At 33.2% G+C, this 72,089-nt stretch overlaps 3 protein-coding genes and 1 non-coding gene across 10 annotated transcripts; 2 read left to right on the plus strand and 2 right to left on the minus strand.

Annotated features, from left to right (window-relative positions):
* Positions 1 to 22,436: 22,436 nt before the first annotated feature.
* Positions 22,437 to 28,276, minus strand: LOC146905241 (two-component response regulator ARR18-like). Its single transcript, XM_085727380.1, has 7 exons — positions 28,228 to 28,276; positions 27,129 to 27,281; positions 26,059 to 26,397; positions 24,454 to 24,530; positions 23,288 to 24,310; positions 22,590 to 22,682; positions 22,437 to 22,496 (listed from the first exon to the last, which is right to left on the minus strand). The coding sequence occupies exons 1-7, from the start codon at positions 28,274 to 28,276 to the stop codon at positions 22,437 to 22,439; spliced, it is 1,794 nt and encodes a 597-aa protein (XP_085583506.1).
* Positions 28,277 to 36,771: 8,495 nt separating this feature from the next.
* LOC146905242 (uncharacterized) lies at positions 36,772 to 50,348 on the minus strand. Its single transcript, XM_085728493.1, has 8 exons — positions 50,243 to 50,348; positions 46,666 to 46,818; positions 45,995 to 46,333; positions 45,242 to 45,318; positions 44,351 to 45,077; positions 44,164 to 44,295; positions 38,025 to 38,162; positions 36,772 to 36,860 (listed from the first exon to the last, which is right to left on the minus strand). The coding sequence occupies exons 1-8, from the start codon at positions 50,346 to 50,348 to the stop codon at positions 36,772 to 36,774; spliced, it is 1,761 nt and encodes a 586-aa protein (XP_085584619.1).
* Positions 38,234 to 38,340, plus strand: LOC146905243 (small nucleolar RNA R71). Its single transcript, XR_015020871.1, has one exon. It is a non-coding gene; the product is annotated as a small nucleolar RNA R71 (small nucleolar RNA).
* Positions 50,349 to 66,695: 16,347 nt separating the features above from the next.
* LOC146905244 (methionine aminopeptidase 1A-like) lies at positions 66,696 to 71,538 on the plus strand. Of its 7 annotated transcripts, none has more exons than XM_085726478.1 (8): positions 66,698 to 67,198; positions 67,825 to 67,899; positions 68,056 to 68,226; positions 68,706 to 68,750; positions 69,326 to 69,393; positions 69,975 to 70,283; positions 70,726 to 70,803; positions 71,349 to 71,538. In XM_085726478.1, exons 2-4 carry the CDS (start codon positions 67,865 to 67,867, stop codon positions 68,734 to 68,736), a joined length of 237 nt encoding a protein of 78 aa, XP_085582604.1. In that variant the 5' UTR covers positions 66,698 to 67,198; positions 67,825 to 67,864; the 3' UTR covers positions 68,737 to 68,750; positions 69,326 to 69,393; positions 69,975 to 70,283; positions 70,726 to 70,803; positions 71,349 to 71,538. The 7 variants fall into 7 exon arrangements, 6 of the variants coding, with proteins under 6 accessions (XP_085582605.1, XP_085582608.1, XP_085582604.1 ...); XM_085726481.1 differs by having other exon boundaries at positions 69,975 to 70,050; XM_085726477.1 differs by having other exon boundaries at positions 66,700 to 67,198; positions 69,326 to 69,417.
* Positions 71,539 to 72,089: the final 551 nt, after the last annotated feature.

Here is a 72,089-nt window from a genome sequence, read left to right on the forward strand (position 1 = left end):
ACGTGTCTTTGCTGTTTTAGTTAGTTGCTAGCAAATAGGATTTTTCATTTGTTAGTGTTAATAAGCCCTTATTAATAGGAGAGTTTGTTTTGTTATTGAATTAGTCTTGCTTTGTTTTTATCATGTGCTGAATTATATAGTGCAGTTACTGATATTTTGTAAAGGCCATATATTAGCAATTTTGCTTTAATAAAGGTGATTTAGTTTTGCAAACCTGTCTCACGCTCCATCTCCTTCAAAAGGTGTTTAAGCCTTTTATTGATAATTTAGATTTTTTTTCCATTTTCTTTTTAATTATATTTGTTTCATTCATTTTATTAGTTAGGGACATGCCTTAGATATACGATAAAGATCAAATGTGTAGATATCATTGCTGTGTTAACAACTACACATATGTTTGATATACGCGAGAATATGTTGTAACCCATACTCGCACGTACCTGCCCAAACCCACAATGATTTTGACGTGGAAACTCAAATTGACTTGGTTCAAATTTGGTTTTTTTTCTTTCTTTCCGATCTCTAAATATAGGGACATTGCGAGTAATGGGGACAATAATACTTCCCTCGAACTCATCCACAAATCCGCCCCGCTTGTATCAAAATTACATGGTAACCTCTATTAAGTTAGATTTTCTTATATTACCCCTTGAATTACATTCGTATGTTTATTTTTATTTTTAATATGAGTTCTAAACAAGTTGTTTATTATAATTTTTTGTATAAAAACATCCTATTGTCAAAACATCATAGTTTTGGATTTTCCATTTTCTTATAATAAAAAGCTTAAAAATGCATTTATGTTAAATCTTGAGGGCGAGTGGATACTTGGTTCACACAAAAATGCAAAATAGTTAAAGTATATTTTCATGTTTTTTTTACATGGAACTATAATATTTGTTTCCCATATTAAATAAAAATATTATTGGTTACCTTTAATTAATCGAATAAAATAAATTAATTTTAGAAAGTTATTTTATTAATCAACATTTAACCTTATATGAGCATAAAAATTGATTCAAACAAATAAATTAAAATAATTTTATACTTTCAAACTCCAATTTTTTTTTCTTTTTTGACAAAAGTCCTATTAAAGTATGTGTTAATTCAATCAAGATTTGATAGCCTCGTTTATTATATAGCTCAAGTGAATATTTTTATTATAAAAATCCAATCTATAACTGAATAATAATTAATCTTTCGAGTATTTGAAAACCATGGTGTTAGACCAATTGAGGTTAGCACGGCTAGTTTGCCTATCTTCATACACTACTTGTGATCAATAAACTGCCGCAAAAACTGCCGCAGAATGCCTCCCCGGCATTTCTTCCACCGGTTGGCTTTAACCGATGCGAAATTCCATCCAGATGCTTTAAACTACGGCAGTTGTGCACCAGCCGCAATAGGTATATGGCGGCGGTTTTATCCGTCGCAGTTAGCATCCGCAACCGCCATGACTAACCCTTTTCCTTGTGTGGCTTCTATTAAGGAAAATTTCACAATTGGTAGCTTATATATAAACTGCACTGTAAATTTTCACTGGACTATGGTTATTCCTAATTCTGGACGGAGTGTGCTTTCCCTAATCTAAATTTTTTCCCACCAATGAAAACCATTGATTGTGAAAAGTTATATATACCAGAACTTGAATAAAACTAAGGGATGATAATGATATCTGCCAAAAAAATATATAAAATCACATGTATTTATTGATAAAGATTTATTTTTTCCCACCAAAGAAAACCATTGAGTGTGAAAAGTTATATATACCAGAACTTGAATAAAACTAAGGGATGATAATGATATCTGCCAAAAAATATATAAAATCACATGTATTTATTGATAAAGATTTATTTTTGCTAATTACCATAGAAAATATTTAAGGTAATAATGATAAATATTTATCTTTTCTAATAAATAAATTTTATTTATCATCACATTAACAAAGTTACACCAAAGTTTATTAAAAAAAAAAAAAATTACAACAAAGTTGGTCTATGATGGAAAACGCCTTAGTACTGTGTTAATATAATAGAACCACACATGGATAGAAGTAAAGTGTCACTTAGAATTATATATTGTTTCACTTCGAAATCAAACTCAGATTCTACCGAGTGATTCATTTTTTTTTTGGTCAAGTTTGATTCATATTTAGTGGAACCCATTAATCATTTAGTCATATTTAGTGGAGCTCACTAACCACTTATGAATTTATATTTAGTGCACTAAATATGAATCAAGCTTGACCAAACATAAAGGTTTAAAAGTTGGTCATTTTGAACCTTCATCATAGGTATGAGATGACAATCATTATGTGGGATACTCCTCTACCAATCAAACCTGCAAATTATCAACAACCAATCAAACCTGCAAATCAAATCAGTAGCACATATGAAGTAGGAACCATTACATTTCTCAAGAATGAAACAAAAAAACAAATCAGTAGCACATATGTTATGCTAATCAAATTTAGCTGACATTTTAAATCACCTAAATCAAATTCATGAAGAAATGCTTGTTTTCTTGGTAAACATCAGAGACATCAACGGGAAAAAAAAGTCTGAACACCTAAATCAAATTCATGAACAAATGCTTGTTTTCTTGGTAAACATCAGAGACATCAACTGGAAAAAAAGTCTGAACATAAAATCCAAAAACCAAATTGAATATGTGAACCACATAACTTAACCTATAAGATCACAAAGCATTAAAAATATGATATAGCCCTAAAGGGTATCTTATCTGTTAGTGTGTTCCACCCCATATGAGCAACATTATATTTGTTGGAAAGCATAATGAGGCTTCGAGTTTACTCCAAGCAAAGTTCTTTGGTTGTATAAACAGGGCCTGCACATAGTCAACATCAAACCAAATTTGTATAAACAGTGTAGTAACTTTAAGGCTTAATTGCATGTTTGGTCCCTTATGTTTATTTTAGTTTTCAAGTTGGTCCCTTATGTTTTGAAAGTTTCAAGTTGGTCTCATACGTTTATTTTAGTTTTCAAGTTGGTCCCTTACGTTTTGAAAGTTTCAAGTTAGTCCCTTATGTTTATTTTAGTTTTCAAGTTGGTCCCTTATGTTTATTTTAGTTTTCAAGTTGGTCCCTTATGTTTTGGACCGACTTGAAAACTAAAATAAACATAAGGGACCAACTTGAAAACTAAAATAAACATAAGGGACCAACTTGAAACTTTCAAAACGTAAGGGACCAACTTGAAAACTTTTAAAACGTAAGGGACCAACTTGAATCTTTCAAAACGTAAGGGACCAACTTGAAAACTAAAATAAACATAAGGGACCAAACATGCAATTAAGGCCTAACTTTAATTACCAAAAAAAATTGTACTCTACTTGACATGAAATGCACTTGACAGCTAAGAAAATTCTGTTAAGCTTGTGTACGATAACCTTTAAAAAATGTACCAAAAAATTTCTGCATAATTCTGCAGTTTTATTTTTGCATCGTTCAAGAGGTTGGAGGTGAGAAAAACACAAGAGGGGGGGGGGGGGGGGGGGGGGGGGGGGGGGGTTGAATTGTGGTTTCCTTTTCTTCTCCTAAAATTGAATTCACTGTTCAGAACCTGATAGAGTTCAGTTTCTGAAGAAGTTATCAGAGTCTAGTTGCAGCAGATAAGTAGAGAGAGAGAGAGAGAGAGAGAGAGAGAGAGAGAGAGAGAGAGAGAGAGAGAGAGAGAGAAAGAAAGACACAAATCAATTATACAGGCTCCTTCCACAAACCGGAAGTAGTCCTGTCCCACTTGCACTTCCAAGGAGAGTTAACTAAAATCAATATCTGATTACAACTGCTCACTGCTCAAAATAGCAAGAGACTTCAAACTACTCAAGTACAACAGCAAGAGAATTCCTATGGTCAAGAACAAAACCAAGAGACTTTCTATGCTCAAGCACAACTTCAAGAGACTTCTATTCAAACAGAATTACAAAGAAAATGTTTGAGGTTGAACACTTGATATACAATTAGTGGTGTTCACAATACAAATCAGATACAGACTCTTAAGTGTAATATCATGCCTGTCAGTATCGGTATATTACCAGTCGATCGTGCCAGAGGATTAAAGTTTAAGGAAAGTAAGCGTAATGGAAAGTATTTATTGTGAGATGCCAGCTTAATACTGATGATAAACTTTTAGCAAGTGTACTAAAAATACATCAAAGTAATAAAATAAGTTCGCATCCACGAGGACTGTGCAAATCTCAATTCAGCAATAAGGTTAATATTTAGGATGTGTAAAATATTTTGTTTAGATTTGATTTGATTGCATAAAATTAAATAACATAAAACAAAAATTCGGTTAGAAAATATGAAGAGAGATGAGATCAGGTCTTTCGAATCATCTATGTTCCCCTAATTGGTATACTAATGATTTTCTAGTTCCACAATAGTTAACAAAATAGTCCTAATCAATCCCTTGAGTTAGGACCCTCTTCTCAAACTACAGCCCCTAATTCCTTAGGTGGTCTAATAATCTTTGAAGGTTTAAGCACGTTAACCTAATATCACTAACAAACGATTATCCATTCCTAGACTAACTATGTTTATTAGAACAATTCAATTAGGTCTAAGTAGAAAGCTATGGTCAGTAGTCATTCATTCTCACTAAATCATGTTTATATTTGATCAGGATATAAAAAGCATTAAGAACAATTGAATTGAATAAAAACTATATTATCATTCACAATAAATAGAGTTTCAAATTAGGGTTACAAAGAATCATCTCAGACCTAATCCAAGGAAATTAGCTAGACATGATTAAATACATAAACAACATAGTAAAGAAAATAAACCGATAGAGTTCCGTCGATGTCAACGTTGCTCCTCAAATTCATTCCAATAGCTGCTGTTGAGTTTTCATGTATCGTGATGCTCCTTTTGTTACTTGCCTAGCGTTTTTCTACTCTCCTCAAATTGTGATTCACTGGCTGCGTTTCTTTCCCAAGCGTGATCTCCCAGCCTCCTAAACGTGAATGAATGTTACTCTCCTGCTTCTTGCTTTTATAGGCTTATTATGTAACCTAGCTTCTCAATCACAATGAGCATGTTACGTTTTTTCTTTTCTTTTTGCTCAAGCCACATATTTCCTTTTTATTATTATAATGACCCATGATAACACCAAGCCCACTTGTTTCTTCTTTTCAGACCTTCATTTTGTGACATTCTTTTGTTTCCTTGTGCCTAAAACTGACTTTTGTTTAAATAGGAAATATTTTTCTGAGTGAACAATCGCGCCACGCCTGTTACCAATCATGTCACGATGCCTTAAAATCCTAGAGTCATTCCAGATCCTTCTTCATAATCGTGAGACCCTTCCAGCCATCGCAGCATGATGTAAGCAACTTAAAAACATGCCTCTCTGCCATAAAAATCGCGTCACGATAAAACCAATCGCGCCGCGGTTTGTCATTTTAAACTCTTTGTATTTTTCTTGCTTTTCTTGCTCTTCTTGCTGCTTAAGCTTGCTTGTGAACTCAAAACATCATGAAAATGACACTAAAATTAACGTAATGACTACTGTCATCAACAGATAAAGTATCAATGTCGGATTTAACACGTTTAAAGGCAAGGGCATAATGGTAATTTCACGGAAAAGGATATTTATTTGGATTTGGTCCCAAAATATCCATTCTTCACTTGTGTTTCTCTCTCTAGGGTTGAGAGAAAGAGTTTTTCTCTCCCTTCTCTCTAACCCATCGCCCTCTTCCTCTCCATCAATTCTTTGCAAATCTTCTTCCTCAAATAGCAAGGCTCTAACCTTTGTTCTTTCAAGACAATATAGTTATGTGGAAGCTAGATTTTGGGTTGAGGGTTGAAGATTGGTTGAACCAATGAATTAGGGTTTGGTGATGAAGTGGTGATTTGGTGGAGGAACTTAAAGATTGAGGAGCTAGCAAGGATTATGGTTCTTTATATGTCAAAGAATAACAAGTTTGGATGGTATGATCAAAGAAAACAAGTGGATTAAAAGCTAGGGTTTTGAGCTTGGAACTTGGAGATGCTACAAGAATCTTGTTTAGGTGAGTTCCAGAGCTAGTATTCCTTACCTTTGGGTTTGTGTTATGATTTGTGAGAATGATATAAAAACTTAGGGTTTTTATAAGTATAAGATTAGTTTCCCTTTTCTTACCATGCTTGCTATACTTGTGTATACTTGTTCCATGATTGTTTTACAGGTTTCTAACGATCCTAAGGGTCACATAGCACTTGGAGATGCTTGGTTTGAGGTTTTTAAGTCAAAAATATCAATTTTGAGGTTGCAGGACTGTCACAACTCGCCACGGCGAGCAAATTGCTCGCTAGGCGAGCTAGAAGGCAGAACAGGGGGTCCTGCTCGCCCCCAACTCGCCATGGTGAGTAAGATCTCGCCTCCCACACAAAATCACTCACCTAGGCGAGCAACACAGTGGGGAAACCCATTGTTTTGTTCGCCTCAGGTCGTTCCGACGTTTTGCGGGCGGTTTTCTTGTGCAGTCTTTTTTAAGAAAAATAAACCCCTCAAACCAAGATCCTAAATGTTAATCTTTGAAAGGAAACTTCCTTATAAATGAAGCAAGTATTTGGCAAGTATGGTAAAGCATAGTAAACGAGAGTATGATGTTTGAATCGGGTAGCAAGTTAATCTTTAAAAAAATGGAAGAAGCTAGAGCCTCGGTATAGTTATCGAGAACTAGAATAGTTAGTAAGAATAGAATGCTACGCATTAGTAATATGCTTGGTAAGACGCGAGGTGATAAGAGTATTATCTTCGCATAGAAGCAAAGTACCATACGAGTATGGCAAGACGTGAATCGATTGATATCTATTCACAAAGTAAGTTAAGCAAGCATATAGTTTACCTCTAGTGGGATCGTTTTAGGATCCGAGGTAAAAAAGATAGTATGAATAGGTTTAACCTTCATACATGCACAAGACTAAGACTTCTTAAGATGTATGCTTAGGATTTACACTTAGAAAAATCAATTTTCCAAACAAAATATGAGCAATATCACTCAAATCATTTTCTAAATAAACCTTGGGATCAAAATCCCATTGCATTTTCTCTTTTATTTTCTTAATCAAATTTCAATGAAAATTAATCATACTTGACTCTTTTTTAAAATCACTAATCAAACCTCACCTTTTCTTAAAGTCTCATGCCTTTAAGGCCTCTCAATCTCCATTCTTCAAACTCCAATTTTCAAACTTAAAATCAACCAACAAAAACAAAAACATTTTTGGAAGAGAACTACGGTGGATTTGATCCCTTAAACGGGTACGTAGGCAAGGAATCAAAATTCCTTCAATTCAAATAAAATAAAAATTCAAACACTTTCTTCTCCCTCCAATTCTTCACTTAGAATATTCTTAGGTGTAAAAATCACTTTCAAATAGCATTTAAAAATAAAGCGCGCGCGTAGAAAGTAAAGACGGTTCCTATAGGATATTATAGTCGTTATGGGTGCCTAACACCTTCCCGTAGCGAAAACAACTCCCGGTCCTCGATTCTCAAGGGTTTTGCTTACTTTTTCCCTTCCCAAGAAAAAATAAGATATCACCGGTTAAAAAGGTTCAAACGTAATCAATGTTTGACACCCGAAAACCAAGATAAAACAGTGAGTATGAACAGACTTTGTTTAACTCAAAACTGAAGAAACGAGTTAAATCTCAGAGATTGGTAGATGGTTTCTAAATTTCGAGGACAAAATTTATTTAAGGGGGTAGAATGTAATATCCCGCCTGTCAGTATCGGTATATTACCAGTCGATCGTGCAAGAGGATTAAATTTTAAGGAAAGTAAGCGTAATGGAAAGTATTTATTGTGAGATGCCAGCTTAATACGGATAATGTATCAGTGTCGAATTTAACACGTTTAAAGGCAAGGGCATAATGGTAATTTCACGGAAAAGGGTATTTATTTGGATTTGGTCCCTAAATATCCATTCTTCACTTGTCTTTTGTAATGCCCTCCTTTTTATTTAATTATTTTTAGAATATATTTATGTATTTATATGATTTATATGGGGGATATATGATTTGTTGAGATTAGATGTCTTTTTATAATTTAGTTAATATATTTTGTTGAGTGATATTTTGTTATGTTATATGTTGGTATTTACTAGCATAATATATTTGTTAATTGTTATAGATATATATATATGTTATTTGGTGTAGAAATATATTTGTTATTTTGTGCAGAAATATATATGTTATTTGGTGCAGAAATATATTTGTTATTTTATGTGGAAATATATTTGTTATTTGGTGTATTATTATATATTTAGTAGAGAAATATTATTTATTAGAATATGAGGATTATTAGTGTGAGTGCATTTGGGGGTTAGAATAGAAAGAAGAATAAGTTGTTGGGCCTAAATAGATTTGGGAAGAATATTTTAGTATTATAAATAGAGAAGCTTAGGTTAGAAAGAGTTTACCGGAAACTGCTTTTTGGAAAAGAGGAGAACAAGAAAGAAGAGAAGAGGAGAGAAAAGTCAAGAGAAGAGGAGAAGACCTTAGGAAAGAAGAACGCTGCAGCTGATTCAGGAATTAATCTAAGGTGAGGGTGAGACTATCTTGCATTAATATTAAGTTGTTAAATCATTAGATTGCATCTAACAAGTTGGGAAAAGTTTGTGAGAATTTGAGAATTAGGGTTTTGAGAGAGATTTGATGATTAGATGATGAAAACTTGTTGAATTGATGTAGAAATTGTATACAGTCCTTAGATAACCCATATGATGATTATTGGATGTAGTTTTGAGGTTAGAACCATGTAATTGGATGAGATGTTGGTGAGTTTAAGAATTAAGGTTTAATAATTGTAATAGGTTGTTAATAGATTTGAGAACCCTTTGAATTTGCATACAGTAAGTTGATGAATAATTAGTGTTCTAATGATAGGGTAATGATTAAGGTCAAGTTTGGAGAGTATTTGATCGAATACGAAGTGGAAAAGATTTCCCCAAAGCGAAATAGCAGCTGAACTGCGATTTTGCTGTCAATGTGCAAAATGCGTTTTTATTGTCTCAGTTTGACAAGTTTAAGTTCCGAACTGGGTTTAGGTGTAAACACGAAAGTTGTAGGTATGGATGTTAGCTTTTTAATGCCGTTGGTCTCACGTCAATAGGATTTATAGAACTTGAGTTATGGTCAAATTACTGCACGTAGGTCACAGTGAATTTTTATGGACTTTTAGCACAACTTTTCTGAATTTAAAATGAAAACTGGTATTGATCGGTACATAATTGGTCTTAGGCGTAAACACGAAAGTTTTAGATAATTTTGTTAGCTTTCTAGTGGCTTTGGTTTGACGTGAAAATGATGTTTGGTCTTTAAGTTATGATGAAAATACTACATGGAGGTCTTTGCAAAATTGTACGGTGACAACATTCTCTGTTTCATGTTTTTGCGTTTTGTTCATATGTTTCTGTTTTGAATTGATCTTTGTTGTAAACATGAAAGTTGTTGATATTTGTGATATCTTTCCAGTAGCTTTTGTTTGACATGAAAATATGTTGTGCATAATTTATTATGTTTTTACAAAGATACATAGTGAATTATTGTTGATGTTTAAATACGATGTTATATGAAGTTGTTTATGATTGATGAATATGATGTTTTAAGATGTTGTTTATTATCATTTGATATTGTTATATTATGATATGACATGAATTATTTATGTGATCCATATGTTGTCAAGATGCTAAGACGTTAAGATGATAAGAGTTGTTAAGTCGTCGAGTCGTTATGAAGTCATCAAGTTGTTAAGATGTTATATTGTCAAGATGTCAAGATGTTAGGATGTCATAGATGTTCATGAAGTTGTCTAAGTTGTACGAAAGTTATGTCGTTGCATTAAAGTTGTGTCGTTGCATAGTCAGAGATGGGGGCTTAATGCCCGACAGGTTCTTTACGCCCTTAGCGATGGGGGCTTAATGCCCGACAGGTCCAAATATGACCTTAGCGAAGGGGGCTTAATGCCCTGGTGGTACCACATGCATGTTGAAGTTGTCTAAGTTGTTTTTGAAGTTGTCTAAGTTGTTGTTGAAGTTGTCTAAGTTGTTGTTGAAGTTGTTGTTGCATTGTAGAGTCGTCATAACTTATATTTAATTATGATTTAAAGATGATGATGTTTGACGATGATGTTGTTCATGTTTGATGATGATGTTTGATTTTGATGATGATGTTTGACGATGATGTTGTTCATGTTTGACGATGATGTTGTTTAGGATTGATGATGATGTTGATTATGATTTGTTTATGATGGTTGAATATGAAGTTGTTATGATAAGATGCTATGTGATTTATGATATGCTGATATGTGAATATGATAAGATGTTATACGTTTACTAATGATGATGTATGATGATTTCTCGTGATTATATTTAAGATGGATTGTTTGTGATTATGTTTATGGTTGATATATAATGTTATGAGATGGTTATGATTAGTACTTGATGTTATATGATGTTGTTTATGTCTATGATTAAGATGCTATGATTAAAAGGATATATGATAATGCTTATGACTAATATTTGTAGATATGTGATGATATCTATATGATGATATAATATGAAGTATATGACTAATGTAGGAAGAATAATGATACTAGTTAAGAAAGTTTAAGTTGCTAGATATGATTAATGAATTATAGGATGTTTAAGTTGTTGAATGTACTTTACATGATTTATATGCTTTATATTATTGTTTGAGAAATCTCACCCCTCTGCTTGGAAATGTTGCTCTTCGTATGGGTAACTTGCAGGTAATCAAGATTAGAGGCGTCGTGAGTGGACTCCTCACATGTGTGTCTAGGTGCTCTGATACGTAACGAGATGGGATTATGTCTTCTATTTCTATTCCTTACGTATTACTTATGGATTTTTATGAATAAATGTTGAACAAGACTTATGAGATTTTATGTTGAGGCCCTTGTGCCAAAGATTTATTTAAGTTGTTGAAATTATTCCGCTGCGAAGTTTAAAATAATATGATATTGGATTTTGAAGGATAAATATTTATTTATTCAGTTTATGTTTTTAGAAAAAGAATGTGACATTCCGTTTAAGTTGAATTACTCTGATTTTTATTATGAAATTCTTATGTTTGGAAAACGGGGTGTTACAATTGGTATCAGAGCAGGTCGGTCCGTCCGGCCAAGTAGATGAGTAGTTGTGTCGTGTCGTCATGTTTTCTAGTTAGTAGTTATGTTTTTTTATGTGATCATGTTTAACTGACTAACTTGATGTGGTTTTTGTGTTTTGCTTGAAGAAGTAATGACTAAATTTATTTTCTATTGTGCTTGAATTTCGAGGACGAAATTCTTTTAAGTTGGGGAGAGTTGTAACGCCCTCCTTTTTATTTAATTATTTTTAGAATATATTTATGTATTTATATGATTTATATGGGGGATATATGATTTGTTGAGATTAGATGTCTTTTTATAATTTAGTTAATATATTTTGTTGAGTGATATTTTGTTATGTTATATGTTGGTATTTACTAGCATAATATATTTGTTAATTGTTATATATATATATATGTTATTTGGTGTAGAAATATATTTGTTATTTTGTGTAGAAATATATATGTTATTTGGTGCAGAAATATATTTGTTATTTTATGTGGAAATATATTTGTTATTTGGTGTATTATTATATATTTAGTAGAGAAATATTATTTATTAGAATATGAGGATTATTAGTGTGAGTGGATTTGGGGGTTAGAATAGAAAGAAGAATAAGTTGTTGGGCCTAAATAGATTTGGGAAGAATATTTTAGTATTATAAATAGAGAAGCTTAGGTTAGAAAGAGTTTACCGGAAACTGCTTTTTGGAAAAGAGGAGAACAAGAAAGAAGAGAAGAGGAGAGAAAAGTCAAGAGAAGAGGAGAAGACCTTAGGAAAGAAGAACGTTGCCGCTGATTCAGGAATTAATCTAAGGTGAGGGTGAGACTATCTTGCATTAATATTAAGTTGTTAAATCATTAGATTGCATCTAACAAGTTGGGGAAAGTTTGTGAGAATTTGAGAATTAGGGTTTTGAGAGAGATTTGATGATTAGATGATGAAAACTTGTTGAATTGATGTAGAAATTGTATACAGTCCTTAGATAACCCATATGATGATTATTGGATGTAGTTTTGAGGTTAGAACCATGGAATTGGATGAGATGTTGGTGAGTTTAAGAATTAGGGTTTAATAATTGTAATAGGTTGTTAATAGATTTGAGAACCCTTTGAATTTGCATACAGTAAGTTGATGAATAATTAGTGTTCTAATAATAGGGTAATGATTAGGGTCAAGTTTGGAGAGTATTTGATCGAATACGAAGTGGAAAAGATTCCCCAAAGCGAAATCGCAGCTGAACTGCGATTTTGCTGTCAATGTGCAAAACGCGTTTTTATTGTCTCAGTTTGACAAGTTTAAGTTCCGAACTGGGTTTAGGTCTAAACACGAAAGTTGTAGGTATGGATGTTAGCTTTCTAATGCCGTTGGTCTCACGTCAATAGGATTTATAGAACTTGAGTTATGGTCAAATTACTGCACGTAGGTCACAGTGAATTTTTATGGACTTTCAGCACAACTTTTCTGAATTTAAAATGAAAACTGGTATTGATCGGTACAGAATTGGTCTTAGGCGTAAACACGAAAGTTTTAGGGAATTTTGTCAGCTTTCTAGTGGCTTTGGTTTGACGTGAAAATGATGTTTGGTCTTTAAGTTATGATGAAAATACTACAGGGAGGTCTTTGCAAAATTGTACGGTGACAACATTCTCTGTTTCATGTTTTTGCGTTTTGTTCATATGTTTCTGTTTTGAATTGATCTTTGTTGTAAACATGAAAGTTGTTGATGTTTGTGATATCTTTCCAGTAGCTTTTGTTTGACATGAAAATATGTTGTGCATAATTTATTATGTTTTTACAAAGATACATAGTGAATTATTGTTGATGTTTAAATACGATGTTATATGAAGTTGTTTATGATCGATGAATATGATGTTTTAAGATGTTGTTTATTATCATTTGATATTGTTATATTATGATATGACATGAATTATTTATGTGATCCATATGTTGTCAAGATGCTAAGACGTTAAGACGTTAAGATGATAAGAGTTGTTAAGTCGTCGAGTCGTTATGAAGTCATCAAGTTGTTAAGATGTTATATTGTCAAGATGTCAAGATGTTAGGATGTCATAGATGTTCATGAAGTTGTCTAAGTTGTACGAAAGTTATGTCGTTGCATTAAAGTTGTGTCGTTGCATAGTCAGAGATGGGGGCTTAATGCCCGACAGGTTCTTTATGCCCTTAGCGATGGGGGCTTAATGCCCTGGTGGTACCACATGCATGTTGAAGTTGTCTAAGTTGTTGTTGAAGTTGTCTAAGTTGTTGTTGAAGTTGTTGTTGCATTGTAGAGTCGTCATAACTTATATTTAATTATGATTTAAAGATGATGATGTTTGACGATGATGTTGTTCATGTTTGATGATGATGTTTGACGATGATGTTGTTCATGTTTGACGATGATGTTGTTTAGGATTGATGATGATGTTGATTATGATTTGTTTATGATGGTTGAATATGAAGTTGTTATGATAAGATGCTATGTGATTTATGATATGCTGATATGTGAATATGATAAGATGTTATACGTTTACTAATGATGATGTATGATGATTCCTCGTGATTATATTTAAGATGGATTGTTTGTGATTATGTTTATGGTTGATATATAATGTTATGAGATGGTTATGATTAGTACTTGATGTTATATGATGTTGTTTATGTCTATGATTAAGATGCTATGATTAAAAGGATATATGATAATGCTTATGACTAATATTTGTAGATATGTGATGATATCTATATGATGATATAATATGAAGTATATGACTAATGTAGGAAGAATAATGATACTAGTTAAGGAAGTTTAAGTTGCTAGATATGATTAATGAATTATAGGATGTTTAAGTTGCTGAATGTACTTTACATGATTTATATGCTTTATATTATTGTTTGAGAAATCTCACCCCTCTGCTTGGAAATGTTGCTCTTCGTATGAGTAACTTGCAGGTAATCAAGATTAGAGGCGTCGTGAGTGGACTCCTCACATGTGTGTCTAGGTGCTCTGATACGTAACGGGATGGGATTATGTCTTCTATTTCTATTCCTTACGTATTACTTATGGATTTTTATGAATAAATGTTGAACAAGACTTATGAGATTTTATGTTGAGGCCCTTGTGCCAAAGATTTATTTAAGTTGTTGAAATTATTCCGCTGCGAAGTTTAAAATAATATGATATTGGATTTTGAAGGATAAATATTTATTTATTCAGTTTATGTTTTTAGAAAAAGAATGTGACATTCCGTTTAAGTTGAATTACTCTGATTTTTATTATGAAATTCTTATGTTTGGAAAACGGGGTGTTACAATTGGTATCAGAGCAGGTCGGTCCGTCCGGCCAAGTAGATGAGTAGTTGTGTCGTGTCGTCATGTTTTCTAGTTAGTAGTTATGTTTTTTTATGTGATCATGTTTAACTGACTAACTTGATGTGGTTTTTGTGTTTTGCTTGAAGAAGTAATGACTAAATTTATTTTCTATTGTGCTTGAATTTCGAGGACGAAATTCTTTTAAGTTGGGGAGAGTTGTAATGCCCTCCTTTTTATTTAATTATTTTTAGAATATATTTATGTATTTATATGATTTATATGGGGGATATATGATTTGTTGAGATTAGATGTCTTTTTATAATTTAGTTAATATATTTTGTTGAGTGATATTTTGTTATGTTATATGTTGGTATTTACTAGCATAATATATGTGTTAATTGTTATATATATATATATATGTTATTTGGTGTAGAAATATATTTGTTATTTTGTGTAGAAATATATATGTTATTTGGTGCAGAAATATATTTGTTATTTTATGTGGAAATATATTTGTTATTTGGTGTATTATTATATATTTAGTAGAGAAATATTATTTATTAGAATATGAGGATTATTAGTGTGAGTGGATTTGGGGGTTAGAATAGAAAGAAGAATAAGTTGTTGGGCCTAAATAGATTTGGGAAGAATATTTTAGTATTATAAATAGAGAAGCTTAGGTTAGAAAGAGTTTACTGGAAACTGCTTTTTGGAAAAGAGGAGAACAAGAAAGAAGAGAAGAGGAGAGAAAAGTCAAGAGAAGAGGAGAAGACCTTAGGAAAGAAGAACGCTGCCGCTGATTCAGGAATTAATCTAAGGTGAGGGTGAGACTATCTTGCATTAATATTAAGTTGTTAAATCATTAGATTGCATCTAACAAGTTGGGGAAAGTTTGTGAGAATTTGAGAATTAGGGTTTTGAGAGAGATTTGATGATTAGATGATGAAAACTTGTTGAATTGATGTAGCAATTGTATACAGTCCTTAGATAACCCATATGATGATTATTGGATGTAGTTTTGAGGTTAGAACCATGGAATTGGATGAGATGTTAGTGAGTTTAAGAATTAGGGTTTAATAATTGTAATAGGTTGTTAATAGATTTGAGAACCCTTTGAATTTGCATACAGTAAGTTGATGAATAATTAGTGTTCTAATGATAGGGTAATGATTAGGGTCAAGTTTGGAGAGTATTTGATCGAATACGAAGTGGAAAAGATTTCCCCAAAGCGAAATCGCAGCTGAACTGCGATTTTGCTGTCAATGTGCAAAACGCGTTTTTATTGTCTCAGTTTGACAAGTTTAAGTTCCGAACTGGGTTTAGGTGTAAACACGAAAGTTGTAGGTATGGATGTTAGTTTTCTAATGCCGTTGGTCTCACGTCAAAAGGATTTATAGAACTTGGGTTATGGTCAAATTACTGCACGTAGGTCACAGTGAATTTTTATGGACTTTCAGCACAACTTTTCCGAATTTAAAATGAAAACTGGTATTGATCGGTACAGAATTGGTCTTAGGCTTAAACACGAAAGTTTTAGATAATTTTGTTAGCTTTCTAGTGGCTTTGGTTTGACGTGAAAATGATGTTTGGTCTTTAAGTTATGATGAAAATACTACAGGGAGGTCTTTGCAAAATTGTACGGTGACAACATTCTCTGTTTCATGTTTTTGCGTTTTGTTCATATGTTTCTGTTTTGAATTGATCTTTGTTGTAAACATGAAAGTTGTTGATATTTGTGATATCTTTCCAGTAGCTTTTGTTTGACATGAAAATATGTTGTGCATAATTTATTATGTTTTTACAAAGATACATAGTGAATTATTGTTGATGTTTAAATACGATGTTATATGAAGTTGTTTATGATTGATGAATATGATGTTTTAAGATGTTGTTTATTATCATTTGATATTGTTATATTATGATATGACATGAATTATTTATGTGATCCATATGTTGTCAAGATGCTAAGACGTTAAGACGTTAAGATGATAAGAGTTTGTTAAGTCGTCGAGTCGTTATGAAGTCATCAAGTTGTTAAGATGTTATATTGTCAAGATGTCAAGATGTTAGGATGTCATAGATGTTCATGAAGTTGCATTAAAGTTGTGTCGTTGCATAGTCAGAGATGGGGGCTTAATGCCCGACAGGTTCTTTATGGCCTTAGCGATGGGGGCTTAATGCCCGACAGGTCCAAATATGACCTTAGCGAAGGGGGCTTAATGCCCTGGTGGTACCACATGCATGTTGAAGTTGTCTAAGTTGTTTTTGAAGTTGTCTAAGTTGTTGTTGAAGTTGTCTAAGTTGTTGTTGAAGTTGTTGTTGCATTGTAGAGTCGTCATAACTTATATTTAATTATGATTTAAAGATGATGATGTTTGACGATGATGTTGTTCATGTTTGATGATGATGTTTGATTTTGATGATGATGTTTGACGATGATGTTGTTCATGTTTGACGATGATGTTGTTTAGGATTGATGATGATGTTGATTATGATTTGTTTATGATGGTTGAATATGAAGTTGTTATGATAAGATGCTATGTGATTTATGATATGCTGATATGTGAATATGATAAGATGTTATACGTTTACTAATGATGATGTATGATGATTCCTCGTGATTATATTTAAGATGGATTGTTTGTGATTATGTTTATGGTTGATATATAATGTTATGAGATGGTTATGATTAGTACTTGATGTTATATGATGTTGTTTATGTCTATGATTAAGATGCTATGATTAAAAGGATATATGATAATGCTTATGACTAATATTTGTAGATATGTGATGATATCTATATGATGATATAATATGAAGTATATGACTAATGTAGGAAGAATAATGATACTAGTTAAGGAAGTTTAAGTTGCTAGATATGATTAATGAATTATAGGATGTTTAAGTTGTTGAATGTACTTTACATGATTTATATGCTTTATATTATTGTTTGAGAAATCTCACCCCTCTGCTTGGAAATGTTGCTCTTCGTATGGGTAACTTGCAGGTAATCAAGATTAGAGGCGTCGTGAGTGGACTCCTCACATGTGTGTCTAAGTGCTCTGATACGTAACGGGATGGGATTATGTCTTCTATTTCTATTCCTTACGTATTACTTATGGATTTTTATGAATAAATGTTGAACAAGACTTATGAGATTTTATGTTGAGGCCCTTGTGCCAAAGATTTATTTAAGTTGTTGAAATTATTCCGCTGCGAAGTTTAAAATAATATGATATTGGATTTTGAAGGATAAATATTTATTTATTCAGTTTATGTTTTTAGAAAAAGAATGTGACATTCCGTTTAAGTTGAATTACTCTGATTTTTATTATGAAATTCTTATGTTTGGAAAACGGGGTGTTACATCTTTCTCTCTCTAGGGTTGAGAGAAAGAGTTTTGCTCTCCCTTCTCTCTAACCCATCGCCCTCTTCCTATCTTTCTCTCCATCAATTCTTTGCAAATCTTCTTCCTCAAATAGCAAGGCTCTAACCTTTGTTCTTTCAAGACAATATAGTTATGTGGAAGCTAGATTTTGGGTTGAGGTTTGAAGATTGGTTGAACCAAGGAATTAGGGTTTGGTGATGAAGTGGTGATTTGGTGGAGGAACTTAAAGATTGAGGAGCTAGCAAGGATTATGGTTCTTTATATGTCAAAGAATAACAATTTTGGATGGTATGATCAAAGAAAGCAAGTGGATTAAAAGCTAGGGTTTTGAGCTTTGAACTTGGAGATGCTACAAGAATCTTGTTTAGGTGAGTTCCATAGCTAGTATTCCTTACCTTTGGGTTTGCGTTATGATTTGTGAGAATGATATAAAAACTTAGGGTTTTTATAAGTATAAGATTAGTTGCCCTTTTCTTACCATGCTTGCTATACTTGTGTATACTAAGGGTCATATAGCACTTGGAGATGCTTGGTTTGAGGTTTTTAAGTCAAAAATATCAATTTTGAGGTTGTAGGACTGTCACAACTCGCCATGGCGAGCAAATTGCTCGCTAGGCGAGCTAGAAGGCAGAACAAGGGGTCCTGCTCGCCCCTAACTCGCCATGGAGAGTAAGAGCTCGCCTCCCACACAAAATCACTCGCCTAGGCGAGCAACACAGTGGGGAAACCCATTGTTTTGTTCGCCTCTGGTCGTTTCGACGTTTTGCGGACGGTTTTCTTGTGCAGTCTTTTTTAAGAAAAATAAACCCCTCAAACCAAGATCCTAAATGTTAATCTTTGAAAGGAAACTTCCTTATAAATGAAGCAAGTATTTGGAAAGTATGGTAAAGCATAGTAAACGAGAGTATGATGTTTGAATCGGGTAGCAAGTTAATCTTTAAAAAAAGGGAAGAAGCTAGAGCCTCGGTATAGTTATCGAGAACTAGAATAGTTAGTAAGAATAAAATGCTACGCATTAGTAATATGCTTGGTAAGACGCGAGGTGATAAGAGTATTATCTTCGCATAGAAGCAAAGTACCATACGAGTATGGCAAGACGTGAATCGATTGATATCTATTCACAAAGTAAGTTAAGCAAGCATATAGTTTACCTCTAGTGGGATCGTTTTAGGATCCGAGGTAAAATAGATAGTATGAATAGGTTTAACCTTCATACATGCACAAGACTAAGACTTTTTAAGATAAGAGTGTCATGTCTCTTGTTATCCAAAGTGGACTCAATGGGTTCCCCAAGGGGGAATGGTTAAGCCTCAAGGGAGCCGCATTTCACTAAGTTAAGGTGCCGTGTCTTTTATATTCCTTCCAAGGTTGGATATAAAAGGTTCTCCAAGGGGAACGGGGTAAGCCGTAAGGGACCCGCACGTCACTAAGGGAGTCCGGTGCGCTCTTGCTAAGCATTTCACCGGTAGTAAGGGATTATCTTCCGGGGTTACTCCACTCGGGACTAATCCGTAAAATGAACTCAGATAATGTTGTTTGTTACACGCTAACATAATCAATGAAGCTGACTATGCTTATTGTTCATACATTTATATGTTATGTCATAGAGCCTTGACGTAGATCGTCAAGAACAAGTAGAGACTTGTCGTAGATCGTCAAGAAGTAGTAAGATAGCAAGACTCACTTTTGTGATAAGAGATGATATGTTGTAGATACAACATATTAAGAAAGTAGAAGCAAGTATAGAAAGATATGTCGATGACAATCTTAGGTTTCCCCTAATCGTCCGGTTTAGAATCGTGTCATGATAGAAGTATTTGAAAGCCTTGATACGTAGAGTGTATTCTTGGCATTGCGGTTTTAGATTCCCCTTAACCGCCATGACACGTATAGAAGAGAAGCCTATAACAAGTTAAGAATATTAAGACGGCCCTAGCAAGCACAACCGTCTAAGAAAGCAAGTCCCCACACACGTATAATCAACCGACATGTTGTATTGTAGACACGTGGTGACCGTAGGTTTCCCCCGTGGTTGCCTATAGCCTAGGGTTAGGTGGAACTCACTGAGACATTATGTCTCATATCCCAATCCTTATTTGTTTCAGATATCAGGATGGATTAGCAAGCTAGTAGCCGGATGGATGTTCAGCAAGTGTTCGTTCGTACCAGCTGCAACATGATATGGATATTCAAGGATGCCTTTATCATATTTTAGAAAAGTTGAGTTGTAATCTTATTGTACGAACGCAATTGTTGTATACGACATTCATTCAAAGTTTTTATGTTGTAAATTTTTAATGTATCCAGTACTAAACTAACACACATGCTAGACTTTCTAGATACGTCTAGTATGGGTGTTACATTAAGTGAACTTTGATGTGAAAAAAATTTTAGCAGAGGTTTGGCACTTGTAAAATTATTGTAAGAGTCTTGCCATTTTTCAAGTCTTCACTCCTTTATATAGAGGTGTGAAAGAGACGTTGGAAATCTGCCAGCACATCAAATTAGAGTCGTTGTAGAAGCTTGATCAAATCACTAATGATTTGTTGCTTGATTTGGTTATTGTCCTATGAAGGAACAATTGCAAATCCATTCCAAGTATAGAGGAATACCAGCCTAGTCACAACTGTTGTCTTGTACTATTGCAGACACAAAACAGAGTAATGGAGATAGTGGTTTTCCAATTGTACTATTGTTCTTTTTCCTGCGCTCTTCAGTGGATAAGCATCCAATGCTCTTCAGTGGATAAGCATCAAATTCCTTCATTATGTTTTTGTATTTACTTATAACAGAGCCCAATATATTCTAAATAAAGTCGATTTTTTATGGACTAACATCCATATGTTATAAGTAAATATAAAAACATAATGATTATAGTTTTACTATTTAGGTTGAAATATCTATCCAAATTGTCAACTTACAATAGTAAGTAATAATTACCTATTACCTAGGTAAATGCCAAATTAGAATAGTGAAACAAATAATTTCACACATGTAATAGTGTTAAATTCAGTAGTATAAATACCACACTTTGGTTCATGTAAAATACACACCATTTTGAGAAATCAAAATATATCATCCTACTTCATTCTCTCTTGATTTCCTTAGTTTGATAAATCCTAGTGTTATATATTATTTAAAGCATTATAAATTAAAGTAATATTTTATATCATCTTATTAGTTCACTAATATCATAAAATAAGTATTTAAATATCTAAATCTTTAACAGGCTCCAAATTGCATTCAACACATATACTAATAAATTGTACAACTATATATTATTATCATGCTCAGTGAATCATCACTTCTAGTAACAAAATATAAATAGTCTAGATGACAACAACAACATCCCATTGAGTGGGGTCGGCTACATGGATAAAATTATGACATAATTAATGTTTTATCCAAAATCAAATTTGGATCGTTTGACACTGTACTCGATCTATACAGCATGTTGCTTCCAGACATCGACCTAGCTTTGACACTATTTCGTAATTGATCAATGTCATAGAGATTTGACGAAGTTTTACGTTGGCTGTCAATGCCTAGCTCAACTCTCTCATTTTACCCGGACTTGGGACTAGCCTTGGCCAGATTCTAAACAGTCTAGACAACAAGTTAAATAGGAAAATAAATGTTATTGATGTAAATAAATCTTTTTATTAATAATTACAATAATATATTACAAATCGAAAATTACAAAGAAGAGAGAAGACATATATAAGACCTTATCCCAAAAATTTCTACCAAATTCCTTAACATTCATACAGGACAATCATTCAACAGGTTTGGGTAGAACAACATCCATGTAAATTGTTGCAGACACTTTTGCTTTACTTTTTCTGTTTTAGTCATTACCAATTGGAGCTGAAAATGTTTAGCTGGTAATTCCATGTCTTCTATTTCATCACCTTCATCGTCAACAAAATATTTATCCTTATGTGTAGGGCTGGAAATGAGTCGAGTCGAACCGAACTCGTCTCAGTTCGATTCGATTAGATTTGGTTCTGCTCGAAACTCAGCTCTTGTTCGTTACATACTTTTTTTTAGCTCGAACTCGACTCGATTTGAGTTTGCGAGCAGCTCGGTTCGGCTCGTTAGGTTTAGTTCAGTTGCTCGAATCACATTATTTAAAAGTCATTTTTTTTAAAATATCAAAATTTATAGATCTTTGACCTTTTAAATTACTTTTTTTTTAAAAAAAGCAAAATCCATACAAAGGATAGACTTGAATTGTACAAAATTCAAAAATGCATAGATATGCAGAAAAATATTGAAAATTAAAACTGATATAAGAAACAAAGGAAAAAAAAACCCAACAAAATTCAATAATCAAAAGTGAGAACATTCTCAAAATATTCTTCTACTTCTAAACTCTAATAGTTCTCCCCTTCAAGCGAAATAGTATCAGTTATAACAACCATATTTACGAAGCCTCAACTTAAATGTTTGCTCATTTTTTTTTTTTGATGAAAAAATGTTTACTCATTTAGACATGGTGATTATGTGTATCCCTTCTCAAGCATGTGCTAGTAAGATCTTTTTTCCACCGAAGGCCTTTTCTTTGTTGCTGTCTCTCTTTGTTTCCTTTTCATTTTGATTTTTCTCAAGCAACATTCTCAATCCCTCTTGTCTTCTATAGTACCAAACAAGGCTTCAACAAGATCCATATCAAATTCCTGCATGAATATTAGGTAAAATAATCCCATATTAGAGATATTTATCAAGGTTAATTTCAATAAACAAACATTTATTATTACAAGTTGACTTACCAGATTAGTAGCTGAGGTGCTTGCTTTAGACACTTTGCCTTCCAAAAACCTATTAGATGGTTCCCCATTTGAAAATCTTTCATTTCCTTGCAACTACATATCATATAAAAAATTTAGAAACATTCTATTGGTTCCTTAAGAGCTAAACTGGATGAGTTCTTTTCAATTTAAAGTCATAAAAAAAAGATTAATAAGAAATTATTAATTAGGAACTTGGATTCTCTGTTGTATTAAAACCTCTCCAATTACATTATATTATGACCATCATATTAACATAGATTCATATCCTCCAACACATTCAAAGATAAGTTTTGGTTTAACATAGATACATAGGGAAAGGAAACATAATAAAACTATGCTTCAAGCAAAGAGTGTGACGACCAATGAGACTTGCCTGTGAGTTTTTGAATGAACTTATTGGTGACTCATTCAACACACACGATGTGATTTCAACTTGAGGAGAGATGTCATCACCACTTTTATATATCTAGTGAAATAAGTAATTTTAAGTCAAATAATTGTTATAAAAGTAGGTAGACCCAAACATAAATTATAATTGAAAAATGGATAAGTCCTTCCAAAGGGACTAAAATAACCCTACTAAAATGAAAAATAGATATCTTATAAGAACTAAAAGCATATTTAACACACAAAAAATGTATATTGTACATTTATAATTTTCTTTAAATTCTTCATACCTCGTTACGATGATTCTTGTCATCAGGCATTAAGAAATCAGAATTGTTGAATTCAATTTTGTTGAACTCAACCTCATTAGTGAAAGTAGAACCATTATTTATGTTGAGGAAATTTATAACATTTCCATCTAATTTATGTTGAGGAAATTGTCTATTCTTTAAAACATTTCCTTCATTATTAACTGATCCTGCTAGAAACTCTCTTCCACTCCCTCCCCTAATATTTGAAATAGAATCCAGACCAAACCCTCCTTGAACCAAACCAAATTTTTCATTCACAAAAGATCTATAATTCATCTTTTCATTTTGACCCCTTTCATTGTTATTTGCACTAGAAGCCCTTAATCCATTGTTTATAGTTCCAATTCCAACCATTTCTGCTCCATTATTCAGCTGAATTCCAAAAGGATTATTGTTTCTTACATCAGAAGTAAACTCATGAGGCATGCCATTAGTGCTTATCAAAGATCCAAAGTTTGAATTTTTAACACCGTGATTTTGGTTTCTAATGTCACCAAATTTAAAATCCCTTGTTAAGAAACTTGAAGAAGAAGAAACCATCAATCCTTGTTCACCACTATATGATGAAAAGCTAGTGGAAGCACCATCATGGAATGAGTTTTTTGCTAGAAAAAATGGAAGGTTTGAAGAGCTTATTCCAAACCTGTTTTGACCATGGCCATTATTCTCCGCAACAACATCGGCTTCCAACTTTGATTTTCCAAGCCTAACCTGTTCCAAATCTTGAAGAGCCAATCCTTTTTGTATATAAGGGAATTGGTCAACATGATGTGTTGGAAATTGGTTGAAATGGTTAAAAACATTGTTTGCACCTCTTGTTTGATATGCCAGGGTTTGCAAATATTGAAGTGTTGGCGCATGAAGTTTGTTTGTTCTTTTTTCTTCGATTTCTCTGATCACAGAACTTGGTAGACCTGATGCAAAACTTGATCTTAGAGCTCTGTGAGATATGCCTCCAACCATTCCTTTCTCTTCAACATCTCGCAGAAATATGCGATACTTCTGCAAGTATTGTGATCACATACTAAAGCATTAGAGTTTGCAAGATATACGACAAAAATTAGAGGCAGAAAAATTATCAACATTATCATTCAGTCTGCTAATGTTGACATTATAATATTATTGAAATAAATTGAGAAAAAAACCTGTAAGTGACTTGCTACATTTTCTCTGGTCAGGTTTGGTATATTCATGATCTCCAGAATTTTTTTTGGAACAGCCTCTGAATTAGGGAGAAAATATAAACACAAGAAAAACACATTGTAGTTAGTTATTATATATATATATATATATATATATATATATATATATATATATATATATATATATAATGAAAGAGCCAACAGCTTAATTTTAGGGGTATGAAATATTTGCAAAGTGTGTATAATATTAAAATTGGGATAATAGGTAATTTGTAATTCAACAATGTAGGTAAATTGTTATTACTGCATGTAATTTGACATAATTAACTCAAATTAAAAATAAAAATAGTATCTTTCACACCCACTTGAGTTTGAAAGGGATACTAAGAGCATCCACAATGGAGACCCTCAATTTTGAGGTCTTAAATGGGTCTCACATGGACACATCACTTTTTAATAATTTTTTAATAATAGTACTTAATAAGTACTCAACCACTCCAATAGAGATCCTCTAACAAAGGGTTTAATAGGGTCCCACAAATATTATTTAATAGCCATGAAAATTATTATTTTAATAAAAAGTGATGTGGACCCATTTAAGAATGGGGGTCTTAAGTTAGACCTTGGATCTTTTAAGACCACCAATTTTTTTTCCACAATAGGAGAACCTATTAGGTACCATGTCTTAAATGGTGAAGACCTCACCATTGTAGATGCTCTGTAATTATGTTCATCGTGTAAAATATGAAAGAAATATGTGATGTGAAATTTTTTGCAAAACTAAGTGTGTCATGTGTAAATTATTATTAGTATATTTACTTAGGCCCATAAACAATGATAGTGGTGTTTGTGCACTAGCTAACTGGGAAGAGTTTAATTTTGTAACCTCAAAGGGAAGAAGTTCAAATCCCATATGATATGGTTGTAAAATGACCATGTAAAATGATCATTAATATTATTTTAAAATGATAGTGATGTGTACATTGAAATAGTTTATTATATTTCTTTTGACCTCAAGTATGTTGCATTAATAGCGGTGTATTTATTTATATAAGATTCAAAGCAGACAATACTATAGAAGAATGGTGCAGCCGATTTATGGTTGGAAGAAGTACACATATTACTTACAATATGGTTAAAACTAGGCTTAATTGCATGTTTGGTCCCTTATGTTTATTTTAGTTTTCAAGTTGGTCCCTTACGTTTTGAAAATTTCAAGTTAGTCCCAGATGTTTATTGGTCCCTTACGTTTTGAAAGTTTCAAGTTAGTCCCTTATGTTTATTTTAGTTTTCAAGTTGGTCCCTTATGTTTATTTTAGTTTTTAAGTTGGTCCCTTATGTTTTGGACCGACTTGAAAACTAAAATAAACATAAGGGACCAACTTGAAAACTAAAATAAACATAAGGGACTAACTTGAAACTTTCAAAACGTAAGGGACCAACTTGAAAACTTTTAAAACGTAAGGGACCAACTTGAAACTTTCAAAACGTAAGGGACCAACTTGAAAACTAAAATAAACATAAGGGACCAAACATGCAATTAAGCCTTAAAACTAATTAGATTTAAAAAGCCTTTCATAAGAAAAATATTTTTAAAAGATGACTTACTTTCCAATCCAATTTGGTTAATAGCAAGCAGAAACATTTTGTGGAGATAAGGTGTCCAAACAAGCTTTTGTTTCTTAACAACTTGAATATCTCTCTCTCCTTGGCATTCTTTACTCTTTCTCTTGCAATGCTTCTTTTCGTTCTTAGGTTCACTTGATATCTCTTCTTCTTCGCTTCTCACAAATAAACTTTCAATGAAAAGTTTCTCTTTCTTTGCTTCCATAACATATTTCCAAATATCTTTGAAGTCTTCAGCACAAAAAGGTTTCACAATGTATTGTGCAGCTCCATTTTCTAGCGTCTTTGAGATTAAACTTGGCCTATTGTCTTCAGACATCACTGTTTGAAACAAGAGAAAAATTTGAATATTTAAATATATTTAAATAATGCATAAGAACTAAAGTGGTGGGAATGATAACGATAATTATGATCACTAGATCAAATTGATGTTTTAATATTATTCAAGAAGCTTAAAGAACTGTATGATGAACTTGTTTAAATTTATCTACTGACATAAAGTACTTGTGAGAGCTTATGGTAACAACTTATGATGACATGTACGCATCGTTTCCAACTTATTAAAGTTGTTTATAGCTAAGATAAACAAAACCACTTTATATTAAACTTTATTAAAGAAATAGCTACAAATTACATAATTTTTTTCCCTATAAATTATTTATCAAAATAGTGTCATATGCCAAAATGACACAAATAATGTCTTTTATTTATTAGTATATTAATGAAACATTGTCTAATGCTCTCAATTTTTTATTTTTTTAAACTTGATTCATATGTATCCAAATTATCTATCCAAATGACACAAAAATATTATATAGAAATTACTGAGGTATTTTTCATGAAAATTGTAAGGTTAAGATAATAAAGAACTGGATTTCTAAAATAAATGGGTATTAACTTGACACTTTGTTTAGTGCACCTATCAATTTAGGAGCCCAAATCCTTAAGCATGTTTGCATAATAAACAAGTAAGCATTAAAAACTGGAAAACCCTATGCATGCAAAGAAAAACAATTGCAATGTTTATTTAATTGTAAGAGTGACACACTTACTTATTATAGGTATCTGGAATTGATCTTTAATATGCTTTTGGAATTCTAACCCATTCATTCCCATCAGATGAAATTCTGCAATAACGAGATCAAACAAGCCTTCATTTTCTTGAAGAGTGATCAAAGCATGACGAGCATCTTTGGCAGTAACAACTGAAACTCAATAACAAATAGAAGAATTATTAGTTTTATTGAAATTATAAAATACAATAAATGTTAGCCACCATGAAATATATTTTTGCATGTTACGGGAAAAAGAATTTAATGAGGCATAAGGAATAATTTTTATTCACAAAATGTATTTAAGGATAGTATATGAATACTCTAACCTGAATACAAAATCAAATGCATGTCTGGTAGGTATAGAGGAAAACAAACTACTGGAGTATAGGCTTTTTAATGGATTTTTTTTAGCCAAAGAGTGGAATATTTCCTTGATTGTGAGACAAAAGTATTAAATACAAGATTGAGTGTTATTAAGCAAGGTTCTTGACTAGTTAAAAAACATGATGAATGATATAGATAAAGAGAAATATAGAAAAGTAAAAAAAACTAAAATGGTAAGCAAAAATAAAAGCTTTTGATAGTTTATAACAAATCTCAGGCTATAGCAAAGGAGAAAAAATTATGTGTAAAATTGTTAGAAATAGAGAAATTAATTAAATCAAGAAACAAGTAGGAAGGTTAATAGTTCTATCCCCACCCACTTCACTAACAATTGACGCAATATCATTTTATACTAGTCGAGATAACCGTGCTACAACACAGGTAACGCGGCTTCGCCGCGCGTATCGGCACGGATGCAACCATGAATTGTGTGTATCCCATGCATTTGCTCTTTTGAACTGTTTCTATCGTTTCCAATGGAAGGATTCAAGTATTCCTATTGAGTGGCGGGCAATGTTGTTCAACCCCTTACTATTGGAGTTATATTCCTGCCTTGTCAAGTTATTTTGATTTGAGTATCCTTAATACTCCTTTTTAATAAATTTCTTTTACAGGTAAAAAAAACATACATCCCTTATATACGGTGAAAAAAATGATAAAAAGTATTGAGACAATCAAAAGGTTTAAAGGATAAAATATTTATCGAGCTCGCCTCTAGTCTGTGGGTTAATTTTGCTAAGAGTTTCCTTGTGGGGGTTCATGTAGACGACTCTTTTCTTAGGATGGCAGAGGGCTTTCTTCATTGTAGGTTGGGGTCTTCTCCTTTCAAGTATCTAGGTTCCCGGTAGGAGCGAATTCCCATTCTTCTAGAACTTGAGACCCATTAATCAACCTTATTGAGTCTAGCCTTAACTCTTGGACCAATAGATTTGCGAGTCTTGGGGGTAGAGTGGTTTTAATTAATTCTGTTTTGAATTCCATCACCATTTTTTTCTTATCATTTATGAAAATGCCGGTGAAGGTTTGGAAACAGATTGTTCGCCTACAAAGACATTTTTTTTTGTGGGGAGGATCTAAGGGAGGGAATAGGGCTAGCTGGTCAAACATCTGTAAGCCGAAAAGAGAGAGTGCTTTGGGGGTAAGAGATCTTGGTCTTGTTAACTTGTCCTTGTTTGGCAAGTGGAGGTGGAGGATTCTAGCGGAGGGTGATGGCTTGTGGCGTAGTATCTTGCCAGCCGGGTATGGGTCTGCAACGACGTCTTGTAATTTTGGGATGAGAGCTAGGTCCCTGAAATCTCCTTCGCCCTAGTGGAAAGGGGTTTCTTTGCTCAGCTCCAAGTCCGATTTCTCTTCAGATTGGTTTGCAGAGGGTTTGTCTCAAGTGGTTCGTGATGGCAAGATGATGTCCTTTTGGGGGGGATATCTGGTTAGGTCATACCCCTTCGGTTAAGTTTCCATAGAATTTTTCATGTGTCTCATCAACAAACTAAGTGCATATGCTCTATGGGGGATTGGAGGGAAGGTGTTTGAGAGTGGGACCTTCAATGGCGTCGACCCTTTTATGCTTGGGTATAGGAGGTGTGGATTAGTTACTTGCACTTCTTTAGGGGGGGGGGGGGGGGGGGGGGAGGGGAGCATTTATCTGAGGGACATGATTCCTGGTCTTGGAGGCATTCCTCAGATGGGCAATACTCGCTCCGTTTTGCCTACGCTACTCTTTCAGCTACCTCAGTTCAATAGGGTGGGAAGTCTGAGGCGGTTGTTGACCCCCTGGATATGATTTGACATAGCTGGGCATCGTCTAAATTTCAGCCTGCAACTTATCCTCTATAGGGCCCCAACTCGTCAAAATCTCTTTAAGCGCAGGGTGATCTCTAATCAAGTAAACTCTATGTGCCCAATTCGTGAGGAGAGTGTGGAATCAGTGGATCATCTGTTTGTCACTTGTAGGGTGGCGTCCGGTGTTTGGTATCGTGTTTGTAGGTGGTTATGGTGGGAGTGCGTTTTACCTAGGAATCTTCAAGAATTACTTCATGGGTTAGTGTCTTTAGGTAGTAGGCATAGGGATATACTAGAATATACTATAGTTTGGCAAGAAACTGCGTGGTCCATCCAGAAGGCCCGAAATGACATTATTATTTTTGGTACTGCCTTTGAGGTTGATATTCTAGTTGATAAGATTCAATTCCTTTATTGGAATTGGTTATTTGCTAAACACCCTTCACACTATTGTTCTTTTTATGAGTGGAAGGTGGAGTCAATTCTTTGTTGGCGCAAGTAGTGTTCAGTTTGTTGGGGCAGAGCTAGATATGATCTGTGCTTTGGGCTTTTGGGTGGGGACCCGATTTCGGGTATTTGTCTAACTCGAGTTAACCTCCGTTCTCTACTACCTCTTTGGTTGTGGTCTTGGGAGGGACTCGCTGGGTAACTTGGGAGTTTGTCTATACTTGGGTGTTATTTCTCTCTTTTTTTCTTTTATTTATTGGTGTTTTAGCTGGTCTGCTTCTTATTTCTGGATTCTTTGTTGTACTTTTTCGGGTGTTTGCATGGATTTCGTTTTCGTTTATTAACATATATATTTTGCCATTAAAAAAAATCCAAAGGGTCGACTCAACCGCTACAAAAATGGAAATGAAATAGAAAAAAAAAGTAAACAATAACTATTTCTATGGAATAAATAAACACGAATTATTTACTTAGATTCTTATTTAATAGTTGTTTTTTTTTTTTGTTGACGAAATTCACTTAATAGTTAATCTTTAAAAAAAAAACATAACAAAATAATGTAATATTGTCTTTCTACATATATATTATGTTGTTGGATGATATGATATAAGGGGGTCAAACATAAAATCATGCTTTTTTATTTTATTTTTTTGTTAAGTAGTCTATTGGCTAGATCTATTGGCTAGAATTTACTATTTTTATTTTATTTTTTTGTTAAGTAGTCTATTGGCTAGAATTTACTATCAAAGTGAATAAGTGGGGTGTCCGGGGTTCGAACCTCGGCCCCTGCATATAACAATCCATGTCCCTGTCAACTGAGCTATGCGCACGAGGATAAGTCATGCCTTTGTTAACACATTATTTGTACAAAATTTAGTATAAAATGATTAAGCCTGTTACAACTTGGGTTTGAATTATGATTCGAACAATCTTTGATTAGAATTTATTTACCTATCAACGGATCTTAGAATATGATGTCAGAATTACCAAAGACCTCTTTTCTTTAAAATTTGAAGGATTAATATAAAAAAAATGAAAAATAACACAATTAAAAAAATACAATGATTTCCACGAAAACACATTAATTATAACTACATTTATTCAACAACGCATATTGATTATTATTGGAGATTTGCAACTCATACACATGGATCAATCAATAAGCATTAGTATACATGATATGATAATGTTTTTGAATTTCAACAAAATTTAATATATTTAAAAACATCCCAGATCAATAAAATTTCAATAGAAATAAAATAAAATTCAACCACATGATATTAATTAAATAATTAAACAGAAACATATACCTTTGTATTGCCATGCCATGAGTATATTAGCAAGAAATGCCAAATAAGCATCATCATGGTCCACAATCAAAACTTTGATATTTGATAGTTCGCAATCCATCTTCTCTTGTCTTGTTTTGGGATCTACAAAAGCACTCATGAAAACCACTCTATTTAATTAGTTTTTTTTGGTTTTCTTGACAACTATAAGAAGTGACTTGAGAGGGTAATTGGGGCGTATATCTGAGTAGAATGTATCCTTTGTTTTCTATGTATTTATCATATTTTTTGCTTTTTTAATATTGATTTTTTCTTTTCAAGTAATTAAATGGAAAAAGTAAGTATGTGGAAAATTTTAATTCTTCACGTTTACCAAGTATGGGTTGGTTTACAACAAAGTTCCTTCTATGGAAGATTTAATTATCTTTCATTTCTCTCTTTTTTTTTTTAATAAATCTTTCATTTCTCTTTATTCTTTACACTTTTAACCATCATGGTCCACAATCAAAACTGTGATATTATTGTTAGATATTTCGCAATCCATCTTCCCTTGTCTTGTTTTGTATTTTTTTTCTTGACAACTCTAAGAAGTGAGTTGAGAGTGTTTATATACCCATTTTTTTTTTCTTTTTGGAGATGTAATTGTGTTACACGTGTTACTCAATTTCTTCAAGTAGGTGACAACAACAGTAGAGGCAATATTGGGGGCGTATATGTGAGTAGAATGTATCCCTTGTTTTCTATGTATGAATCATATTTTTTGCTTTTTCAATATTGATTTTTCCTTTTCAAGTAATTAGATGGAAACAATAAGTATGTGGAAAGTTGTCATTCTATGGGCTGGTTTTACAACAATGTTCCTTCTATGGAAGATTTCACTATCTTTCATTTCTCTTTATTCTTTACACTTTTAACCAATTCTCTAAAAATTAGTAGAAAATGACATATTAGAATATTCGATGATGGTTTTTTTAGTTGTATTTACTTTTAAGTTCATATATCAAATCTTTTTCAAAAAAAAAAGTTCATATATCAAATGAAGGGTTTAAGCAATGATAAAAAAAAAACTCATGATATATCTTATTTACATATAAAATGATTTTCGAATAGTGCCAAATTTTATAAACACAATCTATTTAATAATAGCTTTCCATTCAATAGTCAATTTTGTAATACGATTATCCAATAAAGAATTATCGGAGGTGTCATATGTTAAGTTTGACACCGTGATGTTAATTGATCCTATCCCTATATATAGGCAAATTCTGTGGTACACACAAATCCATGTGAAAGACAACCTAGGGCTACCTCTAAAAAGCAAAAGGCAACGTATATATGCAGAACACTCAATAGAAAATATACTCCAACCAAAATACACCTCGGACATTAAAAACACCTATGAGGACAACACCCAACCAAGGGCTACCTCGAAAAAGCATACAAAAAACTTACCGCCAACACTAATAACACAACCTAACCTCCTTACAATATTTGTAACTAAAATTGAGCCAAATCCTTGACCTCAATCGCAAATGGTCACCGAAAGGAGATCCAAACTTCTATCACTTACTGCTCCAACCAAAATCCTTCCAAAAATAAATATAATAACTCATGTGTTTTCATATTTACTAATTGATGTGACAACTTATTATTGAATACTCCCTCCGTCCCATAATATAAGCAAAAAAAACTCATTTTCTTTGTCCCAAAATATAAGCAAAAAAGACAAACTTTTATCCTATTTAATCTTGTTTTTTTAACAAAACTCTTTTCCAAGAAAAAACTTTTGTTTATTCTCATAAAATTAAATGCAAATTACATTTAATTTTCTCTCTCTTTCATTTTTTCCATAACCAATAGCCAATGAAAATTGTTTTTACATCTTCCTATAAAACTTTTTCCAAAGAAAACACAAAAAACTATACTCCAAATTCTTATGATTTAGTTTTCTTAATAAGTGTATTTTTTTTTTTGCCTATAATTTGGGACGGAGGGAGTACATGTGTAAAATAATTATACACAGACAATGCATACTATATATATATATATATATATATATATATATATATATATATATATATCTGTGTGTGTGTGTGTGTGTGTGTGTGTGTGTGTGTGTGTGTGTGGGGGGGGGGGGGGGGGGGGGGGGGGATCTTCTACGGTACACCCTTTGTACCGGTACTCTTACTTTCAAAAATCTTTAAATTAACTATCATTTTTATGAAATAAAGAGCTATTTGTTGATATTTGTATTTTAGAAAATATCATTTCATTGTTTATAAAAATCATATAATTTTATTTTACATTTTATTGTAAAAAATAATCAAAATTCTCTATTATGAGTACTAAAAATTTAGAAAAATTAAATTTTATTTCGTCGATGTTTTTGATAAATAAGAATTAATTATTGTAATTATAGGTGATAGAAAACAATTTTTCTCTTCATAACACATTTAACTATTAATCTAATGATTTGGTGTACCAATACACTCAAATCTTTGTGTGTACCATAGAATTTGCCATATATATATATATATATATATATATATATATATATATATATATATATATATATAGGGCATATCAAGTGAGAATGAGTATCTTATGTGAGAATGGTAAGAATAAATCACAGCCATTGGATTAAAATAGATGACTTAGATTAAAACATTGAATTAAATCCCTCACGTGTCTCATTGTTCTATCTTACTCCAAATTAAATATTAGAAAATCTTTTCATCTTCTTTTCTGAGCACATACTTGCTGCCATTGCCGGAAGCCATTCCGTTAAAATCTCACGAGAATTGCAAAGAAAAACTGAAAAGAGAGGAAGAAGCACACAAAAATTTCAGATCTTATTTTTATGTGCAGAGTCTACGTCCCATATTTGTCACTCTGCCGCCGAACCATCTCCGCGGCAGAAGCCACCGTCCACCAAGGCAACCTCTCTTTTCTTCTCACCAGATCATCTATCTCTCTCATTCTCACCAGATCGTCTGTCTCTCTCTCTCTGAAACATTCATTTGAAAATCGAAATTGCAATCAAGTCACCGTTCAAACCCACTTATCATAAATTCGTTGTTTCTGAATATTTTAATTAGAGTAATTTATAATTGAATCTTTTGATAATTTAAGGTCATTCAGTTCTTAGGACTTCAGCCTTGGAGATTCCATATAACCTTATATTTTAATTATTTATTTATAAATAAAAGTTTGAATAAGGTGAAGAAGTAAATGGAGAGGGAGTAATTAATTGCTTTGATACGAAGGGAGATGAAGAAAAAAAAGAGAAGAATGGTTTACTTCTATGATCTATCCCAGTCTGACGGTGGCGGTGGGCGGAGGAATAACTGAAGGATTCAGGGGAGAACGAGAAATAGAGAAAGATGGCGAAATTAGGAGAAGATAAAATCACGTGACTTTAAAATTTGGGATTCTAATCTTAAACATTCACTTTGATCTAATGGTTGTGAGATTTATTCTTACCATTATCATATAAGATACCATTCTCACTTGATATGCCCCCTATATATATATATATATATATGTATGTATGTATGTATGTATGTATGTATGTATGTGTGTGTGTGTGTGTGTGTGTGTAAGACTATCTTCAAAGACATCATTAACCTTATCACTTGAGATTACAAAGTTCGCTGACGATACTTTGTTGTTGGGGGAGAAGAGTTGGGCAAATGTACATGTCCTACGGGCTGTGTTGTTGCTTTTTAAAAGTGCATCAGGTCTTAAGGTGAATTTTTATAAAAGCATGTTGACGGGTCTTAATACAGGTGAGTCTTGGTTGGCAGAGGCGGCATCTTCCTTGCATTGTAAAGTGGGAAAGGTCCCTTTTGTGTATTTGGGTTTGTCGGTTGGTGGAGATGCTAGGCGGTTGTGCTTTTGGGATCCCGTTGTGTCTCGCATTGCAACTAGGTTGTCCGGGTGGAAGAGTAGGTTCCTTTCTTTTGGCGGTCGTCTGATTCTCATAAAGTATGTCCTGTCTTCACTGCCTGTATACACCCTTTCCTTCTTCAGAGCTCCCGCAGGTATAATCTCTTCTATTGAATCTTTATTTAATAATTTTTTTTTGGGAGGGAGTGAAGACCATCGCAAAAATTCATGGGTAAATTGGAACTTGGTTTGTGCTCGTAAGGAGGAGGGTGGTTTGGGGGTGAGGAAGATGAGAGAATTTAATTTAGCACTGCTGGGTAAGTGGTGTTGGAGGATGCTAGTTGATAGAGATGGTTTGTGGTATCAGACGTTAGTTGCCCGGTACGGTCAGGAGGGTGGTATGTTGAGGGATGAGGGGAGCAGATGCTCCCATTGGTGGCGTGAGGTTATGCGCATTCGTGATGGAGGGAGTGGTGTCGGTGGGGGAGGGGGGGGGGTGGGGTGGTTTAGAGAGAATATTTCTAAGAAGGTGGGGGATGGTATGTATACTTTGTTTTGGACTGATTATTGGGTAGGTGGAATCCCGTTGGTGGTTTGGTTTAGACGTCTATATGAATAGCCAGTGAGAGTTTCTAAAGACGGTGTTAGACCTAATTTCTAAAGACCGGTTTCCCTTTAGCCCCTCACTTTTCCTTTCAGTCCAGTGAGAGTTTTCTTCTAGCAATCAAACCTATTTCGCTGATTTGATTACCAGAAGAAGCTTTTAAGGTTTGAAACATCCAATATCTCAAGAATTGCAAAGACTATTTCGATGCCTTTGCAATTCTTGTCTAAATTCACTTGTTCGAATATCAAAACTCCACTCTCGTTTTATGAATTGATATTTGAGATTATGAATTAAAAATTATCAAACCCTCCACTTTCGTTTCCACAGTTTGATAATGGTTAATTCATGTTAAAACGGTGAATTTAGATTAGAAACTAGGATTACACAAGATTAGGGTTAAAGCTTGGTTTGATTAGGATTATGTCATTAGACTTATCTAACAATCCCAAGACAAGAGAAGTCTACTCACTCACGTTTATTGTAGACATAGAAGAGAAGAAGAAGAACATAAAAGTAAATAACGATAAAGGTGAACGTTTATTCCAAGAACAAAAGATGATTTGTTGTGATAGGTAGCTACTCTATTTATAGTCTATAACGACTTAAAACCTAAGCAATACATCACTAGAATGTTCCACAAGAAACCAAGGGCTTTTGGGTCAGAAATAAACTACTAGGTAGCTTGTCCGGAAAGCAAAAGCAGCAAAAGGACTAAAGTGGGGTGCGCCTCTTGTATATATTTGTACAAGATCTTCAAATTCTTTGCACAGGATATTTTAGTAAGAGATATTCATATTTTTGTCCTCAATCCTTGCACCAGATATTTTTGTATAAGATCTTTTATATTTTTAGCATGAATCAGCTCCAATTCTCCTTTCTTTTGCTCCAAGACTCAATCTTTAGAATATTTGTTCCTGAAATATAATAACTTGCAATTGTAGTAAAAGAGTTCTAAAAAGGAAATAAACTTAAATAAAATAAACTCAAATATAAATAAAACGGACTTAAATATTATGATTTTTAAGAAGTGTAGCATTCCGTTTATGATTTTATGAAAAGAAGTGTGACATTCCGTTTATGTTGAATGACTCTGATTTATATGTGAAACTTTTATGTTGGGAAAATGGGGTGTTACATTCAACAGTCTAATCATAGTATCTCTAATACCTAGTGTAATCATAGTATTACTATCAGGGTACCTGCAAGCAGATATAGGTTTAGAGACAAGAGTTTTATACCTATTCCTTTATTCGGTATCTTTGAATTCGATGCCATGGTTCATGACTGTTGATTTCTTCCTCCCTGCATCATCATCTGAGCCAACAATCTTCTTCCCTGAAAATTATAATTATTTTTTTAAAAAGGAATTTTTTTTGTTTCATAGGCACGGCCGTGCCACCATAGGCACGGGCCGTGCCTAGTCTCTGGTCTTAGGCACAATTTTTTTTTCTTCTAAATTTTTTTTTCGCATCATCTTGGACAAGTACCTATACAACAAATTAAAATAACACAAAACAAACAAAAATAAAGCAATTAAATTTGTGGGTTGCTTCACACGAAGCGCTTGTTTAGAGTCATTAGCTTGACGGTTAGAAAGTGGTTTATCTATCCTATACCCAATCTCTCACTAAGGGACAATGACATCAAACTGACATTCTCTCTCAAATCACACATGGCTTTTTCTATAGTTTCAAATCCTATGACACAAGGTATGGAAAAGCTCTCTGGATCCTTAAGTTTAGGTGGCAATTTGTTTGGAAGTATTTCAATAAAATTTCTAAACTGCTCATCTTACTTGGATTTAGCAAACTCTTGTGTTAATGGAATTTTAGGCTCATGAGGTGGTGAAACAAGTGGCTTTTCATTCTCTCCTATGGCTTTCTCACTTTGAGGCTCATCACTCCCTATCTCTCCTTCATTGTTCTTAACTTTCACAACGGGGTCCTCTAATTGTTTACCATCCCTAAGAGTAATAGCACTTATATGGCCTTTGAGGTTGGTTTCGGTTTGGCCCAAAAGAATTTCGGAGGTTTGAGAGGAAGTAGCCACCGGTTGGGGCATTTGAGAAGTCTGAGTCTCTAGCATCTTACTGTGCGTAACTATGGAGTCTACTTTTGATGTAAGTTTGGCAAGAGAGTCATTCAAAAATTCTGTTTGATTTTCAAGCTCTTGGAGCTGCTCGGATTGATTTATAAAATAATTTTCTAAAAAAAGTTCTAAGCTGGATTTTTGAGGGACTCTTTGGTTGTTTGCATAACTACGTGGTGTTGTTTGTTGCCCAAAAAGATATTGAGGGTTTTGAATATAAAAAATTTGATTGTTCCTAAACCCTACTACCTAGTTGGCAATCAATGCCAATATGGCCAAATACACCACAAACTTCACAAGGAGGTGATACAGGGGTAGGTGTGACAGCACTAGTATTTATTTTATCAAATTTTTGTGTGAGTGCGTCAACCTTAGCAGCTAGATGATCAAGGGTAGAAATTTCATACATACCTGCCTCTTTTTTAGAGGGTGAAGGAGCAACATTAGTGATGTCTCTTTCATAAGTCCACTGATAGTGGTTTTGTGCCATGTCCTCGATCAAAGTATATGCTGCTGTGAAAGTTTTATTCATCAACGCTCCACCTACAACTGCATCAACATAAATTTTTGTGGTAAACAAAAGACCATTATAAAAAGTGTGAATAATAAGCCACTTCTCTAAAACATGATGGGGACAAAGTCTAAGCATTTCTTTGAAACGTTCCCACGCATCGTAAAGAGATTCCTCATCTTTTTGAGTGAATTGTGTGATTTGATTCCTTAATTGAGCAGTTTTAGAATGGTGAAAGAATCGGGCAAGAAAAGCTTGCCTCATTTGGTGCCATGAAGTGATAGAACCAATTTCCAATGAATGAAACCAAGCACTAGCTCTATCCCCTAAGCAAAAAGGAAAGAGGTGCAGCCTTACAGCCTCTTTGTTTGCCTTCAAGGTTCCACTGAGTCTTAAAAAAGTTGAAACATGAAGATTCGGATTGTTTTATCTTGGTTTTCGGGTGTCAAACATTGATTACGTTTGAACCTTTTTAACCGGTGATATCTCATTTTTTCTTGGGAAGGGAAAAAATAAGCAAAACCCTTGAGAATCGAGGTCCGGGAGTTGTTTTCGTTACGGGAAGGTGTTAGGCACCCATAACGACTATAGTATCCTATAGGAACCGTCTTTACTTTCTACGCGCACGCTTTATTTTTAAATGCTATTTGAAAGTGTTACTTACACCTATGGGTTTACTAAGTGAAGAATTGGAGGGAGAAGAATGTGTTTGAATTTTAATTGAATTGAAGGAATTTCGATTCCTTGCCTACGTACCCGTTTAAGGGATCAAATCCACCGTAGTTCTCTTCCAAAAAATGTTTTTGTTTTTGTTGGTTGATTTTAAGTTTGAAAATGGAATTTTGAAGAATGAGAGAGAGAGGCCTCAAGGGCATAAGATTGTGAAATTGTGAGGTTGAATTAGTTATTTTGCAAAAGAAAGTCAAAGTATGATTAATTTCCATTGAAATTTGATTAAGAAAATAAAGAGAAAATGCAAAGGAGTTTTGACTCCTATATTTTTGGAAAAGGTTTTCAAGTGATGTTGTTCAAGTTTTTTTGGAAAAATTGATTTTTCTAAGTGTAAATCCTAAGCATTCATCTAAACATGCAATCCTAAACATACATCTAAACATGCATAACCTAAGCATACATCTAAAAATATCTATGTGATGTGTGTGCATGTGTCGGTGCTTGTGTCGGTGTACATCATTAGAGTCCATTGTCCTTTACATCATGCCCTAGTTTACATTCTATGGTCTTGCAAGAAATTAAAAAGGCATAAAGATAAAAAAGAATTACAAAGCCCTAACTTTACATTCTATTTGCTTGCACATGAAAGATAGAAAGAAAAAAGAAATATGCAAAGTGAATATGCAAGATGCTATGGGATATGAGACATGAAACAAAAGGAGTTAGTAGCACAAATGAAATAGAAACAACACGCTAAAGGCATAGTAAAGTAAATGTAACTTGAAAATGAAGTAGCAAGCAAAATTAACTAAAAGTGATAAAAGAGACTTGACATTTTTTAGACATTTTGGAAAGGGTAAAGATCATAGAAAAGATAGGGTAATGACATAGAAATAACCAAGGGATTATGAGCATATATTTTGACACACTTTGAAGCCAAGAATTTACCAAGAGCAATAGAAAAGATTAATGTGCAAGGGATCGACATAATAACATGCTTAAAATAAATCATTATGGACCTTGTAAGATGTGAATCCAATGATTCTAACATCATAGCCAAATTTTCAGTCATGATACAAGAATCAAAAGGACTAATATTTCACAAAGTTCACAATGATTCCTATAAGCATAGTTATCACATTTATTCCCACATTTTTTATCAAGACTCAAGTGCAAATTTAACAAGCAAACAAGAATGAAACTCACATACATTTTTCATGCTTTGGAGGTAAAATTTAATATGCACAAATTCAAGAGACACACGCAAGAAAAAGACTATGCAAGAAATACATGATTAATTTGGAGTTTTTCCTCAACACTTTAACAAAAATGGAAATCAATGGATTGACAAAAAAATTGATATATCTTCACATATTTTTTTTGGATCCAAATTAATCATGTATCAATGCTAAAAACAATTAGAATTAACAAGACACAAACATCGCAATTTTTAGGAAAAAAACTAGTGCAAGATTCAATCAAGCAGGGGGGTGCAGGAGCAGTAACAGGGGTTCATGTAGCAAACTGAGAACCAGACAGCCAAAAGGGGAATGGGCCTAGAGCTGGATCAGCCCAGGATCCATGGATTATGGGTCAGCCATGGGTTAAGAATATGGATAGCATAAAAGATGTTTTGGCTGATAAAGAAATCAAATAAGCTTAAAAGATATATCACGTTCTTTTTCTTTAAAATTGCTCACTTCTCTTTCTACATGAAACAAGAACAGCGCCCCCCTTATGTCATCTTCTCCGGTGAAATTGCTCATTCCGGCGCGATGGCCGGTGGTGGCACCACCGCGTCGGAATTTAAAACTCCGCCGTTTTCAAAAACAAATTACATTTTTAAAATCCCCTCTTCTTCCTTATTTCAAATATCCAATCAAAATACCCAACAAATGAACCGACAATCCTAGATCTAAACAAGTTTTCACCAACAAAGCTTTTCACAGATGCATATTTTAGCATACATACAAGTATGAAAACGGTGCAGATTGAAGAAAGGGATTAACCGAATGTTACCTCTGTTAGCGAAACGGCAAACAAACGCTCCAGAAAACTTGAATACGCTGCTCCTTCCTCCCTCAGTTTTCGCGACCTTGAATTCGGATCCGGTTCAGCTTCTATCTTCTCACCTCCTTTGATCTGAGACCTGCTTCAGTTTTGCGATTCACCCTTCAAACCGGTTTCAAAACGTGTTGGTGTTGCTCTAATTCGAATTGGATCTGTTGTAATTTCACGGTTTCAAATTCGGCTTGCTCACGTTTGTGTATATTATGGTACGATCCAAAGAGAAAATGGAACAAGAGGAAATGTTAGTATTAGAAATGGGCTGAACCGAAAATGAAGAGGAAAAGAGTTTATGATTTGAGATGTTAATGATTCTAATGGTGGTGATTGGAGGTTGTTGTGGTGGTTGAAGATGAAGTTTGATGATGGTTGAAGGTTGTTGTGGTGGTTGAAGATGAAGATGGAGGTGGTTAGAGTTTGTTAGGGTGGTGGAGAGTGGTGGTGGAAAGTTGTTAGGGTGGTGGAAGTTGTTGAGGATGAAAGAGGTGGAGGGAAAATGAAAATGTGAATTTGTGGATTTTTTTTTGTGAAATTTTTTTTTTTGTGGAATGATTAGTTAATTGACCTTGACCATGACTTTGACCTATTTATAGGTGATGTGGGAATGCTTGGACCAATGATGTGATGCCATGTGGCACTTGACTTGTAACAAACTCTTGACTTTGACTTTAACAAACTTAAAAAGGGATTAAAATGCAAATAACAAAAGTACAAGGACCAAAATGAAAAATAAAACTAAAATTGAATTGAAAAAGTAAATTGAAAATTAACGTAAAGCGAGACGATTAAAAGCAACAAAGCAGATTAAAATGAATCAGAAATTTTATGTGAAATGCCCAAAACGCCCCTAGGGACTAAAACGACTCAAAACGACTCAAATGCAATTTTAAAATGATTTTTTAACAAGGAATTAAAGCAAGATTTTATACAAGCAAATTAAAGTACTCTGAGACAATTTTTAAGCAGAGTTCTAACACATGAAAAGACTAAAATGCCCCTAGGGGCTATACTGACTCAAAATGACTTCAAATGCAATTTTTGTAATGGATTTTGACGTAGAATTGAAATGAAAACTTATTCGAACCAATTGAAAAGACTCAAACAATTTTTCAAAGATTGAAAGAAATTTTAACATGGGAAATGACTAAAATGCCCTTTTTCATGAATTTTGCAAATAACATTGAAATAAGATGCAGAGGAAGATGCAATGATCAGAGACAAATTCAAATGACTTGAAATGCAATAAAAGAAGAATTGAGCTAGTATTTTTAGGTCCAAAATTAGGGTATAACACGGATCTTCAGTGGGTGATCCGAAAAATTGATTTTGCTGCACTAAGTAAATAAGTGCAGACTTTATTTCAAGATTATTATCCTCAACCATTGGGTACACAATAATAGCATGTGGCTCTTTCGTAAAAGGGGTTGCATACTCTTTGAGAGTGCGTTCCTCAGCCATATCGGTATTATTTTGTGTTTCCAAGAAGTTAACGATAAAAAGAAAGAAATAGAAAAGATAAAAGAGAAAGAAAGAAAGAAGAAGAAGAAAAAGAGAAAGAATATTTTATTTTTTTATTTATTTATATATATATATATATATATATATATATATATATTTTATAGCTGAAGGTGAAAAAGAAAAGGAAAAAGAAATATTATATTTTTTTATGTTTATTTTTATTTTATATATATACATATATATTTTTTTCGAACCACTATTAAAAAGTTAATCAAATTGCAAAACTCCCCGGTAACGGCGCCAAAAACTTGATGAGATAAAACCGCAAGTGCACGGTTCTACCGAAGTAGTAATAAAAGAGTATCGTTCCGACAGAGAGTTATGAATTCAATTAACTTTAAACAAAGATTAGATGAGAGTTTGAGATTATAAAGTTTGGATTTTTAATTAAAAGAAAATATAATAGTAAAAAGAGCCTTGGGATTATTGGTTCATCATAATGACAACCCCTTCACAAACCAAAACCTTAATCCTAGAACTTTATGTTAGACCTAATTTCTAAAGACCGGTTTCCTTTTATCCCCTCACTTTTCCTTTCAGTCCAGTGAGAGTTTTCTTCTAGCAATCAAACCTATTTCGCTGATTTGATTACCAGAATAAGCTTTTAAGGTTTGAAACATCCAATGTCTCAAGAATTGCAAAGACTATTTCGCTGCCTTTGCAATTCTTGTCTAAATTCACTTGTTCGAATATCAAAACTCCACTTTCGTTTTATGAATTGATATTTGAGATGATGAATTAACAATTATCAAACTCTCCACTTTCGTTTCCATAGTTTGATAATGGTTAATTCATGTTAAAACGGTGAATTTAGATTAGAAACTAGGATTACACAAGATTAGGGTTAAAGCTTGGTTTGATTAGGATTATGTCATTAGACTTATCCAACAATCTCCAGACAAGAGAAGTCTACTCACTCATGTTCATTGAAGAAGAAGAAGAAGAAGAAGAAGAAGAAGAAGAAGAAGAAGAAGAAGAAGAAGAAGAAGAAGAAGAAGAAGAAGAAGAAGAAGGAGGAGAAGGAGAAGGAGAAGGAGGAGGAGAAGGAGAAGGAGGAGGAGGAGGAGGAGGAGGAGGAGGAGGAGGAGGAGGAGGAGGAGGAGGGGGAGGAGGGGGAGGAGGAGGAGGAGGAGAAGAAGAAGAAGGAGGAGGAGGAGGAGGAGGAGGAGGAGGAGGAGGTAAATAACAATAAAGGTGAACTTTTATTCCAAGAACAAAAGATGATTTGTTGTCATAGCTAGCTACTCTATTTATAGTCTATAACGACTTAAAACCTAAGCAATACATCACTAGAATGTTCCACAAGAAACCAAGGGCTTTTAGGTCAGAAATAAACTACTAGGTAGCTTGTCCGGAAAGCAAAAGCAGCAAAAGGACTAAAGTGGGGCACACCTCTTGTATATATTTGCACAAGATCTTCAAATTCTTTGCACAAAATATTTTTGTATGAGATATTCATATTTTTGTCCTCAATCTTTGCACCAGATATTTTTGCATAAGATCTTTTATATTTTTGGCACGAATCAGCTCCAATTCTCCTTTCTTTTGCTCCAAGAATTAATATTTAGAATATTTGTTCCTGAAATATAATAACTTGCAATTGTAGTAAAAGAGTTCTGAAAAGGAAATAAACTTAAATAAAATAAACTCAAATATAAATAAAACGGACTTAAATATTATATTAAAACTATTAATTATTGACTCATCAATAAGTCCTTAGAGAGGTTCTAAAAACATCCTACGAAAACGAAAAAATGTATATTTTATAAGAACTAAAAACACTTTTAAGTTTTAATAGATTGTTGTCATCAGCCATTAAGTTATCATAGATGTTGAAACCAATTTTGTTGAACTCAACCTCTTTAGTGAAAGTAGAACCATTATACTTCTCCACATTTTCCACAACATTTCCATCTAATTTATATTGAGGAAATTGTCTATTCTTTGAAACATTTCCTTCATTATTAACTGATCCTGCTAGAAACTCTCTTCCACTCCCTCCCCGTTTCATTGTTATTTGCACTAGAAGCCCTTAATTCATTGTTCATAGTTCCAATTCCAACCATTCCTGCTCCATTATTCAGCTGAATTCCAAAAGGATTGTTATTTCTTACATCAGAAGTAAATTTATGAGGCATGCCATTAGTGCTTTTAACACCATAATTTTGGTTTCTAATATCACCAAATTTAAAATCCCTTGTTAAGAAACTTGAAGAAGAAGAAGAAGAAACCATCAATCCTTGTTCAGCTCTATATGATGAAAAGCTAGTGGAAGCACCATCATTGAATGAGTTTTTCGCTTGAAAAATTGGAAGGCTTGAAGAGCTTATTCCAAACCTGTTTTGATCATAGCTGTTATTCTCTGCAACAACATCGGCTTCCAACTTTGATTTTCCAAGCCTAACTTGTTCCAAATCTTGAAGAGCCAGCCCTTTTTGTATATAAGGAAATTGGTCAACATGATGTGTTGGAAATTGGTTGAAATGGTTAAAAACATTGTTTGCACCTCTTGTTTGATATGCCAGTGTTTGCAAATATGGAAGTGTTGGCGCATGAAGTTTGTTTGTTCTTTTTTCTTCGATTTCTCTTATCATAGACATCGGAAGACTTGATGCAAACCTTGATCTTAGAGCTCTGTGAGATATGCCTCCAACCATTCCTTTCTCTGCAACATCTCGCAGAAATATGCGATATTTCTGCAAGTATTGTGATCATATACTAAAGCATTATAGTTTGTAAGATATACTAGAAAAAGTTAACAAAAATTAGAGACAGAAAAATTATCAACATTATCATTCAGTCTTCTAATGATGATATTATAATATCATGGAAATATATGAAGTAAATTGAGAAGAAAAACCTGTAAGTGACTTGCTACATTTTCTCTGGTCACGTTAGGTATATTCATGATCTCCAGAATTTTCTTTGGCACAGCCTCTAAATTAGGGAAAAGATAAACACAAGAAAACTCATTGTAGTTAGCTATATATATAATGAAGGAGCCAACAACTTAATTTTAGGGGTATGAAACAAATGCAAAGTGTGTATTAATACTAAAATTTGGATAATAGGTAGTTTGTTTTTGGACAATATATGTAAATTATTATTAATGCATGTAATTTGATATTAATTGTATTTATGTTCATCGTGTAAAATATAAAACATATGTCTGATGTGAAAACATTTGCAAAATTAAGTGTGTCCTATGTAAATTACTAAATTGTTATTAGTATATTTACTTAGGCCTATAAACAATGATAGTGGTGTTTGTGCACTAGCTGCCAGCTTAGTGGTAAGAGTTTAACTTTGTAACCTCAAGGGAGGAAGTTAAAATCCCATATGATATGGTTGTCAAATGACCATTATAATATCACTGTAAAATAATAGCGGTGTGTACATTAAAATAGTCTATTATATTTCTTTTGACCTCAAGTATATTTCATTGTTGGATTGATAGTGGCATATACATTTATATAAGATCCAAAGCAGACAATACCTCAGAAAAATGGCTCAACCGATTAATGGTTGGAAGAAGTACACATAAAACTTAAAAGTATATTTAAAACTATTTAGATTTAAAAAGCCTTTCAAATATTTTTAAAAGATGACTTACTTTCCAATCCAATTTGGTCAATAGCAAGCAGAAACATTTTGTGGAGATAAGGTGTCCAAACAAGCTTTTGTTTCTTAACAACTTGAATATCTCTCTCTCCTTGGCATTCTTTACTCTTTCTCTTGCAATGCTTCTTTTCGTTCTTAGGTTCACTTGATATCTCTTCTTCTTCGCTTCTCACAAATAAACTTTCAATGAAAAGTTTCTCTTTCTTTGCTTCCATAACATATTTCCCAATATGTTTGAAGTCTTCAGCACAAAAAGGTTTCACAATGTACTGTGCAGCTCCATTTTCTAGTGTCTTCGAGATTAAACTTGGCCTATTGTCTTCAGACATAACTGTTTAAAACGAGAAAAATTTGAGCCATTTTTAAAAGAATTCATAAAAGAAATTTTAGTTTATTTTAAATAACTTTCCAGATAAACTCCGAATTAACGGTGTAGTTTTTTCATGAAAATCATTAGGTTAAGATCATAATCAACTGAATTTCTTAAATAAATGGGTGTCAACTTTACACTTTATTTAGTGCACCTATCAATTTAGGTACCTAAATCTTTAAACAAGTAATCAGTATATATGCATAATAAACAAGTATTCAAAACTGGAAAACCCCTATACATGCAAAGAAAAAAATTGCAAGGTTGATTTAATTTGTAAGAGTGACACTTACTTATTATAGGTATCTGGAGTTGATCTTTAACATGCTTTTGGAATTCTAATCCATTCATTCCTACTATGTGAAATTCTACAATAACGAGATCAAACAAGCCTTCATTTTCTCGAAGAGTGATCAAAGCATGACGAGCATCTCTGGTACTAATAACTGAAACTCAATAACGAATAGAAGAATTAATGTTAGCCACCATGAAATATATTTTTGCATGTTACGAGAAAAAGATTAAAACAATGCATAAGGAATAATTTTTATTCACAGAATGTATTCAAAGAGAGTATAGGAACACTCTAACAAGAATACAAAATCAAATGCATGTCTAGTATAAAGAGTGGAATAATATCTCCTTGATTGTGAGACAAAAGTATTAAATGAAAGATTGAGTGTTATTAAGCACAGTTCTTGACTAGTTAAAAAACATTATGAGTGATAGATAAATAGAAATAGAGAAGTAAAAAACTAAAATTAAGAGTTTTTGATAATTTATAACAAATCATAGGCTATAGCAAAGGAGAACAAATTATGTGTATAGTAGTTAGAAATAGAGAAATTAAAGCAAGAAATTTGTGGGAAGGCTTATAGTTCTATTCCCTCCCACTTCACTAACATTTGACGCAATATCATTTTATATTTAAAAAAGGATGCAATCATGAATTCTGTGTGTATCTCATGCATGAACTCTTTGTCTATGCAATGTTTATACTATAGTATTTGTGGCACGTACTGTTTTTGAACTCTACTAGTTTCCAATGGAAGGATTCAAGTTTTCCTATTAAGCGGTGGGTAATGTTGTTCAACACCTTACTATTGGAGTTATATTTTTGCCTTGTCAACTTATTTTGATTTGAGTATCCCTAATACTTCTGTTTAATAAATTTCTTTTACAGGTAAAAAAAACATACATCCCTTATATACGATGAAAAAAAATGATAAAAAGCATTGAGACAATCAAAAAGGTTTAAAGGAGAAAATATTTATCGAGCTCGCCTCTGTTCTGTGGGTCTTGTGGGGGTTCATGTAAACGACTCTTTTCTTAGGATGGCGGACGACTTTCTTTATTGTAGGCTGGGTTCTTTTCCTTTCAAGTATCTTGGCTCCTGGTTGGAGTGAACCCCCATTCTGCTAGAACTAGGAACCAGTTAATCAACCTTATTGAGTATAGGCTTAACTCTTGGACCAATAGATTTGTGAGTCTTAGGGGTAGAGTGGTTTTAAATAATTATGTTTTGAATTCCATCCCCGTTTTTTTCTTGTCATTTATGAAAATGTCGGTGAAGGTCTGGAAACATATTGTTCGCCAACAAAGATGTTTTTTGCGGGGAAGATCTAAGGGAGGGAATAAAATTTCTTGGGTTAGCTGGTCAGACATCTGTAAGCCAAAAAGAGAGGGTGCTTTGGGGGTAAGAGATCTTCGTCTTGTTAATTTGGCCTTGCTTGGCAAGTGGAGGTGGAGGATTCTAGCGGAGGGTGATTGCTTGTGGCGTAGTATCCTGTCAGCCATGTATGGGTCTGCGACGACGTCTTGTCATTTTGGGATGAGAAGCAGGTCCCTGAAATCTGCTTCACCTTGGTGGAAATGGGTTTCTTTGCTCAGCTCAAAGTCAGATTCCTCTTCATTGATTTGAAGAGGGTTTGTCTCAAGTGGTCCAGGATGGTAGGATGATGTCCTTTTAGGGGGATATCCGGTTAGGCTATACCCACCTTCGGTTGTGTTTCCACTTGTTTTTTCAGGTGTCTCATCAACAAACTGAGTGCATAGGCTCTATGAGGGATTCTAGGGAAGGTATTTGGGAGTGGGACCTTTGATGGCGTCAACCTTTTTGTCTTGGGTGCAGAAGGTGTTGTACGAGTTACTTGCACTGCTTGAGGGGGGACATTTATCTGAGGGAGAGGATTCCTGGTCTTGGAGGCATTCCCCGGACGGGTAATACTCGTTTCGTTCTACCTACGCCACTCTTTCAGTTGCCTTAGTTCAATAGGGTGGGAGGTCTAAGGCAGCTGTTGACTCGCTGGATCTGATTTGGCATAGTTGGGCACCCTCTAAAGGTTAGCCTGTAACTTATCCTAGACAGGGCCCAAACTTGTCAAAAACTCTTTAAGCGCAAAGTGATTTCTAATAAAGTAAATTATATGTGCCCAATTTGTGAGGAGTGTGTGGAATCAGTGGATCATCTGTTTGTTACTTGTAGGGTGGCGTCCGATGTTTGGTATCGTGTTTGTAGGTGGTTAGGGTTGGTTTTATCTAGGAATCTTCAGGTGTTGCTTCATGGGTTAGTATATTTAGGTAGTAAGCGTAGGGATATACTAGGATTTACTATAGTTTGGCGTGCAACTGTGTGGTCCATCTGGAAGGCCTGAAATGACATTATTTTTTAGGTACCGCCCTTGAGGTTGATATTCTGGTTGATAAGATTCAATTCCTTTCTTGGAAGTGGTTCTTTGCTAAACACCCTTCACACCACTGTTCTTTTTATGAGTGGAAGGTGGAGTCAATTCTTTGTTCGCACCAATAGTGTTCAGTTTGTTGGGCAGAGCTGGATCTGATCTATGCTTTAGGCGTTTTGGTGGGGACTAGATTTCGGGTGTTTGTCTGACTCGGGTGGTCCTCTGTTCTTCGCTGCCTCTTTGGTTGTGGTCTTAGGAGGGACTTGCTGGGTGACTTGGGAGTTTGTCGAGACTTAGGTGTTATTTATCTCCTTTTTCCATTATTTTTTGGTGTTGCAGCTGGTCTGCTTCTTATTCCTGGATTCTCTGTTGTTCTTTTCCGGGTGTTTACATAGATTTCGTTTTAGTTAATTAATATATATAATTTGCCAATAAAAAAAAAAATCAAAGGGTCGACTCAACCGCCACAAAAGCGGAAATGAAATAGAAAAAAACGTAAACAAAAACTATTTCTATAATATAAATACACACAAATTATTTACTTATATTTTAATTTAATAATAAGTCTTTTTTTTGACAAAATTCACTTAATAATTAATCTTTAAAAAAAATACTTAACAAAATAATGTAATATTTTCTTCCTACATATGTATTATATTAACAAAATAATGTAATATTGTCTTTCTACATATGTATTATATTAATACAAATCGAGTTGGCTGAAATCATATAAGGGGATCAAACATAAAATCATGCCTTTGTCAACACATTATTTGTACAAATATTTAGCATAATATGATTAAGCCTGTTACAACTTGAGTTTGAATTCTGATTCAAACAATCTTTAATCGGACTATTAAAAAATGACGTCTTTTCTTTAAAATTTGAAGGATTAAGATAAAAAAATGAAGAAAAAAATAATACAATTAAAAAAATACGATGATTTCCATGAAAACACATTAATTATAACTACATTTATTCAACAATGCATATTGATTATTCTTGGAGATTTGTAACGCATACACATGGATCAATCAATAAGCATTAGTATACATGATATGATAATGTTTTTTTTGAATTTCAAGAAAATTTTATATATTTAAAAAGCACCCAAATTCATAAAATTCCAATACATATAAAATACTTCAACCATACAAGATTAATTAAATAATTAAACAGAGACATATACCTTTGTATTGCCATGCCATGAGTATCTTAGCAAGAAATGCCAAATAAACATCATCATGGTCCACAATCAAAACTGTGATATTATTATTAGATATTTCGCAATCCATCTTCTCTTGTCTTGTTTTGTGATCTACTAAAGCACTCAAGAAAACCACTCTATTTAATTAGTCTTTTTTTTTTCTTGACAACTCTAAGAAATGAGTTGAGAGTGTTTATATAGCCAATTATTTTTCTTTTTGGAGATGTGATTGTGTTACACGTGTTACTCAATTTCTCAAGTAGAGTGACAACAAAAGTAGAGGCAATATTGAGGGCGTATATCTGAGTAGAATGTATCCCTTGTTTTCTATGTATAAATCATATTTTTTTTGCTTTTTCAATATTGATTTTTTCCTTTTCAAGTAATTAGATGGGAAAAATAACAACATTTTCCAAGTATGGGCTGGTTTACCACGATGTTCCTTCTATGGAAGATTTCACTATATTTGATTTCTCTTTATTCTTTACACTTTTAACCAATTCTCTAAAAATTAGTAGAAAATGACATATTAGAATATTTGATGATGGTTACTTTTAAGTTCAATTATCAAATGAAGGATTTAAGCATTGATAAAAAAAATCTCATGATATATGTTTTTTTTTAGGGATCATGATATATCTTATTTACAAATAAAAAGATTTTCGATCCGTGTCAAATTTTATAAACACATTCCATTTAATAATATCTTTCTGTCCAACAATCAATTTTGTAATACGATTATCCAGTAAAGAGTTATCAAAGGTTTCATATGTTAAGTTAGACATTGTGGTGTCGTCCTCGTGAGCTTAGCTCAGTTGGTATGGACAATGCATGCATAAAATATGCAAGGTCTGGGATTCGAATCCCGGCCACCACAAAAAAAAGACATTGTGGTGTCAATTGATCATATATATATATATATATATATATATATATATATATATATATATATATATAGGGTTTGAAAATTGAAGTGAATTAACAATGGTGATGATGAAAAGTCAGAATCAGGAGCTGAAATATATATATAATATGCATTGTCAGTGTATAATTATTTTGCACATGTATCAAATAATGAGTTGTCACATTAATTAATAAATATGAAAACAAAGTTGTCATATTTATTTTTGGAGGGATTTGGTTGGAGTGGAGGGATTTTGGTTGGAGTTGCAGGTGTTAGGAGTTTGGATCTTGTTTCGGTGACCATTTATGATCGAGGTTGAGGTTTTGGCTCAAGTTTAGTTTCAGCTGTTGTGAGGAGGTTAGGTTGTGTTATTGGTGTGGCGGTAGGTTTTTGTATGCTTTTTGGAGGTAATCCTCGGTTGGGTGCTGACTTTATAGGCGTTTTTAATGTCCGAGGTGTAGCATATTTTCTATGTAGTATTCCTCGTATATAAGACATCTTTTGTGTTTTGGTACAAAGAGAAGGCAATGCCCAATTATTATTATTATTATTATTATTATTATTATTATTATTATTATTATTATTATTATTATTATTATTATTATTATTATTATTATTATTATTATTATTATTATTATTATTATTATTATTATTATTATTATTATTATTATTATTATATTCTTTAAATAATATTTTTCTTGTATTTTATACAACTAAATCATTAATATTTTATTCATTATTAAGGTCCTTTAAATACTCATTCTAGATAGAGATCATATTGAGATTATATTTTGACATAGCATATCACAAATAAGATTTTATTCAATCTAAAAATATTCACTTGTCATATAAATTTATATTATTGTGTCAAAAAAAATATAAATTCATATTATTACAAATACATAATATTATTCGATATAGTATGACTAGCGTATAGGCGGGCGCTCCATATTCGTCTAACCGCTCTTTTTGTTGCGATAATGTGTATTAATTAAGAATAGTAATTTTTTATGAAATTTTGATTTTGATTAAAATTTTATATATAAATATTTTTCACTTTTAGATAGTAACAAACTAAGTTTATCTTTTACATTGACACCAATGATATATTAAATATAATTTAAATTCTTATCTTTTTAGATGACACCTACGATATGTCATTTTTATTGCAAATTTATTTAATGGTATAATTAAAAATGAAACCCGAAAAGCATGTATTTTTTTTTTATAAGTAGTATAGATTTTTTTTTGTTTAGGGAATTATAAGTAGTATAGATATAGATAGATTAAGAGATAATAGAAACGAATTGAAAATCAAGATGTATATAGTAGGTAATGTTCAATGAAGACTAGAGGCAAAATCGTGTGAGAAAGTATCACGTGATGCGATATGGCGTGAAACAAACTTTTGAAGAATTTGAATTTGAATTAAATTCAAAACTTTTTTTTTTTGTTACTTTCTATATTATTTTTTGTTACTTTTAAATTCAAAGCTTTAAACATATAAAAATTTAAATTACTTTTAAAAATACAAAAATAAATTAATTATTCTTTTACCTTATATATTTTACCGATGGAAAAAAAAAGGTCATGTGAGGATGCATGTCTAGACAAGTTTAAAACTGTTTTGAGGTTTCAAAATCAAACTTTTACTAACGAACATACATTTCATAAATGAATCAAACACATCTCGTCATTGAGATCTTGAGTGTCATATGAACTAATATGCTCCTTTTTTGTACCAAAAAGAATAGTGCTCCTTTTAATCATATAAATATTTATTGTATACAATAGCATTTAAATATTATTTTCCTTGTTATTTTTTGCAACAAAATCATTAATATTTCTTCATTATTAAGATTCTATAAAAACCCACTTCTTATGGAAATCAAATTGAGAGTATATCAGTTTAACATAAGTGATCCCAGATAATATTATATTCAATTTAAAAATCATCTCTCAATATATATAATCGTATTACAAATAATAAATATTGATCTGTCCGGTGAGGATGGATGAGAGGTAACAGTGACGGTATGTGCTCCGATACGGTGGTGATGAGTCTTCGCGGTGGGACGAAAAGTGCCTGCAGACACGTTAGCACTCCAACGTTCAAGTCAATAATGGGACTGAGAAAGAGTGTGTAGAAATTGTTGTGAAATGTGAATCATACCTTGAGGGTGAAGCTAAGTCACCCTTATATAAGCGCGCATGAGAATAACCGTCTCCGGGTTTTGCGGCGTGTGATTAGAGAGCGGTTAGAGAACACGTGTAGAGTGATCCTCACGCGGAGACGTGCTCAGATGCAATGCGGTGTACTGTTGTTGGCGTTCTCCTTCAAGCATTGAGCCTTAAGGCGGTGTATGTTTAGTCCACATGTCGCGCGTGAGATTGACCTTTTGGCCGATCCAGAACAAATATTATTTGATAAGTCATAATACATAACGAACTAATAGAAAAGGCAGGGCGGTCAAGTTGTGTATAGTAACTAATTTTTAAACGAAGATGGGAGGCAATCATGGGAGCAATCTCATGTACTGCATTTGGCACGAATGGAGAGCAAAAAAAAAACACTTGATTCAACGAATTTGAAATTAAATACAAAGTTGGTGCCCTCAAGCTTTTAACATATAAAAATTTGGAATCCGCATTCACACAGAACATATGTTAGACACAATGTTCGATACAACGTGTATAACGTACCAAAAATAAATCAACAGATAACAATAAATAAGTGTAAAGCAATAAAGAAGAATACACAAAATTGGTAACCGAGTCCGGTGCAATGTCATCTACTCTAGAGGGTTTTCACTCAAGAAAGGAAATTCACTCTCAGTAGTATTAGCTCTTATAGTCTTATATGAAAAAACCTTGTTCAAAGCCTCTTCTCCTAATACTACCCGTGACTTTCTATTTAGTCTCCCCCTAAATATGAAAACCCCTCTCATTCTCTCAATCACTCACCATAGTGATCGACACAAACAATGTATGAATAAGGATGAATTACAACTCAACTAAAACAATCCAACTATATGCCTTTCGATGATCTATGGCAGCGCTAGAGTGGTGTACAAATAAAAACACAAAGACTAAAAAACGAAACCCTAATACTCATATCTTCTATTGTTGATTTCGTGTCTTGTTATTAGGGTTGAGCCTCCTTAAATAGTCATTCATATTCTGGGTTTTTTCTTCAATGTGTCAAAAAGCTTTAGTTGTCCACAAAATATATTTGAACCAAATCTTTCTTAAAATAGCTTGTAGCGCACGATATACTTTAACCGGCGGAAAACAACCTTCTAGAAGCACACAGAATATGTCACAACATCTTGTGTCCAGATGATGCACTCATGCTGGAACATCTTGTTCCACATGATGTTTGTTCATGTTGTTTTACCTAAATGCAGCCAGTTAGAAGAACAACAATCTCCTCCTTTGGCAAATTTTGGCTAAAACATACTTCTAAAAAAATATAAGATGTGTAGGAGAAAATATTCTTCATCAAGAAACACTCCTTCATCAAATATTCTTCTTCAGAGACACAGTCATTACATACACATATCTGAAGCACTTCTCACGAGAAACACATCAGGCACACACATATGGCACTACCACTATTACTACATCAAACACACGCACAACACCACCATTAATACTCCCCCTTGTTTTCACAATTTGATAAAGTCAAAATAAACATAGTACTGAACATCAAATAGACGGCTGGTAGAATAAAAAAAAAAAAAAAAAAAGACTTTAGAACTTGCTAAGAAAAAAGTCAAAAGTCAAAGGCACTCCCTTTTTGTTTTAGAGTTCATCTGGCTGCACAATCTCAGGATGTTGACTCCGAATAATCTCAGAGATTAAGCATGGAAAAGCTATTGGGAGTTTCACAACAAAAGTCTCAACATGTTTCATATTCTGTTCAAACACATACTCTCCAAAGTCCAACTAGGCCTTTGTTCCTATGAGAAAAATGAGCTTGGCCAATGCATTTGTAATACTAGAGTTGTGATTTGTAAGTGTCCAATTTGCTGCACCAATTCTATTCAGAATAGCATACTTCACACTCAAACTTCCACATGAGAGCAAACCTTTCTTGTGTCATAGCTTCACTTTCCTACCCGTGATTTCCTTAGTAATCTTGTCAATGGAAGGTACCATTTATGATACAGTAGATTGAGTTCTTCCCATATACTTATTAATGATGGCAGGGGAAAACTTCACACACTTAGTACTTCAATATTTCACTCATCAGTAATATTCACTATGAATTCCTTGACTAACTTCTCACAACATCTACCAACTTTCTCTTCAGTGACTCTGGCTTTCCATATTCCCTTTCTTCTTGTTAGACTTCTCTTTTGAAGTGTTCACCATCACAATTTTTTTGCTAGTCTTGGTGGAACGTCGAGGGTTTTCCAACACTTTCTTCTTCGTTTTCTCTTTAACCGTATCAGCAATAGTACTAGCTATTTTTCTTTTTGCAATTGAAATATCATTATAATAAGTTTCTTCTATCACATTCAGTTCTTCAATCTCGTTTCCTTGATCAACCTCCTCATTCTCTTTACATTGGTTCCCAGGTTCTTCATTTTGAGTGCCCTCATTATTCAAATCTTCAGAGGAAACATTTGTATCATTTGGGGTTTTAAGAGGGTTCAGTAACAGATTCAACCTGTTTTGCGGATTCGATGAGAAAACTCACACCAATAACAACTTGATGTGTGGAGCAAGGGATAATAAAGCAACCAATAATCAAAGTGAATAGAACAGTTATAATCACAAGCCAAAAGTAGAAAACAACACAGCAAGAGAAAAGAAGAACACAAAGAATCTGTTTACCCAGTTCGGTCCAAATTGACCTAGTCTGGGGGAGAGAGCAGCCCTCCGTTCCACTATATGATGAGTAACGTTACAAAAGAGATGGATTACAAGAATAAGTCTCCCGCCTAATTCTACCCAAATCCCAGCCTCTTCCCGTAACCAAGAGACTCAATCCTAATAGTGTTTCCCAAGGTGAATCAACCCTCAAAACCTAGTGTTTGTTCCAAAGAGACAAACTCTATACAAACCCTAGTTTTGTTGTTGCCTTTCTAAACCCTTGTTTCAGCCCCCTCTATCTCAAGGTTTACATTGATACAATGCCTATATTTATAGTAAAAGAAACTCCCATAAATTTGTACCAAATCTGGCCCAAAAATACGTTTCTGAAAAATAACAGCACGCAAAATCGGGCCCCGATTTTTACCATTCGGGCGCCGATTTTTCCAGTACCAAACTGCTCCCAAAGACAGCCAAAATCGGGCCCCGATTTTTGCAATTCGGGCCCCGATTTGTACTTTCAGCAAACATCAATTTTTGGCCTCCAAACTCCAATTTTGAGTCACTTTCACAACAATCTCCACCTTGACTCCAAATTAGTGATGATGCCCATTTAACATCAACACCTTGCTGCTCTTTCCCTTGCTTCCCACTACACCAAGTAGCTCCACAAGTTTGCACCCTAATCCCTTCAGCCATCGGAATGTCTTCCGCCTTCTCGAAGGTACTTGCAGTCCAACTACGCCAGGAATTTTAGGTAGTTCCACAAGCCTTTACCATACCTCTTCAATACGAGACATCTCCCGCTTCCTTGAAGATCTACTTGTTCCCAATCACCCTTGGCTTTTAGAGTAATCCACAAGTATACACCTCCCATCCCTTCAGCCCTCGGAATGTCTTCCGCCTTCTCGAAGGTCCTTGCAGTCTAACTACGCTAGGTATTTTAGGTAGTCCCACAAGCATTCACCATGACGTCTTCAACACAGGACATCTCCCGCTTCCTTGAAGGTCTCCTTGCATCCAATCACCCTTGGCCTTTTTTAGGGTAATCCCGCAAGCCGTGCAGTACATTCTTCAACCTTATGAAGAAATCCCTTGCTCACCATAGAGGATAGCACCCAAGGTCCTCCATAGTCGTACCATTACCGGTGTGTTCAACTCCACCTCAAGCTGAGCGTACTCTACCTCAACTAGCAAATGCGTACATCCCACTATGTCTTCAACCTTGAAACTCCACCTCAACAGGTAGATCATGAGTATTGTTGCCTCCGCCTCTCCAGTCTGATCATGAGTATTCTTACCACCGCCTCTCCAGGCTGATGTTGAGTGTTTAACGTCTCTCCAGACGAACACCGCTCCACTAGGCATCAATCCTAAGGTGACCAACATCACCTTCATCCTCCAAACAACACCACACCATCAGAGCACCTGCATCCTCATAACCCTCAGTGACAATTTGTGCGGAGTTACCATTAATCTCCGGACAATCCTTCATGAAGTGACCCATCTTGTGACAGTTAAAGCATTCAGATTTTGACTTTTTACCACTCTTTCTCCGGTTACCTCTACCTCCACCATTCCCTCTTGTGACACTTAGGCCTTCACCGTTTTCATGAACTCTCAAGTCCTTGGACTTGGTCAAGTCCTTGGTTCTCAAAGCCGATTGAACTTCTTCCAAGGTAACAGTGCCTTCTTTGCCATAGAGCATGGTATCTTTGAACGATTCATAAGATTTCGGTAGAGCACACAACAAGAGTATAGCTTTATCTTCATCCTCAAGTTGCACCTCAATATTCTCCAAGTCATCAAGGATTTTGTTGAACTCCGTAAGTTGCTCCATGATGGCCTTTGACTCCACCATCTTGAATGAGTAGAGTTGTTGCTTTAGGAATTGCCGATGAGCCAAAGACTTTGTCATATACAAAGATTCCAACTTTGCCCACATTGATGCCGCGGTTGGTTCCTTTGCTACTTCTCTCAAAACTTTATCTCCGAGGCACAAGACAATGGCACTCCTGGCCTTGTCCACCATCTCGGTCTTCTCCGCACGTGACATGGTGACCGGTAACGCACCTTCACCCTTCAAAGCTTTCTCACACTTTTGCTGTATTAACACCGCTTCCATCTTTACCTTCCATAACCCAAAATCGTTATCTCCGGTAAACTTCTCAATATCCCACTTCGAACCCATGGTACTAGATTATCCTTTGACCTTGCCCCACGGTGGGCGCCAATTTTTGCGGATTCGATGAGAAAACTCACACCAATAACAACTTGATGTGTGGAGCAAGGGATAATAAAGCAACCAATAATCAAAGTGAATAGAACAGTTATAATCACAAGCCAAAAGTAGAAAACAACACAGCAAGAGAAAAGAAGAACACAAAGAATCTGTTTACCCAGTTCGGTCCAAATTGACCTAGTCTGGGGGAGAGAGCAGCCCTCCGTTCCACTATATGATGAGTAACGTTACAAAAGAGATGGATTACAAGAATAAGTCTCCCGCCTAATTCTACCCAAATCCCAGCCTCTTCCCGTAACCAAGAGACTCAATCCTAATAGTGTTTCCCAAGGTGAATCAACCCTCAAAACCTAGTGTTTGTTCCAAAGAGACAAACTCTATACAAACCCTAGTTTTGTTGTTGCCTTTCTAAACCCTTGTTTCAGCCCCCTCTATCTCAAGGTTTACACTGATACAATGCCTATATTTATAGTAAAAGAAACTCCCATAAATTTGTACCAAATCTGGCCCAAAAAATACGTTTCTGAAAAATAACAGCACGCAAAATCGGGCCCCGATTTTTACCATTCGGGCGCCGATTTTTCCAGTACCAAACTGCTCCCAAAGACAGCCAAAATCGGGCCCCGATTTTTGCCATTCGGGCCCCGATTTGTACTTTCAGCAAACATCAATTTTTGGCCTCCAAACTCCAATTTTGAGTCACTTTCACAACAACCTGGATAGAATATAGTTCATAATTAAGTTCAACATTTGTATCAAAGGGGGTTCAATGACAGATTCATATTGGGTAACTGGGGTTTCAATAACATTGTTAATAGGTTCAACATCTGTAGTAGACGACTCACCATCAAGTTGAACATTGTTATACAAATTGAACGTAACCTAGTTTTTGGACCTTGGACTGCAAGCAAAGGCTTTTGAGCAGTCCAGACAGACTAGGGACAATGTTTTTCACGAGTTAATGGAAGACACTTCATTTCACTTATAAAAGTGGGAGGACGATAATGGATTAGTAATCCACGTGTTATTTTATAATTGGCTAATAGTAAGAACAATTCATAAGGAATTGTGTGTGAGTTTTCTCTTTAAATTAAATTTATTCTTATCTATTTGTTACATGTGTTATTTGTATTTAAAATAAAATTAAAATTAAAACTTAAGGGTATTTTTGGAAAGAAAAGTTCAACCCAAAAGTGTGCTGAAAGGGGTAGTTTTCTTTATATATAGTTGGAAAGAAAAGTCCAACCCAAAAGTGTGCTGAAAGGAGTAGTTTTCTTTATATATAGTATAGATTAATAATGTCTTGCTAATTTGTTTTGCAGAATTTAATTAATTTATAGAAGGACAACAATCAAAACTCAAAAACGTAAATGCCAGAAACATAAAAAAAAATATAATTTATTAATGCTCAAATCTAACAAGGTAATGAACCTATTATACATCTTAAATGCTAGCTTTAGTTCTGAAGTTTAAATCTTATAAAGCAGTTATCAATCTATTATGTAATATGAGTCTCTCTTAGGGGCCTTGTTAGTTCACTGAAAAGGTTTGGTCTTCTTTTAAAAAAAAAAGCACAAAGTTTTGCACAGGAAAATTTCAAGAACCTTTATCACAAGCTTTCTAAGTTATATGGTAAAACCAAAAGATCACAGCAAAAGAAAAAGCATATATTTTTTTATGGGTTAATCCAAAAGTCAATATGAAAGCTTAAAGAGAAAAGGATGTTCCAACCACAAATGGAAATAATAATAACAGTATAATGCAATAACATTTCAACGAAGGTACTAATTATCATAATCATCACTGTAGTTAGTAGTACAAATCACACATTCACATAAACAAAGAGAGCCAACTGTTACTGAAAGTTGTAGAAGACAAACTAAAAAATAACAATATAATATAGTATCCTAAACTTGTTTTCTATCAGAATAATAATTTCCTTCTCATCTTGTTAATCTTCTTTCCTTTTCTGTCCTCAAATGCCCACTCATCATTCAAAGACTTCCATCTTTGCTCAAAACTATCACCAAGCCTCTTTGCAACTTTGTAAATATCACTCCTTGGAGGGTTTGTTGACAACACATTATAGAAGACATGTCTCATGTCATACGCAAAGTCTTCAGGTGATGAATACACTCTCAGTTTTTCTTTAACATCTTTCAACCCTATTGGTTTTGACTTTTTATCAAAACTTGTTAAGTCCAGAGGGTTTTTGAATACCCAACCATCTCTTCCTTCCATCATCCTGTTCAAAATCACCCAGCACCGCATCCTTTTAAGACGTTCCATCGGATTCTTTTTCGCTTTTTCACCTTCACTCTTTTGTTGAGACATTGTTGTTGAACCCTTGGCGTGTTTTGGACTTTCCTTCGACAGTTTTTCAGAAGCCCTAGGCCTTGATGTTTCTTTGTCTAAGGACACTTGGTTCTTGTTTTTTAGGGCATAAGCATTACCCTTTTGTCGAGACAGCAGAGTTGTTGTTATTGTTGAATCTTCCTTCGGTTGTGAAGTTTCTTTGACTGATGTTTTAGAAACATGGTTGTTGAACATGTTCTTGTTGTTTTCAACAACATTGTCATATGTTTTTGGATGAGACAGAGTTGTAGTAGTTGTAGTAGTTGTTGTATCTTTTGCAGCAGAAGCATCAACCCAATAACATGTTACAATGGGTTTTGATTTTCCAGAAGAATCATCATGTTCAATCTTTCGCCTCTTAGAAGAAGAAGAATCATCATCATGATTATCCTCAGATTTGTGTTTTTGAGAAGGGTAACAGATTTTAACAATAAGTTTTTTACGAGGTTTCTCCTCCAAGGTTTTAGAAGAACAACACATTGTTGTTGCAGAATAGGGTTTGAAGGATTAAGAGAAAGAGATGAATGAATGAATGAAAGGGTTTGTTATTTAGGGTTTGAACGATTACGAGAAAGAGACAAGTAAAGCAATTGATCAATGAATGAAAGGGTTTGTTTATTTAGGGTTTATTAAGTGAAAGATATTGAAACAGTTTGAAGGGTTTATGTAGTGTGTGACTTGCGTCAATTGCACGAAACCCAACGGAACCTTCCTTTCCTCTATTTTTCTTTTTCTTTTTGGGTTAAATGGGTAAAATAAATTCAGGAACGAAAAGCTAGCCATATTTTGCGGTCACATATCATTTTTATTTTTTTTAAAAAAATTTCAGTAAATTTAACCAATAAACAAAAAAAGTTCACAAGAAATATTACTTTTTTTTAAGAAGCTAAATAGCCCACCTAAATTGGCTTTTTTGAAGAAGCTAAATAGCCCACCTAGCTAAATAGCCCACCTAAATTGGCATCGGAGAGTATCGAACCTGAGACCTTGCGGAGGAGCACACTCCCAAGACCCAAGCCAATACCACCAGGCCAACCCAAGTGGGTTCACAAGAAATATTACTTATATAAAACTAGCGGAAAGATGGGCATGATAGTTCTTTCTACTGCGCTAACGCATGTGATTATTATATTATGTTTGTTTGTATAATTTTGATTAAAATTTTTAAATTTTAAAATATTAATGGAAATTATTGATATATTGATTTATAAACAAAACATTGTCAAGACATATAACAAAATTATTTTTGAACTCAACATATTTTAGTTTGCCTGCATATAAAATTAAGATAAAATAATGATCATTTATCGTTTATTCTAATATTCATTAGTAACAACATAACATAAATGTATAAATGACATGTTATGTAAAAGAAATATTGTTATGATTACGATAAAATAATATCCTTAAAAACTACATTTATCGTAGAGTCTCCATCTTCTCCTTCTATTTTTCCTTCTTTAATGAGAACTTTTGTTGAATTTTGAGAAACTTCTCTTGATAAAGCTACATATAATTGATCATGGCTGAAAACACGCCGTGGAAAATAGATTCCGACATTGTGAATGGTCTGTCCTTGTGACTTATTTATGGTAATAACAAAACTTAGTCTAATAGAAAACTGTTTTCTGCTAAGCACAAAGGGAAGTCTTGAACTCATATTTTCATTTTGACCCCTTTCATTGTTATATGCGCTTGAAGCCCTTAATCCATTGTTCATAGTTCCAATTCCAACCATTTCTGCTCCATTATTCAGCTGAATTCCAAAAGGATTATTGTTTCTTACATTAGAAGTAAACTTATGAGGCATGACATTAGTGCTTATCAAAGATCCAAAGTTTGAATTTTTAACACCATGATTTTGGTTTCAAATGTCACCAAATTTAAAATCCCTTGTTAAGAAACTTGAAGATGAAGAAGAAACCATCAATTCTTGTTCACCTCTATATGATGAAAAGCTAGTAGAAGCACCATCATTGAATGAGTTTTTTACGAGGTTTCTCCTCCAAGGTTTTAGAAGAACAACACATTGTTGTTGGAGAATAGGGTTGAAGGATTAAGAGAAAGAGATGAATGAATATTAGGGTTTGTTATTTAGGGTTTGAAGAACGATTACCAGAAAGAGAATGAGTAAATCAATTGATCGATGAATGATTACGAAAGGGTTTATTAAGTGAAAGATATTGAAACAGTTTGAAGGGTTTATATATTGTGTGACTTGCGTCAATTGCACGAAACCCAACGGAACCTTCCTTTCCTCTATTTTTCTTTTTCTTTTTGGGTTAAATGGGTAAAATAAATTCAGGGACGAAAAGCTAGCCATATTTTGTGGTCACATATAATTTTTATTTTTTTTTAAAAATTTCAGTAAATTTAACCAATAAACAAAAAAAAAGTTCACAAGAAATATTGCTTATATATAACTAGCAGAAAGACGGGCACTATCGTGCCCGTCTGTCCGTTCTTTCTACTGCGCTAACGCATGTGATTATGTCTGTTCTTTCTACTGCGCTAACGCATGTGATTATTATATTATGTTTGTTTGTATAATTTTTATTAAGATTTTTAAATTTTAAAATATTAATGGAAATTATTGATATATTGATTTATAAACAAAATATTGTCAAGGCATATAACAAAATTATTTTTGAACTCAACATATTTTAGTTTGCCTGCATATAAAATTAAGATAAAATAATGATCATTTATTGTTTATTCTAATAGTAATTAGTAACAACATAACATAAATGTATGTATAAATGACATGTTATGTAAAAGAAATATTGTTATGATTACGATAAAAAAATATCCTTAAAAACTACATTTATCGTAGAGTCTCCATCTTCTCCTTCTATTTTCTCTTCTTTAATGAGAACTTTTGTTGAATTTTGAGAAACTCTTTTTAATAAAGCTACATATAATTGATCATGGCTGAAAATATGTCGTGGAAGATACATTCCGACATTGTGAATGGTCTGCCCTTGTGACTTATTTATAGTAATAACAAAACATAGTCTAACGGGAAACTGTTTTCTACTAAGCACAAAGGGAAGTCTTGAACTCACATTTATTTTTAATTTAGTTTTGGGCAAGAATGCTCTTTTTCCAGCATTGCTTCCTGTTAGGATTTCCACATCCAACGTATTCTTAAATAAACCACGACATAACAATCGTGCCCATTACACAGGCCATATTTATGATCTTTGTTTCGCAATAACATCAAAGGTGCACCTTTTTTTACCTTTAAATTATGTGGTGGGATACTTCCTTGAGCAATTGAGTTTAGGAATTCTTGTTGATATAAGTTATGAATATCTCCTTCAACCTCGCCAAATGACAACAAATTATGTTCTTCTCTTGGAAACTGATTGATAATTAATATTTAATATAGTGTTAACAAATCCTTTTTTAAAATATTTTGAGTCCTAATCTTTTTTTAGAGGATTTAAAGTTCAATCTTTAACATTATTTTTTGCTCACGTTTGTAACTAATCTTTTTTTTAGAGAATTTAAAGTCCAATTTTTAACATTATTTTTTGCTCACGTTTGTTACTAATCTTTTTTCAGAGGATTTAAAGTTCAATCTTTAACATTATATTTTGCTAACGTTTGTTACTAATCTTTTTTTTCAGAAGATTTAAAGTCCAATCTTTAATATTATTTTTTGTTCACGTTTGTTACTAATCTTTTTTTCAGAGGATTTAAAGTTCAATCTTTAACATTATATTTTATTCACGTTTGTTACTAATCTTTTTTTCAGAAGATTTAAAGTCCAATTTTTAACTATATTTTTTGTTTTTAACATTATTTTTTCTCACACTTGTTACTAATCCTTTTTTCAAAGGATTTAAAGTTCAATCTTTAACATTATATTTTGTTCACGTTTGTTACTAATCTTTTTTTCAGAAGATTTAAAGTCCAATCTTTAACATTATTTTTTGCTCACGTTTGTTACTAATATTTTTTTAGAGTATTTAAAGTCCAATCTTTAACATTATTATTTTTTGCTCACGTTTGTTACTAATTTTTTTTTAGAGGATTTAAAGTTCAATCTTTAACAATATTTTTTGCTCACGTTTGTTACTAATCTTTTTTTAAAGGAATTAAAGTCCAATATTTAACATGATTTTTTGCTCACGTTTTTTACTAATCTTTTTTTAAAGGATTTAAAGTCCAATATTTACCATTATGTTTTGCTCACGTTAGTTACAATTGATCAAAGGCTAAGGAAGAGTAGTTTATATTAATAAAATAATATGGAAATACTGTTTTTTGTGGAAGTAATAAAATAATATGGAAATACTGTTTTTTGTGGAAGAGATATGAAAATACTTGACAATCTTTGTCGGTTGTATTGAGGGGAACAACATAGGTGTACAACATAAAATTGGTTGATAAAAAAGTAACATGAGTTTTTGTTTTGTGCTAGTTTTTTGTGAGTTTAATCTGTGGTTAACGGAGGTAAAAGAGGGTTAACGGGGACTATTAGTGACATGGATTAGTAGTCCACGTGTTATTTTAGAATTGACAAACAGTAAAATTAAACTGTGCTTGTTATTTGTATTTAAAATTAAAATTAAAAATTAAGGGTATTTTTGGAAAGAAAAGTCCAACCCAAAAACGTGCTGAAAGGGGTAGTTTTCTTTATATATAGTATAGATATTAATAAGTAGGAGTCTCACAATTCATAGTTCGTTCCCGCATTGCTTAGTTTTTCTCAACTTCTCTCAGTCCTCCGCATCAGAATTCAGAATTAACCTGTAAGTTTTTTTCTTTTTCTTTCATGTTACAACTAATCAAAGTCGATTAATTTTATGGATTATATTTGACTTTGCTGGTTTGTAAGGGATTATGATACAAATTGTTTACGATTAATTTTAAGGATTATTTGACTTTGCTGGTTTATAATTGCGTATACAAACTATGATAGCGTGGTTTTTTTTTAATATACAGAGAACCGTGATTTTTTTTAATTATTATTTAAAGGGAAAATAGAAGGAGAAGAATGGAGACTTTAAGAAAAATGTAGTTTTTATAGATATTCTTTTATCGAAATCATAACAATGTTTCTTTTACATAACATGTCATTTATACATATATGTTATGATGTTACTAATTACTATTAGAATAAACAACAAATGATCATTATTTTATCTTAATTTTATATGCAGACAAACAAAAATATGTTGAGTTCAAAAATAATTTTTTTATATGCATTGACAATATTTTGTTTATAAAACAATATATCAATAATTTCCATTAATATTTAAATATTTAAAAATTTTAATCTAAATTATACAACAAACATAATAAAATAATCACATGCGTTAGCGTAGTAGAAAGACCAGATAGACGGGCACGATAGTGCCCGTCTTTCTGCTAGTAGTATATATAAAGAAAATAACTCCTTTGTTTTTTTTGAGCTGACTTTTTCTCTTTTAAAAAAATGTCTTTAATTTTCAATACAAATAACGCATGTAACAAATAGATAAGAATAAACTTAAATATTAAAAAAATATAACAAACACAATATGAATATCTGTGTGTGTGTGTGTGTCATGTCTGTTTTCCTTTATCATTTAAAAAGTGTAATAAACTAGATAAATATATTCCCTTACTTTTTCATTATCCCAATTATTCCCCTTAAACAACTTTTTTTATACAAAAATTGTTTTATTTTTAAGGTTTATACTAAAATTGTTTTTTGACAAAAGGTTTATACTAAAATTGTTGTTGTTATTAAAAAAAAAAGAATTTATATTATACTTTTTTGTTATATTGTTGATGTCATTGAAATAGATAATCATGGTTAGTTTGATTTGTTATAACTTGAAAGCAACAAACATTTATATTTTTAGTTTTAATCAAAATCAAAATTTCATAAAAAAAATATTAAAAAAAAACAGCGTTCATAATTTTCAAAGGTTAGCACAGTAAAAAGAGCAGAAATATGAGTTTTTTGCTAGTAGCTTATTGAGGAAAGGCAAGTTAATAAAAAAATTCGGACAAATATCATTTTTCACTACAAGAAATTTGTCATTTTGCGACACATACTTTGCGACCCTTGACTTAGAACTGTCGCAGATTACACTTTTGCGACAGTTACTGCGACGGTTAGACTTAAGGGTCGTAGGTTTTATACTCTTTTTTCAAAGTTTCACGATATATTTTTGGCCAAATATCTATCACTCCCGCTTATCCAATTTCATTCTCCCTCTCACACTTCCAAAACCCTAAAACCAGATTTATTCCTCAATTTCATTTTACCCCCAATCTAAAACCTAAATCTCCACCACTCTCACCCACAATCCCACTTTCCCCCAAATTGAAATCTAAATCTCTACCATCCCTGGCTCAATCGAAGCATTCCCCCAGTTTCATTTTCTAATTTCATTTAAGATCCCACCCACAATTAGTTGCTACAACATGGATTTATCATAATTTTGGGTTCCTTTTTCCAATTTCATTCTTCATTCCGTTCCTTTTTCCACTCGTTACTCGACCGCTGGGTTCCATTTCCACTTGCTAGGTTCCTTTTTCCACTCGACCGCTGGGTTCCTTTTTCCACTCGACCGCTGGGTTCCTTTTTCCACTTGCTGGGTTCTCGATCTATAAGGTATAAACTCTCAATCTCATTTCTTGGTTCCTTTTTCCACTCGCTGGGTTCATTTTTCCACTCGCTGACCCAAACAGTTTATCATAATTTGTGATAAAAAAGTTCAATCTTGAACTGTGTTGAGGTTAATTTTATGTATTTGACTTAGTTAAAGCTATAAATTTGATGTATTTTTAGGTCAAATTATGTTTTAGAGTTTGTTTTTTTGAAGTAATTTTCTATTTCATTCGTTATTTACTTTATTTTTGATTTATAACTTATAATTTCCATTGTGTTGAACATGAAATTTAAAATTCAGAATTAGCATAGGAAAATGTATATAATTTTTTATTTTTTATTGTGTAATAATGTTATTTCTATATGTATTTGAATTAGGTAATGTTGTTACTAGAGGAATTTAATGAACTGCTATTCTTCTGCCGTACACGGTGACGATATAGTATAAAGTGTTGTCAAATAGAGGCTATAGTGCTGTAGCGTAATGGAATTTCAACAAACGACTATTATCTGCGATCTGTGATTGACAGCACTGATTTGGTTCTGACTTCTGACTAGTAATTCTGTTTTAGTTATTGTGAACCAAAAAGAAATAAGCTGTGATTGATCTAATTTAATATTTATAGCAGATTGGTTTAGTTATTAGTGATTAGCATTTTGGTGAAAGGGATGGCATTGTTGTTCCGAAGGGCACCATATAGAAGGTGAGGTTGAGCAATGTTGCTAGTAATGAGTGAACGTTAGTTACTAAATAATTACTGCTACAAGTTACCACTATCTATTGAATCACTCAGTATTTTATTCTTCATAGTATTGATATCTTTCATATATTTGAAACCAATTTTGATATCTTTTGACAGCTCTCAGGAATGTTTTAAATCTTCATGGAGTTCGCACAAATCAGTGCATCTGAAGGCAAAGGTATCCTCAGTTGGTACACAGAATTCAGACTCACTTGGTGAAGGATGGTTATATTGCGTGAAGAGAGGGCAGGGTCGAACTCCAAAGCTTCCTTACTTTGATTGGACTGGGTAAATTTCCACCGCTTTGAGTCCCTTCTGATTTTAGAACTCTGATAGTTTACTATTTTTTTAATTAATAACGGAAGAATATGTTATCAGTAACAATATATTTATGTTTTCGCAAATCATAGTCCCTGTTGTCCTTGTTTTCGTTGATGCTTTTAGTTTCAGCATCTTAGATATTTGCACCTTGCATTTCTTTCCCCAATTATTTTGCTAAAACCAAAATTTTATTTCTGCTCTTGCAAGGGCACTGTGGCCATATCCCATATCTGGTAAACGGATTGTCCCAGCTCATATTGTTATAGCTGATTGGGCTGATGATATGAGTTATCTGACTTCTTCCTATTTAGATGCCTTGCATTTTTTCTAATTTAAGTATTTAACTTCTTTACTTAAATACAATTTGAAGTTATTTTTCATGATCAAGTTGCTTGTACATTGGCTGTATTCTTTTATTCCACTTTCTAACTGATATTAATTTGTAGATCAAGACACCAGACCAGATTGAAAGAATGAGAGAAACATGTCGGGTGAGTTCCACCATTACGCCCTTTTAGATTCTCATGGAGAAGTTTTAAACTCTATACTATTTCAATTCATATTTCAACGTAAAACTGGTTCATGTATTCCCTGTGTTGTAAATTGCAAAAAATAGTGGTTTGTTACATGAGTGATATGTAATTATGCAACGCTGCTACAAACGCTATTTGACAACATTTGGCACTAAATAGCACCAGCTGCTATTTAACAACACTGATGTCTTCATTTTCATGAGGCTTGATATGCTCCTTATTTTGGAGTTTGTTGCAGGCCAACTGTATGAGACTTGACTTGGTGATACATGAATTACTTTTACTTTGTTCATTAACGATGAGATCCAACAAACCTATTATCCGCTATGTGTGATGAGGGCGAGAATCAATAGTTAAATGTTGTGAATGATCATACAATGATTTAAAAGAAAAACTATGTTCTTTTAGGATAGTTGAGGTGGCTGTGTTATGTGAATAAACTTTTGGTGAAAATTTCTTTTCTTTATCTTTCGTCTTGTATATTGGAGTAGAGTGGCATACTTTAGACTTTAATTTCGCAAATTGATTCATAGATTGTAAGGGAGGTGTTGGATGCAGCCGCTCGGATTATTCAGCCTGGTGTGACAACTGATGGTGTGAGGTGATTTTGCTCATGAAATTTTAGGTGAAATTGCTGGTTTTAATTCGATTAAAGTTTTTGTTCAAATATTTGAAATTCAGAACTGAAAAAAATTGAAGTTATAAGGATGTATTTGAACTTGTTTATTGTGTAATAAGGGTATTTTTTTTTAATAAGTGATTGACTTGGGTAAAGTTTTATTCTCTGACTTAATTTTGCTAGTTGAAAGTTTTTGAATATGATGCAATTTTAGTTCAAACTGTGCTGGTTTTGAGGCCCTGTTTGGGTATACAACTTATATGTAATAATAGTTTAGTGTTATGTATAAGCTATTTCTATAGCAAAGGATGAATGTTGATTTGAGTGTTTTTTATGTTGATTTTGGTTCAAACTGTGCTGATTTTAAATTTTCTACTACAGCAATTAATCTGATTTTGAACACTAATCTGTGTGCTCAGCTGCTATGTATGTATAACTGTATAAGCCATAGGTTGAGATAGCAACACCAATTGAAGCCCTTCTTTTTTTTTTTTTTTTTTAATGAATTTATGGTCAATAAGATAACTGCATCTTATGATCAATAGTATGGGTTTTGTTGACAGATCCAAGAGTTAGTCGAAGCCATCATTTTTCCAATACAAGGAGTGCTTCCAGAAGTTGGGTATTCTTCCTCGAAAGGTAGCGCTCTTATATGGACCACCACTTTAGTCGCATTTAGAGTAGATCAAATTATGCCATAGTGTTGTATCATAAACCAATATGTGCAAAGTAGATCAAATATATGTCAAATAGAAAAAGTTTACGCTTGCAAAGGTTGGTTTCAAACACAAATGAGGATAACGAAGAAATTCACATCCACGACATTCCTGGAGGACCTGTTGCTTTTGGAATATGTGCAAAGTTCTGTTATGGTATGGTTTTCACTCTAAACCTGTTGCTTTTGGAATATGTGCAAAGTTATGTTATGGTGGTTTTCACTCTAAATGTGATTAAAGGCCACTGATTTTTTCTGTAGTGGACCATGTCTCATCGAAACACAGCTATTGCTTGAATGCATTGAGTAGATTTTTCAATTATGTTTTACTACATGTTTCAAAATGTTTTTAGGCACCAGGGAACAAAGTAATCCAGGATAATAAGCTATAAGAATTGTTGTAATTCATGTCTTTTTGAGTATTTGTGTTTTAATCTCAAGAGTTCTCTGCTGCAAATTGCAGCACCTTGTATTTGTGCCTCATGGAATTAGTTAGTTTTTGATAATTCTGCTAAAGAGTGTCACTTTTGGTTTATACAAGTATCAATTTATCTTCTTTTCTTGATAAAAGCATCTGATAAGTTGTTGTTTCTATTTAGCAATGATACGTTGCAGCAAATAAACAAGAGACTGCCGATAACAAAAGAAGAACTTATTGATATCAATGGCATTACCAAGTAAGTTCATTCTAGGAATACTATAAGTTTCCTATTGTTGAACTTGTAATCAATCTATTTGATTTGTTTATTCAGTTTTCTTTGGTGCCTAATGGAATCAATATTTAGTAAGGGTTTTGAACTATGCAATAGACCTAATTGACATACCTTTGATTTAGGTTGTTATAGATCATATGTAAATTTGAGAACATGATTTTATAGAAGGATTAGTTCAATTTTTTAACCATGTTAGTTTCTATCTGAAGTAAAAAGTGGACATTGTTTCAATCTCTATATGTACAAACTCATGAAAATATTGAAGGGTTTTGGAGAAAATAGGAACTACAAAAAGTGTGTACAAATTTGTGCTCTTCCTGATGTTAATTGGTCTTGTAAGCTTCTCTGTAATAAATAGCTAATGGTTATTCCATAGTGGTTATTTTTGACAAATATATCAGAAAGTAATTATAAGTTTAATTGCGCGATAAGTTAGAATCATGACTTGCGTGACATTATTGCTTATTTTTGTTAATTATTGTGTTATATAATCTTTGACTTATTTTTAGGTGGAAGACTTAGAATCACCAAACAGAGCATAACATTCTTTGGAGTCTATTCATCTCTAGTTGATCAAAACAACTTCCTCGCCAAATATCATCTACATAATTGATTAAATTTTCATGTTAGGAACTCAAGAAACCTTATTGTATCACTTGTTTGTATTTTATATGAATGTAAAATTCATATTTTAGTTTATGAATTTGTTCATATTTTTTATTATGAATTATTTTAGTTTTATATATTTTTTATTAGTAAATAGTTCTATTAAAAATTCAGGAAAAAATTGATTTTTTTTTAAATTAACTCAACATCTGCGACCCTTGCAAACTGTCGCAATATTTTTTTTATAAATAAATTTTATGCATCTGCGACCCTTCCCCAACTGTCGCAAGTCCCTTGAAATCCATTTGAATCTCCTCATTTGCGACCCTTAGCAACTGTTGCAGTGCCTTTTGCGGCAGTTGGTGCGGCTGTTCTATGAAGGGTCGCAAAAGACACTTGCGACCCCAACATCCGTGACTGTTGGGGAAGGGTCGCAATTGTACATCTGCGACCCTTCTAACAGTCGCAATCTGCCATTTTAAAGGTCGCAAAATGCAGTTTTTCTTGTAGTGTTTGGTCCTTTTAGTTTGACATAATTTCCAAGTTAGTCCTTTAAGTTTCGAAAGTTTCAATTAAGTCCTTTTAGTTTGACAGAATTCTCAAGTTAGTCCTTTAAGTTTCAAAAGTTTCAAATAGGTCCTTTT

This window comes from Medicago sativa, chromosome 7 (genome assembly GCF_051527215.1).
Source record: "Medicago sativa cultivar Bolivia chromosome 7, Bolivia_mono, whole genome shotgun sequence".
Lineage (NCBI taxonomy): Eukaryota > Viridiplantae > Streptophyta > Magnoliopsida > Fabales > Fabaceae > Medicago > Medicago sativa.

Excerpts from the sequence above, each read along its gene's own strand:
- LOC146905241 (XM_085727380.1), bottom strand. The coding sequence starts at position 28,276 with ATGAACCCCCACAAGGAAACTCTTAGCAAAATTAACCCACAGACTAGA. Across the intron at positions 27,282-28,227 it reads AATTAACCCACAGACTAGAG|TTGTTACTGCCAAAGATGCT; the intron begins GCGAGCTCGATA and ends ATTGAGTTTCAG. Across the intron at positions 22,497-22,589 it reads GCACCTCAGCTACTAATCTG|GAATTTGATATGGATCTTGT; the intron begins GTAAGTCAACTT and ends ATATTCATGCAG.
- LOC146905242 (XM_085728493.1), bottom strand. The coding sequence starts at position 50,348 with ATGGATTGCGAAATATCTAATAATAATATCACAGTTTTGATTGTGGAC. Across the intron at positions 46,819-50,242 it reads CATGGCATGGCAATACAAAG|TTATTAGTACCAGAGATGCT; the intron begins GTATATGTCTCT and ends ATTGAGTTTCAG. Across the intron at positions 45,078-45,241 it reads ATGTAGCAAGTCACTTACAG|AAATATCGCATATTTCTGCG; the intron begins GTTTTTCTTCTC and ends CAATACTTGCAG.
- LOC146905244 (XM_085726479.1), top strand. The coding sequence starts at position 67,865 with ATGGCATTGTTGTTCCGAAGGGCACCATATAGAAG. Across the intron at positions 67,900-68,055 it reads CGAAGGGCACCATATAGAAG|CTCTCAGGAATGTTTTAAAT; the intron begins GTGAGGTTGAGC and ends ATCTTTTGACAG. Across the intron at positions 68,227-68,705 it reads CCTTACTTTGATTGGACTGG|ATCAAGACACCAGACCAGAT; the intron begins GTAAATTTCCAC and ends ATTAATTTGTAG.